The sequence below is a fragment of the Temnothorax nylanderi genome, unplaced genomic scaffold (assembly GCF_030848795.1).
Source record: "Temnothorax nylanderi isolate EJ_2023f unplaced genomic scaffold, tnyl_v1.0 TNYL_tig0337_pilon, whole genome shotgun sequence".
Classification (NCBI taxonomy): Eukaryota; Metazoa; Arthropoda; class Insecta; order Hymenoptera; family Formicidae; genus Temnothorax; species Temnothorax nylanderi.
In genome coordinates, this window is record NW_027249399.1 from 137,748 (window position 1) to 202,282 (window position 64,535).

At 41.0% G+C, this 64,535-nt stretch overlaps 3 protein-coding genes across 3 annotated transcripts; 2 read left to right on the forward strand and 1 right to left on the reverse strand.

The window, feature by feature from the left end:
* Positions 1-9,267: 9,267 nt before the first annotated feature.
* On the reverse strand, positions 9,268-11,601 carry LOC139781431 (uncharacterized). The gene is made up of 2 exons (XM_071720285.1): positions 10,008-11,601; positions 9,268-9,521 (listed from the first exon to the last, which is right to left on the reverse strand). Exons 1-2 carry the CDS (start codon positions 11,599-11,601, stop codon positions 9,268-9,270), a joined length of 1,848 nt encoding a protein of 615 aa, XP_071576386.1.
* Positions 11,602-23,939: 12,338 nt separating this feature from the next.
* LOC139781433 (uncharacterized) lies at positions 23,940-24,782 on the forward strand. The gene has a single exon (XM_071720288.1). The coding sequence runs from the start codon at positions 23,985-23,987 to the stop codon at positions 24,702-24,704; it is 720 nt and encodes a 239-aa protein (XP_071576389.1). The 5' UTR covers positions 23,940-23,984; the 3' UTR covers positions 24,705-24,782.
* A 10,282-nt stretch (positions 24,783-35,064) lies between these two features.
* LOC139781432 (uncharacterized) lies at positions 35,065-38,538 on the forward strand. Its single transcript, XM_071720287.1, has 3 exons — positions 35,065-35,086; positions 35,128-35,252; positions 37,888-38,538. Exons 1-3 carry the CDS (start codon positions 35,065-35,067, stop codon positions 38,536-38,538), a joined length of 798 nt encoding a protein of 265 aa, XP_071576388.1.
* The last annotated feature ends 25,997 nt before the right edge of the window (positions 38,539-64,535 follow it).

The window sequence follows — 64,535 nt, forward strand, 5'->3', positions numbered from 1 at the left end:
AACGTGAAACTCTATCTAAACTCGGAAGTCTATCCGTACGACAATTTGAATTTGGACTTTAGTAAACACAGATGGGCGATTCTGTACGATATGTACGCGCGTTTCTGTAAGGGTTATTACGGATACGAATATCTCGAGCCGAGTCTCACCGTTTCGACTTTTCTACGTAACGGCCCGGTGGGGATCATCGATTGCTCTCGACAAAACAAATCCGTCAAAAACGCCACCGTGGATGTCAGAATAGAATTCGATTGCATGGAGAACGTACCGCCGAATACCTCCGCGTACTGTCTCATCATTCACGATCGCGTGATTAAGTACAATCCATTGACCAACGTAGTGCGCAAAATAGTCAGTGTTCGCAGCAACGTCGACGAAAATTTTCTCTCTCTTTCACTCTCGATACAAATTTATGAGAAGGAAAAGGGGAGCAGGATATAAATCAGAGTGTTATTCCTCGCGATTCACGCATCGAAGAGAGAGAGAAATCTTTTCATGTCCGCACCAACGTTTGTGGACCTGCAAGGTTTCGTCGTCGGGATGAAATTTGTCGTGAAGGAGGCGGTGGTGCTGAGAAACGGAGCCGTTCTGGCGCATTACATCTTTACATGCCCTATGCCGTGGAATCTCCTCCCACCCGAAATCCGACAAATCGTGCGCTTCCTGGTTGATTCGCAATCACCATGGATTACGATGGGAAGATGGAAACGTGCCGTACAGCAAGGTGAAGCGTTTAATTACGTCGGCCGTGCTCGGTGAGGAAGAGGACGACGACGACGACGACGACGAGATGCCGACTCTCGTGTACGTCAAGGGATGCCAGAAACGAGAATGGCTGGTGGATCTGCTTGAAAATAAAGCGAGAAAAAATCTAAACATTGAGACTTTGGATGCAGATTACGAAGATATCGAATCTTTAAATAATCTAGATGTTACTATGCGATGTGGAAAACACGTTAAGAATTGCGCATTGCAAAATGTATTAAAAATATTTAACTGGTGGTCGAAACGCCAGAGAGAGTTATCATCTTTTTAAAAATAAATTATATAATATATATATATATATATATATATATATATATATATAAATTTTACAATGTTTTATTCCCTTTCCCCATTAGTCGATAGTGTACAAAATTAAAGAATAAGTAGGTATACGTGACGAATTCTAACTCGAGAGCTTCGAGGGGGGGTATTAGGTTTCAGCGAACATGCCTGAACATGTTTCGCGGTTGATGTCATGTGGAGGGGGAGGGGTGGGGGGAATACACGTCTTAATCAAAAAAGCATCCTATCTTAGTCCCCTCTCTTAAATTCCAGAGCCCTGATTGCGCGTTACAGAAACATTAATTCGGCCCCTTTTCATCATAATTTAGGGAGTTATCACGTATATTCGATTAATTTTACAACGACGATCAGTGTTGCATCGGCCGCTTGTATCAACGGTCCGCTTCTCATAACCGAGAGAAAAAATGTGCTCCGCTGAAGGAAGCAGCAGCAGTGGCAGACGTGTGAATTATTACGTATCCATTCACGATGATGAAACTCCATCGTACGAGAACAAGTGTAACAAGTAAGTTTTCGTTTTTTTTTCTTAACTTATAAAGCTTTATATTTTTTATATTTGCAAATTATAAATTGTATAATTTTTTATTACTAATTTCATTATTTTTTCTACAGCATTTTGTTGGAGCGTCGCGCGGTTCGTATACTCAGCAGACGATACGCGTTGACAACTACGGGATACAAATTCCTTGAAGTTGGCATTAACGTGGGTCCACCGAGTTAATTACATCTAAAAATCGTATTGTGTGCCATTGGCTTTATATCATTATAATGATATATAAGAGTTAGATCCTTTTAACCTATTAAAATAATTTTTATATATGCAGTTTCCACAATCAAGATCGAATAACCTCAATCATGGCATGAAACAATTAATTACTATGTTTACATGAGCTTTACTTCTGTAGTAACTTACGATAATTTCTCTGCGTAAATGGGGTTTTGTAGTAAACTTATAATTCACTCCGGGTAAATGAGTAAATTACTACAGAAGTAACGCTATTACGTTACCTAACCTTGCAGCCGCACGCTTCGGAGTTGCTGCGGAGAGCGGGTAACAGCCCGCGGGGAACGCGCCAGCGGGTATTGGCCGAGCGAGTGGAGGTAACGACCGAGCGGGCGGAGGTACCGACCGAGCCGACACCCGGCGGTTATAAGAGCCCAGGCAGCGGCATGGGCTCAGAAACGCGCGAATCATATTGCATTCGGTCTAAGAGAGAGAGGCGATTCACGACGGACGAAGAACGCATCCGTTGCAAAATAAAGATTATTCTCGCTTATGTTTTCTCCACTCGTGATATCTCCCGTTTACGTTTGTTGTATCTAATAAAGCATCGACAACTATTTTATTCTTTCTGCTCACAACTCGGTTATTTTGCATGCTTATTAACGTGTATATTGTTTATGCCCTTCAGGCGAATTTAATTTTCAGTACATCGATAATGCGTAGAATTAAGACTTAGACTTAAGAATACCTGAGCCCATAAGGCAATCGTTTCCTATTAGGTTAAGCATTCATATTAAGGTTTTCATGCCCACAAGGTCACAAAAATAAATGGATTTCGTTATCTTTCGCGCCGATTCGGTTATCTTATCTAGTTTCTTTAATTTCTTGCGATATTATCGTTAGTTTAAGTTGGTACAAGCGCATGCGAGTCGGCAAACTAATCGTGCGAAGTAAGTAGGAAGCACACGAAAATCTCCAGGAAAAAGGGTACACAGGGTAGCAGCGAAGCAAAAGACGCATGTGCCCGTCATGGGCGTCAACGCCACGTAATGGTGCCAGGAGTTAGCGGCACCGACGTTTTCGTCTGGGACAGTTGTCCCAATCCAAACGGGTATCACGTGGAATATACGAACATACGATCGGCGTCAGCCTCGGACAACGGTGCCAGGAGTTAGCGGCACCAACGTCTTCTACTGGAATAATCAGTGGAGATGTAACCAAGGCTACCCAGAATACACGGCCGGCAGGTCGGCGTCAAACTCAATCGACGGGAATAAGCGACCCGGACATCTTCTCCGAGAACAAGTGCCGGAATCGGAGTAAGCGGGACCTAGGAGACATTACGGGGAGGTCAGCGTCATCGGCGAGCGAACCAACAAAACCCCTAACATTTTCTCCTGGGAATTCGATCGGGGACGAACAAGGGAGCATCCCCGAGGAAGTGCGCAGGGGTCGGCGTCGACGCCCGCGCAAATTGGAAAACAACCACAGACCTGGGGAATCTGCGTCAGGAGAGAAAGGAGAATACGTCGCGGAACACCGAGAAGCTTCCTCGGGTCGAATGTTCCGGAATAAATCCACGAGGCGAGCACGTGATTGGAAAGCAATAAACACTCAGGAATGCGAGCAAAAACGAGCAAACACAATGGCCTGATCACAACAAGTCGCAGAGTGGGGAGGAGCGCGGCAAAGTGGGGAGCCGGAGCGAACAACGATTCTCGAGGCAGTCTCTTGAGTACGATAATAGCGTGCAGACGTATCTATCGTGCATTACAATCGGGAACTTTCGCGTACGGCGTAATACTCGATATACGAGAGCGAGCGGTATCGCGTTACTAACCGAATTAGATTGTTTGACGTTAGGCGTAGGGCACTCATGTGCGGAATATTGAATCTGTGTAAACTCATTTATACATGTTTGACGATTTGAAATAGAAGAATCGTATATTAAAGTGAACTTGTCTCAAGATTAATTAAACATACTTACCTTCTACGTACCTTGTCCATCGGTATCGATCCATCGTTGTCTAGCGTAGATCCGGTATTCGCCAAGGAGGTGATCCAGGGGAGTTGATTCAGCAGCATCGATGATCCATCCGGGGCAGGAACCTGAAACAAAGAAGAGTTATTAGAGTATCGTTTGAATCGAAGACGAAAAGTTTGCGAGACCTTCTCGGTAGATAGAGGTCAAACCGAGTGGCGACCGATTGATAGGGTGAAATTCAGCGTAAATCGCGTTCTCAAGTAGCAGCGTTCGGTTACAACCTAACCTAAACGTAGTAAATTTCACAGTTCAGTCAGAAATATTTTGTACCACCACTGCACATCTGCGTTGCTCTTTTGCTGAATAACATCAAATATGTAATTAAAACGCATAAGTAGTCTAAATTTGTTTGAAAATCGATTTATATTTGTAAATATTTATGTGTATTGTCGGTGCTTTATACAGGGTATCTTTAAAGTCTGACCCAGCGCCCTGGATCTCGGAAACGACTTTAGATATGGAAAAATGTTTCAGATAACAATTGTAGGATATAAAGGGGAGCAGATGGTGAAAATATGGACTTGACCTCGAATGACCTTTTCAAGGCCAAGTCATTGTGATCAAAGTTTTTTTAAATGGAAACCCCATTTTTTATTACATATTCTTGTAGCCCTTGTTAAGACGTTTTCAATACACTATAATAAAGCTCTCTTTCATTAAGGACGTCCTGAGATATTTTAAATTTTGTTATGCTACTTTTAATATAAAATATGAAATATCTCGTAAAATATTCATTTTTCGATGACTTCACCTTAATACTTTTTTACATAGAATAATGAAACAAATCGAATAATAATATTAATTTTTAATATTGCAAAATTGCAAAATATTGCAAAATTAAATATTTCTACAAAATACAATCAAATAATTTTTTTACAAAAATCGATTCCTTTTATTATTCTGCGTATAAAAATATAAAGTCATCGAAAAGTGAATACTTTACGAGATATTTCATATTTTATATTAAAAATATCATAACAAAATTTAAAATATCTCAGGAAATTCTTAATAAAAGAGAGCTTCATTATAGTGTTTTAAAAACGTCTTGAAAAGGGCAAGAATATGCAATAAAAAATGGGATATTCTATTTAAGAAAACATGGATCACATTGACCTGGCCTTGAAAAAATCGCTCAAAATCAATTCAATATTTTTATCTGTCCCCCTTAATATCCTACAACTTTTATCTAAAACATTTTTCCATATCTAAAGCTGTTTCTGAGATGCAGGAGGCTGGGTCAGACTTGAGAGATACCCTGTATAATAACTATAACTATAGTTATATTTCAAATATATAATTATGTCTATATTATGTTTTTTTTTCTATTTAGAAAATGCTCTACTGTGTAAAACAGCGGAAAATTGAAAAAAAGTTGAGCAAGCCATTAAAACTTGGCTGAGACGTGCAAAAGAAAGGGCAGGAAAAAAAGCAAAATAAAATAAAACATAAACAGCTTTCGTAGTTCGCCAGTGATAAATAAATATATTTCAGTTTCTCGACATAACTGGCAAAGTTTCGTACATCAAATTTCGCACGACGTTTCGGCCCTTGGTTTGGGCCCTTATCAAGTGACTGTAATAACGAAACGCAATTTCAGGGAGTAACAAATTACCAAATTACAAGACTTAAATAAATTAGTCATACCTAAATCATCTAAAAGACTCGTCGTAAAACATCACAAGACATCCGTAATATGAAGTTGTTCCAGGAAAATCATAAAGCTAAAAATAGTGCATGTTAGTAGTAATAAAAAGTAAAATGCAAAAATCAAGAGACACGGTAGTGTCTCGTGCCAAGTACACGCGGAGCGAGACCGACCGTGACTCTTTTACGCGACGCGACGGGTTGCGAGTACCCAAGATGTTGAGATCTCGATAGCGAGTGAACGGATCAAGTTCTAAGTAGGCTTGATCGATAGCTTGGGGTCGACTTTGGGGGGGGGGGGTATCTCCTATAATATTTTCCGCTACGTGCCCTACGAGCGGAGATATTGTGACGCAAAGTCCAAATGTGAAAATTTTTTATTAAGATACGTCTACGTCAAGCTCTCAATTCAATATAACATATATATATAATAAGGGGGAAATGTCACTTTCACTTTTTCGACGCTGGCGGCGCAGGTATCGCCAGTTTCGATATCGCGCGCGTATTTCGATCGATCTAGTAGGTAAATTAAATAAGGTCGATAGACTTATCGGTCAGGAGGAAGATTTCTATTTAGGTAAATTAGGTATACATATATATAATACATATTGAGTCAATTGCTTCATGTTTATCTGGAGAGATTTCGTATCCTTACATCGTATTACCACCGGTGCCGGAAAAGAAGGTTCTCTACGCTTGGCAGAAAGTGCCGCTAGGGAATTTTTAAGTCGATTCTTATGAATCAAGCTTGAATTCGACGTCTAGGTATCCCAGGTTGCCGATGACGAGGTCCAGATAGTGCGCTTCATAGTTTTCGGTGTCCAGGTGTAATAATACGTTGAATTCGATGTCTACGTGTCCCAGGTTGCCGATGACGAGGTCCACATAGTGCGCTCCGTAGTTTTCGGTGTCTACGTGTATTAATACTTTGAATTTGATGTCCACGTGTCCCAGGTTGCCGATGACAGGATCCAGATAGTGCGCTTCATTGTTTTCGGTGTCCAGGTGTAATCGTACGTTGAATTCGATGTCTAGGTGTCCCAGGTTGCCGATGACGAGGTCCACATAGTGCGCTCCGTAGTTTTCGGTGTCTACGTGTATTAATACCTTGAATTCGATATCCACGTGTCCCAGGTTGGCGATGACGGGATCCAGATAGTGCGCTTCATAGTTTTCGGTGTCCAGGTGTAATCGTACGTTGAATTCGATGTCTAGGTGTCCCAGGTTGCCGATGACGAGGTCCACATAGTGCGCTTCGTAGTTTTCGGTGTCCAGGTGTAATAATACGTTGCATGCGATGTCTAGGTGTCCCAGGTTGCCGATGACGATGTCTAGATAGTGAGCTCCGTAGTTTTCGGTGTCTACGTGTATTAATACGTTGAATTCGATGTCTAGGTGTCCCAGGTTGCCGATGACGAGGTCCACATAGTGCGCTCCGTAGTTTTCGGGGTCTACGTGTATTAATACCTTGAAATTGATGTCTAGGTGTCCCAGGTTGCTGATGACGAGGTCCAGATAGCGCGCTCCGTAGTTTTCGGTGTCTAGGTGTAATAATACCTCGAATTCGATGTCTACGTGTCCCAGGTTGCCGATAACGAGGTTCACATAGTGTGCTTTGTAGTTTTTGGTGTCTAGATGTATTAATAACTTTAAATCTGAATGTAGGACACGTAGATATCGAATTCGAGGTATTAATACACGTAGACACCAAAAACTACAAAGCGCACTATGTGGACCTCGTCATCGGCAACGTGAGACACCTAGACATCGAATTCAACGTATTATTACACCTGGACACCGAAAACTATGGAGCGCACTATCTGGAATCCGTCATCGGCAACCTGGAACACGTGGACATCGAATTCAAGGTATTAATACACCTGGACACCGAAAACTATGGAGCGCACTATGTGGACCTCGTTATCGGCAACCTGGGACACCTAGACATCAAATTCAAGCTTGATTTATAAGAATCGACTTAAAAATTCCCTAGCGGCAGAATTAAAATTATGTCATGACATAATAAAAATTCGCTGAATTAAAATTATGTCTAGACATAATAAAAATTGGACGAATAATAGTAACCTTTCGGAAGTAGAGGTTTTAAGCTTGAAATTTAAATTTTATTCATTTTTAAAGATAAATTTAGTGTTCCTTCAATTTTTGTGAGAAATGTATAATTTACTTTTACTTAAATATTATTAATTTTTATGTATTTGTTGGTATTGCTAATTTTGTGAATAATTAAAAAATAAAAAATAAAAATGTTTTGCAGATCCTTGCTTAACACTACAAAATAGGTGATATCAGTACAAAATTACCTTTTTCAAAAAAGGTAAAAAAAAGTGCCAAGTACACGCAATGTATTTTGTAAATTCAAAATTTAACCTAAGTGGTAGCTTTATATCTTTTTCACAAAATTATATTACCTAACTTAACTCAAGTGACATGTATTAAAAAAAAAAGATGTAAAATCTTTATTTTCTTCTTTACAAAATTATATTACTTAACTTAACTCAAGTGACATGTATTTCAAAAAAAGATGTGAAATCTTTAAATTAAATTGCGCCAATTGTAAAGAGAATATGTATATTGCTTTGAAAGATAATTGTTATGCAACTACTTTAAAGAAATAAAACCCAAGTGGTATCTTCGTATTCCTATTCAAGGGTCTTCCTATTCTTAATGGAACCCAAGTGATAATAGCTTCTTAATTCTCTTTAACAAATTTTTAATATTACAAAGAATCATTTTAATTACAAAGAATTAAAGAAGTAACAGTACAAAATAAAAATATTTAATTAAAACAAAATAAATAAATTTTTCTTGTAAAAAAACTTGGCGCTGCTAGACTTTGAAATTTAAACATTAAAATTTAAACATTAGTACTAAGATTTTTGATTGAATAAAAAACAATAAACATAATTTAGGAAAGAATGCGACAGGAGTAAAAAAGCAGCGCCAAGTTTTTTTACAAGAAAAATTTATTTATTTTGTTTTAATTAAATATTTTTATTTTGTACTGTTACTTCTTTAATTCTTTGTAATTAAAATGATTCTTTGTAATATTAAAAATTTGTTAAAGAGAATTAAGAAGCTATTATCACTTGGGTTTAGAATAGGAAGACCCTTGAATAGGAATACGAAGATACCACTTGGGTTTTATTTCTTTAAAGTAGTTGCATAACAATTATCTTTCAAAGCAATATACATATTCTCTTTACAATTGGCGCAATTTAATTTAAAGATTTCACATCTTTTTTTGAAATACATGTCACTTGAGTTAAGTTAAGTAATATAATTTTGTAAAGAAGAAAATAAAGATTTTACATCTTTTTTTTTTAATACATGTCACTTGAGTTAAGTTAGGTAATATAATTTTGTGAAAAAGATATAAAGCTACCACTTAGGTTAGATACATGTCACTTGAGTTAAGTTAGGTAATATAATTTTGTGAAGTAAAATAAACGTTAAAACTCGTTACATAACTTGTGTGTCCAAAAATAAAATGTAACGTAGTCAGTTGTATAATGATAGAAGTACAATGATAAAAGAATTAAAAATAATAAATAAAAAATAATAAATAATAAATAATAAATAATAAATTAATAAACTTCTTACATGTCTTGTGTGTCGAGTGATAAGATATATACAAGTTAACTGTAGCCGAACGTGACATGTTCGCACGGAAGCGATCGACCGACTGGCGCGTTTGACCCAAAAACAAAGAAATCGTGACAGATTGTTAAAATATTATTGGTTGTTGGAATAACCAATAGGATCGATTCTAAGTAGACGAGATGAGCCTATCATAAATCGGATTGAGATTCTCCGTATCTCTTTGTAAGTTTATGTTATCGTTGAATTTCTTAATATAAAACATCTCCGCGATTTCTCTCTTTTTCACGTTCTTTTCCTTATGCAGGATCTCAGGCTCCGTCCACTTAAAATCATGTCCTAGCGATATGCGGTGTTTGCTAACTACCGAGTGATTACTATTGTGTTTAATAATATCACTCCTGTGTTCTTTGATCCTGGTTCCTAAATGGCGTTTCGTCTGTCCAATATAATGTGCGTTGCAGTCATTACAATTTATTTTATATACGACTTCAGTGCTTCTGGCGGCAGATAATTTATCTTTGCCCCTCCTGAAAATGCTGTCCAATTTTTTTGGAATTGTATGTAAAACACGAAGACCGGTTTTGTTAACAAGCCGACCTATATCCTCGCTTACGCCTTTAATGTACGGTAAGACAATGCATCTCGCTGCATCAAACGTACTATCACCCGTATCATCGCTTTGTACGGTGGAGTCTTTGCGATTTTTCAGTATAAATAACCTATTCTTTATTTGTTTTTCAATTATATCAATCGGAAAACAATTGTTTAGTAAAATTTCTTTAACCGTTTTTAAATTTTCACAATAAAATCGCTCGTCCGACAGTAGAATGGCACGATCAACCAAGCTAATTATCGTGTTTAATTTATATTTAAAAGGGTGGCTAGAAAAGAAGTTGGTGTATCTACCCGAGAATGTGGGTTTCCTGTACCAATTAGTGATGAGTTTATTCTTGTCTCTGATCACTGTTGTATCTAAGAAGGAGATGGAGCCGTTGACTTCTTTTTCGTGTGTAAACTGTAATCTTGGGTGATAGCCGTTAAACGCATCGAGGATCACATTAATTTTTGAACGTGGTATTATTGCAAAAATATCATCCACATATCTGCGGAAGAACGGAACAACAAAGTCAAGCGAAGCAAGACAGTGCGTCTCTAGATCGTCCATTACAATGTCAGCCAAACACGGAGACAACGGAGATCCCATCGGGCTACCAAAAATCTGTTCGTACGCTTGTCCATTAAAATAAAAACTAGTAGATTCCAAAACGAGTTCAACGGCGTGTAAAAATTGTGTTAGATTCATTTTAGTATTCTGAGATATGTCATCCCACCGTTTTTTAATCCCCATAATTACAAGTTCTTTAGGAATGTTAGTGAAAAGAGCTGTAACATCTAAAGATATAAGAATCTCGTCTGGGCCGATACTAACATTTTTAATCTCATCAACAAAGGACCAACCGTCCTTGACGTGAGAGTTCGGTTTCTTAACAGATGTGTGTATGGTTTCATGTAAGAAACTTGCAACGTTATATAATGGACTTCCTATTGAGGAGACAATAATACGCATAGGAAATCCTACTTTGTGGACCTTTGGTAGCCCGTAACACCTTGGGAGATTGCCGTTAGTACAATTTAGTAGTTTATATAGATTCTGGTCGATGATGTCGTTGTCACGCCAGGACTTAACTAATTGATTCAGTTTAGAAGTTATTTTCGTAATCGGATCTTTATTCAGTTTTTTATAAGTGGATTGGTCGTTGAGTAATTCTGTCATCCGGTTGATGTAATCACTTTTGTCCATGACAACTGTGATCTGACCTTTGTCCGCTTTCGTGACAAGGACATCATCATTGTCAATTAGGAACCTTTTGCACATCTGAAAGCCATTGAGAACGTACCTGTCTATGTGATTTAAATGTTTGCTATTGTTAAGAAAGGTCGATAAAGTGTTGGATACACTATTGCGAATTCCATTAAGACATTTTACCGGAAACTTAAAATTATAGTATTCCACGTTTTTGATGACCTCCAACACTGAATTTAACCGATCTTTTTTATTCAAGTTACTAATAGGTAATCCAAACTTGTCACCGAGACATAGAATATTTTTCACTGAATCCGGAATGACTTTAGTGCTAATATTGACAAACCATTTGTTGTTATCTATTTTAGAAAACGGGTTCTGTGCTTGTAGTTTCTTTTTCAGTTCTTCAAATTTTTTGACGAGTCTATCCTTGACCAAATTCTTGTGTCGGAGAATTTTAACATTATTGAGCCTAATAAAATTGATCACTAACTGTTCAGGTAACAAAAGGAACAGTTTTTTCTCCGTGTCCTCTATTTTCAAGCGCAAAAAATTCCCATATTGAATAAGATCCTTAATTTCTAAATTTAACATTGCTCTCTGGTATCGCTTCTTGTAGTTATCTAACAAGTTATTCGTAGAACCCCTGTAAAAACGTACATTAGTCCGTAGGTTCTTTATGTGCGGTGGTAACATGTCCTGTCTTCGGCACCGAAGTAGAAAGATTAGTTGTTGTTTAATAGTGTGAGATTTGGTCACGATGTTAATCCAGTCTTTCAACAATTTAATGCTGTCCCTTCCATAGCGTTGACCCGTAGTATAAAAGAAGCTTCTACTCGGAGACACCCATATTATATTAAGAAATTCAACGATAACATAAACTTACAAAGAGATACGGAGAATCTCAATCCGATTTATGATAGGCTCATCTCGTCTACTTAGAATCGATCCTATTGGTTATTCCAACAACCAATAATATTTTAACAATCTGTCACGACTTCTTTGTTTTTGGGTCAAACGCGCCAGTCGGTCGATCGCTTCCGTGCGAACATGTCACGTTCGGCTACAGTTAACTTGTATATATCTTATCACTCGACACACAAGACATGTAAGAAGTTTATTAATTTATTATTTATTATTTATTATTTATTATTTTTTATTTATTATTTTTAATTCTTTTATCATTGTACTTCTATCATTATACAACTGACTACGTTACATTTTATTTTTGGACACACAAGTTATGTAACGAGTTTTAACGTTTATTTTATTTTTGCATTTTACTTTTTATTACTACTAACATGCACTATTTTTAGCTTTATGATTTTCCTGGAACAACTTCATATTACGGATGTCTTGTGATGTTTTACGACGAGTCTTTTAGATGATTTAGGTATGACTAATTTATTTAAGTCTTGTAATTTGGTAATTTGTTACTCCCTGAAATTGCGTTTCGTTATTACAGTCACTTGATAAGGGCCCAAACCAAGGGCCAAAACGTCGTGCGAAATTTGATGTACGAAACTTTGCCAGTTATGTCGAGAAACTGAAATATATAAAATAAAACATATTCTTCATTGTAAACATTTGCATTTGCACATGCAATTTGTGAATTTATTTCATTTTTGCTCATTTTAAATCATTTTTGTTCTTAAACAATGCAAAAGTTTGCATTTGGAGTAAAATTTCTAGAAAATCTGAGAATTTTTTTACAAAATTTGAGTAAACACTCTTATTGAAATTTCAACATTAGTTTTTATAACTATTTTGTACAAATTGCTGTTTTCTTTAATTAATTTGCAATATGCGTGTGCAATACGTTTAACAATGTGTGTATGTGTGTGTGGATACATACATATATGGGGAGAACACAATAACTAGGACCCCTTGATTTGATTGTGGTTTCTGGTAGTATTTTTTACGCTGAACAAAAAATTATATAGGTCTTATAGGGCTAACTGTTTTAGTTTTCGAGATATGCAGTATTCAAGCTCAAAATAAATATAATATAAATCTTTACTTTTTTAAATTGGTAATTATGCATAAAAGGGACACTCACTCAGGAGGGTGACGTTGACAATATATGTCAAAGTCAAGATCATCGGAGAGGATGTTCCTTTTTATTCATAATTACTTTTAAATTATTAGATATAATATATTATCGTATAAATATATGTATATCGTACGAATAGTATGCAAATAGAAAAAAAATTTCAGTTTATAAATTAAATATACTCTTTATAACATACATTATGGATCGAAACTTGAATCATCATCAGAATTGTTGTCACTGTCAAAATCAAATTCTTCCTCGAGTGACATCTCACGATGACGTTTCAGTGGTGGCAATATACTAGGTGCGCAACTAAGTTTCCGGGTTTCACACATAGATGGCACCAATAACACATGTACTCGACTTACATGTCTGAAGTTGTCTGAAGTTATAGCTTGGACATCTGTTAACAATAACCAGTCGTTATATAAACACATATCGCAACGCAAAAATATTTTTTCTAACAACGGAGATGTCGAGTTTTGTGCCAAATAAACAGCATTTGCGGGAAGCTTTGCTTTTCTGCTTTAACTTGAAAAAAATGCAGCTGAAGCACGTCGTTTGCTTGAGGAGGCCTACGGCGAACATGCACCATCGAAAACTACCTGTGAAGATTGGTTTAAACGCTTCAGAAGTGGCGATTTCGACACTGAGGACAAGGAGCGCTCCGGAAGACGTTTGGTGGGACCAGAAAGGAATCGTGTACTATGAGCTGCTGAAACCGGGCGAAACTGTCAATGGGCATCGCTACCGACAACAACTGATCAATTTAAACCATACATTGCTCGAAAAACGGCCAGAATGGGACACGAGACACGAACGAGTGATATTGCAGCACGACAACGCTCCGTGCCATCGCAGTTCCATCGTCCAGGACACCATCAAAACGCTGAAATGGGATCTGCTACCGCACCCGCCGCACAGTGGGGCCAAATCCCAAAAAGCTGGTCAAAAGTTGAAAACGTTTTTCAATTTGGATAAAACTCAGTACCCGGAAGTTTTTGGGCTCGCTGATTACGAATCCGAAGTCAAAATTTGAAAAATCAAAATGGATGGTTTTATATATAGACGATTTGTATAGAAAAAACGTTTTATTTAGGCTAAGATTTAAATTCTGTCCTTTTCAATGATCATTAATTAAAACTCGATTTCTAAATAACAATAGAAAAATGAAAGATTAAGAATGCTGTCAAAATTCTAATATCTAAATATAAAATTATTATAAAAAAAATTTTTAATGTTATTTATTACATCAACATTAAATTTCTTATTAAATATGTAATTGTTCATGAAGGAAGAAAGTGAAATAAAAAGTGAGAACTGCAAAATAAATATATATTTAATAAAACAAGATTAGTCGGTCTGACTGGCAGTAATTTATTAGTATAACGACATTTCAACCCTTACTTTGGGTCCTTATCAAATTAATTTAACAATGCTGAAACAACATAAATTACCGATAATCAACACATGCTACAAGAATGCAAATTAATAGATCGTGATACAAAGTACAATAAATATTAAATTTACATAGATCATTGTACGTCAAAATTTTAAAAATATTTGAGTCATACTTAAAAATTGTGTAAACGGGCGGTGAATAAATATATATTTATTAAAATACAGTCAATCAACAACTTTATGCATCGTCATCAGAAGAATAATTTGATTCACAGTCAGTTGATTCAATTGTAAGATTGCTGGAGCTTTCCTCACTCTCTGTAATCCTTGGCGCAATTAATAATAAGGCTTGAGCATCAGCGTCGGCAGATTCTAAAATTTGAAAGTATAATATTTATAGATAAATTGACAATTACACATTCAATCTTAGTTACTATTATGTATTCCAAAAAATATATATTTTTAAATTATTTATGAAAGTAAATTGCGTATCTTAAAACTCAATACAATAAAGACCACAAGAAAATAAAAAAAAACATTAATTTACATTTCTATCCGCACGACTAAACCGGGCTAACTAAGAACCAGCGCGGTAAATGATGCGCGAAAGTTTTATTTATATTTATATTTTACATATTTTCCAACCTTTGACTGCGTGCTGACAAATCTAGTCGGCACGCAGTTAAAGGTCGGAAAATATGTAAAATATAAATATAAATAAAACTTTCGCGCATTATTTACCGCGCTGGTTCTTAGTTAGCCCGGTTTTTTCGTGCGGATTTTTCATTAAAACCTATACTTCGAATTTTAAATTTTTATTTTTAAAATATTCTCCACAGTGACAATGAAAAATTATTAATCCTCATTTTTTATGGATTTTAATTCTACGCTCTAAATTAGAAATATTTTAGCTGGCACCTAATTTTTCGCTAAACTCCTTTTTAAAGGCCCAAAATTTTGGGCCTTTTGGAAGGGGCTTAGCAAAAATTGACTTGATACAAAATATTTCTATCTTGAGCCGTAGAATCAAAATGCGCAATAAAAAATGGGGATTAATATAATTAAAAATTGACTTGGGCCTGACTGAGCCCATATAGGGCCCCGGGCCCACAATGTGAGTACACTCCTAAATAGATATTTCAAAACCCTACAACTTTCATCAGAAACATTTTTTCAATATTTTGCGTTTTTAATGTTTAAAATTCAATTCAATTCAAAAGAAAATTGTTTTTCATTACAAAAACTTGCACCAATAGCAGGGTAGCAGCTAGTAGCAGCAGTTTTTTGTTGTTTTCATTAAATAATACTTGAATCTACAACATGCAATAGGTCTGGTCGCAGAACTCTACAGAACTCATAAACTTTTCTCTACGTTTCTTAAATTTTCCGTTGCAATTTTACGTTCATTTTCGTAAAACTCATTTGTTTATTAATATCACATAAATTATTACCATAAATTTTGTAATACGTGATAATATTCTACTTACTTCCAGCTGTCGAATCCATTTTGTAGATTTAAAATTGCTTTATTTTTATAGCTTTGGCGTCCTCCTGAATATAACGTTTAAAACTCGGCTCCGAACACGACACGTCTTGTTCGAGCGAGCGTCACTTTTGAACTGACGTGTACGAGCAAGTATAAGGGATAGGACGTTTTCTAGTCTAGAATCCGACCTTCGGACTATTACTCAAACAAACCCACCACTTTAAATCCTCGGAATCGAAACTTTATTTTTCGACTTTTTGCCAGCTTTTTGGGATTTGGCCCCACTGTGCGCCGTATTCGCCAGACCTGGCGCCTTCCGATTATCACTTGTTCCGGTCGATGGCGCATGGCTTGGCTGGGCTACACTTGACCAATTTCGAAGAAGTGCAAAATTGGTTGGATGAATGGTTTCGGTCCAAAGACGCGTCGTTTTATTGTCGCGGTATTCGTGTATTGCCAGAGAGATGGCGAAAATGTATAGCTAGCGAGGGACGATACTTTGAATAAACCATTTTTTGTATTTCTCTTGAAATTTTCCATTTTTTATTGATAAAAAAAACCCGGAAACTTAGTTGCGCACCTAGTATTAGTAATATTTTCTTCATCTTGCGAAAGAACTTCAAGATTTTTCAAAAAAAGTCCGTCCCTTTTTTGTCCATCAATGTAACCAGGATACACTTTGGCCATGTCCTCGAAGAATTGCATTATTTGAGAGCCAAGATCACAGCGATATTGTTTTTCCAAAATGTTTTTACGGTAGTAATACAATGCCATGTACTGATAAAGTAATTGAGTTGATTTGCGAGATATTATTGATTTTTTAAATAGTTTATTCTGGTTTTCTAAATCATTAATAATGTTCAAAGAATTATCTGCAGCCATAAATTCTCCAACACTGTGATTAGTGGTGAGATGAGTGCATGTGGGTCCAAAAAGCTGTTCTACCACATGATATTGCTTTTTTTTTAACATGGTGGAAATCTTCAACCACTGGGACGCAATTTAGGAGCGCCACGGCGAACCGTGGCAACCAGTCATGCACCCAGTGGCCCCCCTAGTCGGGGGAAAGACCCTCCACCCTCTGGAAAGGGCGGGGGAGTGCCGGATTCTATGCGCGAGCACAAGTGCCCACGCATAGCCTACCGGCTAAAACCACCATGAATCCCTCTCGGCGGTTTGGTGAGGGGGCCCCGGGTATCGCGTTCGCATTTCGTCCATGAGCCCCCTCCCGCCTGGTAACCTACCTGGGGGAGAGAGACGGGATCGGGGAGCGCCAGTTACCCGGCAACCAGTCACCCGCCTCCTCCCCCCCTCGCCTTTAAGCGAGATGCTAACTTGTGGCGGACTGGAGGGGATTAGCCCCAGTCCGCCACCCCTCCCTTCCGGGGTTGCAGTCTCCCCCCGTAGGAGAAGGACCGCAGCGGACGTGTGGTTTCCAGCCCACACGCCCGCCCCCCGGGCGAGAGAGAGGAGGAGCTTCCATTCCCGAAGGAATGGACTCCTCCCCTCCTCGCACCCTCGTATGAGGGCAGGTGGGGCCAAGACCCGGAGGCGTTTCTCGCCACCCCCGGACCCCAACCCCAACCCTCTACGACCCGGGGGAGCGCCTGTGACGGAGACCCCTTAGAGAGTCCGTCCGAGCCCCCCCCCGGGCCGCGCCATGACATCGACGGACAGTGCACCGGGAACCCACCCCCCAATCCCCGACCCCCAGCTACTCGCCGGAGGACAGGGCACGGGAGAGGCAGCCCCCCACCATCCCCCCCGCAGCGCCCGCTGCGGACCCCATGATATTGCTTCGCTTGGTCCGTACACATTATAGATGTATTTGGATCGACAAATTTCTTAATGTGTGGCCACAAATGACGTTTGCTTTTTCCATCTACTTTTATAAAAACGCCGGTTTTGTCTTCTTTGCAATACAACCCCAGGACAACAATACTCATTTGCTCTGTAACACGGCCTCGATGATACTTTCTTTTAGTCAAAAAAGTTTCGTCAATTTGTACCGTTTTTTCCACACCACCAAGCATTTTAATGTGATGAGAACTAATGATTTCTGCAATTTCTCGACAACATAAAAAATAATCACTGTTGAATTACTTAATTCATCTTTATGTTGTTGATACCGCCATGAACGGAGATGATAAGTGACATCAGTTATAGACATTTTCATTACAAAACAAATCACAATTACAACAATTTCACAAAGTTCGATTCGACACTTAGTTCCTTCAAAGAATGTTCCTTCACTCGGATTAATTATTTTGCGACAACATTTCAATCCTTTCTTCTTTTTTCCTTGTTGAGCTGAACAGCGTCATCTCCATTTCAATTTCGACACAGAACTTTTCTCGACTCTCATTGGTAATCCACAACAAATAGGCGGTGTTGATGTTGATGATGGAATTATCTTCATCTCTTCGAGAAAAACTTGTGCAACTTCATTCTCAGAAATAATGTCGTGAAACGAAGAAAAAAAAGAAAAATTTACCAATTTTGGATAAAGACGAGGATGAATATCGGTACACATAATGTGAGAGTACGAATGTAACTGACTACCTTCAAGGACTGAATACAAGCGTCTACTACAAGAAATGAGATTTCTGTGTTTACGTTTTACAAATGTAAACAACGCCCAACGCCTAACAACGGAACCTACTGCCTTCACGCATACACTTTTCACGCGAACCGAGGTTCACCCCCACCTCCCCCCTGCTTTCGGGGGAGGTGCGATAATTCCTCCCTCGCTTACGTGTGTACTGTTTATACACACACAATTGAAGTATTATTTAAAAATTTATATTAACTTTCCACGCATGAAAAATTCATGCATACACTTTTCACGCGAACCGAGGTTCACCCCCACCTCCCCCCTGCTTTCGGAGGAGGTGCGGTAGCCTCTCCCGTCATGTCCACCAATTTCATAAACAGATATACTATAGACGTCCATAAAATGTCCAAAGGACGTTAAACGGATGGCCTATGGACATCCTCAATATCCTTAAAGGACGTATTGGATGTCCATCGGATATCCGTGTGCTGTCTGAGGTGACATGGACAATCTGTGTCAAACGCCGAGTAATCCGAGTTTTAATTCCTAATTTAAAAAATTCTAAGGGTGCGAACCAATGCAGCGAAACGGCGTACGCAGAAAATCGCGAAACGAGAGACTTGACCAATCACAAGCTTTCCGTTGTTTTCGTTACGCGGATTCACGATCCCTATGTATGTACCCATGAAGCGTATTGAGAGCAGCGCGGATTGCGCACGACTAATCACGAGTTTCCATTTAAAATTTGTTCAAATTTTATTTTAATATTTTAAGCATTAAGTTAAATATTTCTAAGAGGAAACTTATTAAATGCAACATTTATGAACATGATAATAATAATTACTTGTAAATAAAATGGTTAAAAAGTAATTAATAATTTCGCGTAACAGATGTTGCAAATGTGGCACCGTTAACCTAACCGATACCACCGATACTGTTAATAGGTTACCGTATAGTGAAGTTATGACAGTGAAATTGTCACGAAGATAGTCACCTATCAATTTCTTGATCAGTTTGATTATACTTTTATTTTATCATTTTTATGTGTGTGTATACACATATGGCGCAGTTCCGAGAAGAAAATTAAAACTGTCCGTTAAAATTAAAAACCGTAGAAAGTCGCTGAAAATCACGAAACATTTGTGATTGGTAAAAGCTCTCGTTCCGCGATTTTCTGCGTACGCTGTTCCGCTGCATGGGTTTGCACCCTAATTCTTTCCTCATAATTTACACACTCTATTATTTCATTCCTATACTCTTTAGTTGCATGCTTTCCCGCGCATTTTTTGCATGTTTCTTTTTTTTACAATTTTTTGCATATAATGATAGTAACCGCAACACTTAAAGCACCTTAAAATCCCTATGTATTCCTGTACTTTACATATTTTCCATCCTATTTTTACTTTTTTTTCTAGCATTTGTTCGTGCTTCTCCTCGGTCACTTCTGCTATGATCCTACTTTTTGTGATTTGTGTAGTATTTTTCCACGTATGCTTTTTTCCTTGAATCCTATTTTGTTCCTCAATTTTTTCCTAAAAGTTCCCAATTTATTCTCGCTGTCCTCCATGAGATGATGATGATGATGAATCGCTATTTATTAGGCGCTCCGGGATTACTCCCCTCAAGCGCATATACAAAAGAAAGAAGATACAATGTGACAAAATAACAAAAATAATATGTATATCTTGTGACGTTGCAGTTTCGCTGCAACGTTGCAGCGCCCCGCCGCCGTCACAAGGCGCGGTTTCGCGACCTTTTCACGCCCGAGGACGGTTCAATGAATCGAGGCGAGATCTCCAGGGGGGCATATTATAATTGCGTTGCGTTTACTGATCCCTTTTATTTTATTTTTGTATCATTTGCGTGGCGCCTCACCGAGCCGAAGACCGGAGTCTCCTGGGAGGATGCAGAGAATCGCGGAAAACGGAGTCGACGGAAAGAACAGAGGCGAGAGATCGGACAAGGAAAGGCGGATTTCGGCGATGCTTGCGGGCCGCCGAGCACAGGGGAGCGCGGGAAAACCCGCGCGCGGCGCGTGACACAGCGGCGGGCGGATCCTTAATGGCAGGGACCAGGACGCTGGGGCAGAATAAGCTCACCTGCCCTCCTCAAAACCACTGACCGGATTCTGGGATGGACGGCCGCCATTCCCGGACCGAGAAGGAGGATCGCGGAGGCAATCACGTCCCGTCCGCTACCGGGAAAGATCCCGGAAAATCGCCGCGCGAGCAAAGGGCCGTTTGGCGCCCTGCGGAAAGCCGTAGTTCACGGCCCTGCGCAAGAATCCACCGCGAGCCTGCGAGCTCACCCCTAATTGGTCCTCGCTCTAACGCCGCAAGGCCGCGTACTCCCGGGGTGGGGCGCGCTATCGATTCCGCCATCGAGCGAAAATTCGGGAGCATTCTTGGATCGTCCTCAATAGCTGACGCAAGTAGGAAGATAGTGAGACTCCTATATCGGGTGCTCCGAGGGGGGAGCGGGGCGGGGGGAACTCTAGCGCCGCGGTCCGGCCGAGGGGTCTGCAAGGGGGGGGACCTGCGTTCCCAGCATAGGGTTCGCGGGGGGGGGAGGGCCTCGAGATCGCGGAGGTCCTAGGGAAGGGGGGAGGGGGATCAGGCGAGCGCGTCGGGGCATGTTCGATAAACAAATGCCGCCTCGCGTCGATGTCGGCCGATAGTATTTATAAACAGATGTCATTTCACACCTCAGATGCGAGCGAGCGCCTATGGCAGGCGGCTATAATTTATGACCTGCGACTAGCGTGACGCCGCGGTCCTTTTCACCTTTCTTCGTAGGAAGAGTCGCTTATCGGGGTTTCGCGGCGCCATTCGGTTATGGCGTCGCGAGTTACAAAGGCGAGCGCTGATGACAGGCAGCTAGATTTTATAAACATTAGACGGCATAAGCGCAGCAACGCGACTCAATTTCTATGGGTATCGACGAACGTCGATGACAGAATTTATAAACGAATATCATCTGGCACTGCAGATGCGAGCATCGATGGTCGACATAGGTACTTGACCAAAAATTTTAGGCGACTTAACCGTCGCGGTCTCTCCTCTTTATTTTTCTTTCTAGGAATAGTCGCTTATCGGGGTTTCGCGGCGCCATTCGGTTATGGCGTCGCGCGTTACAAAGGCGAGCGCCGATGACAGGCAGCTAGATTTTATAAACACTAGACGGCATAAGCGCAGCAACGCGACTCAATTTCTATGGATATTGACAAACATCGATGACAGAATTTATAAACGAATATCATCTCACACTGCAGATGCGAGCATCGATGGTCGACGTAGATACTCGACCATAAATTTTAGGCGACTTAACCGTCTCGTGCAGCAACGCGACTTAATTTCTATGGGTGATATTGTTTCTCTGCAGTGTATGCACACCATGCACTAAAACAGAAGAAACGATACGCGATGCTCTAGTTGAAACGAGAGGAAAAGGCAATAGAAAAAGTATATAAGGAAGAATGAAGCGAGTCAAAATCACAGTCTGTGATTTGAAAGTCTACGCGTCGGTATATCGATTGGAAAAAAAGTATAGCGGTTATTTTGCATTTTTTGTGCCGAGTATTCAATACAGGGGAATATTTTTCACGATAAAGGAGATGACAATAATTTCGATATGGATGTAGACGAGGATCGCGCGTTAACGGACGACAGTGATTATTTCAGTGATGAAGACGACGATCATGAAGAAATCATCGATAGAATGGTGCTGCCTTGGGAAATCGTTGCACTAAATTTACATAGGAAACGTTGCGTAATATATTTTTATTATTCTACGGGTGGTGCACTTGCACTATGTGCTCCGTGCATGGTTGTTCTATCAGACCTTGGCGATTACATGTACGCTCGCCGAAAACACTTCGTTGAGTTACGCGGAATGATGCATACCCGGTGTTGTTCAAGATGTCATGAAGCATTGTATATGATATTTCCGCGTAATATGTGCCCGATTTGCACACGAGATGGACAATAATTTCGATATGGATGTAGACGAGGATCGCGCGTTAACGGACGACAGTGATTATTTCAGTGATAAAGACGACGATCATAAAGAAGTCGTCAATAAATTAGTGCCGCGTCCCGAATTTTTAGCGGTGGATGGACATACCAAGTGTTGCGCGATTTATTTTTATTTTAGATACGGTTCGGATAAACTGTGTTATTCGTGTATGATCGCTGTACCAGATACTGGTGAGCACATACGTGAATATCGAGAGCATGTTAGCAAGCCGTACAACGTAATGAACGGCCGATTTTGCGGAGATTGTCGCACTCCATTGTTCCAAATATATCCATGCAACATGTGCCCAATTTGCAAGAATTGATCAAAAAACATTATCGCGAGTGGGACATAATATAATGTGCGCAACATGGAATGGACAAGTGGCGAGAGCTCTACGGAGTCTCCACAATTTGTGGATGTTGTAACAACGGAAGATATTATAATAGATGTCGCCGATGCTTTGAAGAATGATGAAGATGTGCGAGACGAAAGATTGAGGGATGTGCGACGAATATCACCGGTGCAGTTTCTTCGCAATCGCGAACTCGGTATACGCGGAACCGGTCACCGCATCGTTAGACAAGGAATCGTTATCGATACCAATTCTCCTTATTGGTGGAGATCTAATGTGAATCAAAAAGTGTATCAACGGCTGCGGGACGAGTGCGTTAGCGAGAAAGAATCACGTGCAGCTCGTCGTGCTGACGTTGTGCCGTATTCTATTAAACCTATTGTTGACCATCGCTATTGGGCGTCTAAAATTTTTGAAAAGCTCGACAATTGTGAAGCAACATACATTAAGATTCGCACAAGTATTGGGAAATACGTTGAATTGGTGGTGATGAACAATTCGGTACGTATGTATATGTACCCTGGCCGTATCAATGATCCCAATCATCTATTGATGCTTGAAAGAACTTATGAACGTGACAGTGATGATATTGATAATTGGAAACTTAATCACTTTAATGCCCCCTACTTCAGGCCTAATAATTTTATGTTTGCGCACTTTGAAATTCAACGTTGCAAACGATATTGTTCAGCGTGTGATCGAGTCACGTGCAAGTGCTCCATCGAAGAATGTGACGTGATCTAAAAAAATAGTGTGAAAAAGACAATATTAAAAAAACATGGAACATATCGATGAAACGGAACGCGACCTGTTGGAACAATCCGACCAAATCGCTACCTTGGACGAATATCATGCATGGGCACAGCGATGCGAGGAGTTTACCGAGCAGCTCGAAGAAGACTGTCGTGCCAAGCGTCCGCGGCTCTCAATCCGCGAAACAGACAATCCGGAACACAGACAATCTTTAGTGGCAAGAATCGCGCGACTCGAAGGTGCGAAGACTCTATTACAGAGACGGTTCGTACATATCGGTGGTGAGTACGCGGCGGGCAGTAGTAGCGGTAACGAAAACGCGGAAAGACTCGTCTGGCGAGAGATCGATGCCGCGTTCGAAAGCCGTGTATTGACCGGTGCAGTGATAAATACCAATTACATCGAACCGCACAAATTTCTCGAAGATGCTGAAGTAATCGTGCTCGATCATGTGCAAAACGTCATGCAAAGACACGCAAGTATAAAGATAAACACTGTGTTCAACGGCGAGTTTGTGACGGGTGAGAAACGTGCGAACAAAAGTATCAACACGAGAAACAGTGAACTCTTTCGTTCGCCCGATCGGTCCGATCTGCGCGAGTGGTACAAGCTACACGTTATCGAGCCCACATTAGCGAAACTCGAGGAGTTTCAGGAACGCGACAGCGGGTGGGCGTTATCGCGTATACTCAATTTGACAGTGAACGTGAACAAGTACAATCCTTTGCGCGCGGGATGTTACATCAATTTACCGCAAGAAATTAAATCGAAAAAAGCTGTGATCAACGTGCAATCTATGGACAATGCGTGCTTCGCGTGGTCAGTGGTCGCCGCGCTGTATCCTGCCAAGGACAATAATAATCGGGAATCTTCGTACCCTCATTACGCAAAAATATTAAAATTACATGACATTGAGTTTCCAATGACTTTGAAACAGATTAAACAGTTTGAACAACGCAACGATATATCCGTCAATGTGTATACCATCGAGGGAGAGAAGACGCCAACCGTTCTCCCGATACGGCTCACCGACCTGAAGAGAGAAAAGCACGTAAATCTGCTGTACGCGCAGGACCCGCGAGACGACAACGTGGGACATTTCGCGTGGATAAAAAATCTATCCCGCCTCGTGAGCACGCAATTGAGCAGGCACCATGGTCAGAAATACTTTTGCGATCGGTGAGTACCTATACTTCTTTTAATAAAAATTATAAAATATTTTATTTTTTATTTAATAATTTACAAAAATTGTGTTTTTCTTTTTGCAGCTGTTTACATTATTTTTACACGAGCGAGAAATTGGAAGCCCACACCGTCGACTGTCGGCAGATGAACAAGTGTGCCATCCGACTACCGAGCGAGGACGACAAGTGGTTGGCCTTTAAGAATCACAGCAGGAAGGAACGACTTCCATATGTCGTATACGCCGACCTGGAATGTACCCTCGAGAAGACGGATGCGGATCCGACAACGTCCACGTTCAAGTCTCAACATCATCAGGTATTTAGCATAGGATACTACGTGCGGTGCTCGTACGACGACTCGTTATCCGCGTATCGATTTCGTCGCGATAAGGATTGCGTCGCGTGGTTCGCCGAGGAACTAAGACGTTTAGCACACGACGTAAAGAACATCTTGTCCGCTAATATACCCAAGGCGGATTTCACGCGAGACGAGTGAGAAAAGTTTAACAGCGCAACGCACTGTCACGTGTGCGAAAAACCGTTCGAGCCAGACGACGTGCGAGTACGCGATCACTGTCACTTGACCGGCAATTATCGAGGTCCCGCGCATTCTAATTGTAACTTGAATTATAAAAATTCTCACTTTATCCCAGTAATATTTCATAATTTATCGGGTTATGATTCTCATTTTATAATAAAGACAATAGCTACCGCGTACGAAGGACGTGTAGACTTACTCCCAATTACCAAAGAAAAATACATTTCGTTTACGAAGAACGTTAAAAGCACTGAGGATAAAGGCAAAAAAAATGGCATCAAATTAAGATTCATCGACTCATACAAATTTCTCACCGCAAGTCTCGAAAAATTAGCATCATATCTCAGCAAAGATAAACTGCAAATATTACAACGCGAATTTTGTGAATTATCCACAGAAAATTTTGATTTGCTGACGCGAAAAGGTGTATTTCCGTACGAGTACATTGACTGCGTCGAAAAGTTGGAGGACTCGTGTTTACCATCGCGCGACTCGTTTTACAGTTCATTGACAGGTGACACCGTATCCGAGAGCGATTACGAGCACGCCGTCAACGTCTGGCAGCGGTTCTCCGTTCAAACCTTGGGCGAATACAGCGATCTGTATCTAAAGACCGATGTCTTGTTATTGGCCGATATCTTTGAAAATTTTCGCGATAGCTGCGTCGCGAGTTATGGACTCGATCCGGCGTATTATTACACTCTACCGGGATTTACGTGGGACGCTATGTTGAAACATACGCGTATCAATTTCGAACTGCTCACGGACATTGATATGGTCATGTTCATCGAACGTGGTATACGTGGCGGTTTGAGTCAATGTTCAAACAGATACGCACAAGCCAATAACAGGTACATGCAATCTTACGATTCGTCGAAACCAACGTCATACCTGATGTATTTCGATGTAAACAACTTGTACGGCTGGGCGATGTGTCGACCATTGCCCTATGCAGATTTTCAATGGGTCGAAGACGTAACCGATTTTAATGTTATGGATGTCGCGTTGGATTCGCCCACCGGTTACATTCTCGAAGTCGACCTAGAGTATCCGCAGAATAAACACGACGCGCACGCCGACCTACCGTTTTGTCCAACGCGCGATAAACCGCCCGGTAAACGACAGGAAAAACTTCTCGCAACATTATACGATAAGAAGCGTTATGTAATACACTACCGCAACCTACAGCAGTGCACGCGCCACGGCCTTCGCGTCACAAAAATTCATCGCGTATTACAATTCTCTCAATCTCCATTTCTCCGCGAATACATCGAACTTAATACAAAATTTAGAACACTGGCCAAAAACGATTTCGAGAAAAATTTATATAAATTAATGAACAACGCGGTTTTCGGTAAAACTATGGAGAATGTTCGAAATCACGTTAATGTAAAATTATTAACAAAGTGGAGCGGTAGATACGGCGCGGAGGCACTGATCTCGAAACCAAATTTTCACAGTAGGACCGTTTTTTCGGAAAATCTGATAGCCGTCGAACTGCGAAAACTCGAGGTTAAATTTGACAAACCTATTTACGTCGGCATGTGCATTCTCGATATATCCAAGACGTGTTTGTACGAATTTCATCACGAGTACATGTCTCCCCTGTATGAGGACATGTGTAGAATTATGTACACCGATACGGACAGTCTGATATATCACGTAAAGTGCGAGGATGTGTACAAGAACATGAAACGTGATATCGCTAAATTCGACACGAGCGATTACGCAATCGACAACGCGTACGGTATACCGCTCGAGAACAAGAAGTTGCCGGGCTTGATGAAAGACGAAAACAACGGTGCGATCATGACCGAATTCGTCGGGCTTAGAGCAAAGATGTACGCTTTGCGAGTGGACGGTAAGAAAGATACGAAAAAGGCTAAAGGTGTTAAGAGTAACGTCGTAGCCAGGTCGATAACGTTCGACGATTACACGAGGTGTCTGCGCGACGAAATTGAAATGACGCGACAGCAGGCTTGCATAAGGTCCGAACTACACGAGGTGTACACCGTGAACGAAACGAAAATCGCTCTGAGTCCGTATGATAAGCGATACATTATACCCGATTCGACCGATACGTTACCGTGGGGACATTATCAAATACCCCCTCCGAAAACGTAGTGTATTGTATGTATAAAATGTAATAGTATAACGTATGTAGTAGTATATGTATGTAATAGTATAACGTATGTAATAGTATAACGTATGTAATAGTATAACGTATGTAGTAGTATAACGTATGTAATAGTATAACGTATGTAATAGTATAACGTATGTAATAGTATAACGTATGTAATAGTATAACGTATGTAGTAGTATATGTATGTAACGTATGTATGTCGTATAACGTATGTCGTATAACGTATGAATGTATGAATGTATAACGTATGTATGTCGTATAACGTATGTAATAGTATAACGTATGTAGTAGTTATGTATGTAACGTATGTATGTAACGTATGTATGTCGTATAACGTATGTAATAGTATAACGTATGAATGTATGAATGTATGTAGTATAACGTAACGTATTGTGAGTATTATATTACAGTGTTGGAAAGAATATTAATAAATATATTGCACATGTGTGTATTTCACATACTTTATTTGTATTTCATATATCAAACACTTTACATATGTATTACATATTGCATATTTTTTATGTTAAAAAATAAAAAAAGTTTGCACGTATTAAATAACATTTTCCTTATGTATCCATGAGTTGTGCGATCCATCGAATCCTAGCCATTTAACGTAAACCTCGTCGCCCCTCCTGAGCAGTACTTTCTCCACGAGATACACGTCCGGATAAGTCGCGCGATGCAACTCGTGTTCGTAGAACCCTCCAGCGACGGATTTTCCACGATAGTCCTCGAGTAGATAGGTTACGGGATTGGTACGCTGCACTTTAACGATCTTAAACACCTCGGTGGTCCAATTCGGCGTGTAACCCTTTTCGAAAATCGTCTTGTATTTGCTAACGCGTACCGAGTCGCCCGCTTTGAACTTTGCCAGACCTGCGATTTTTATCGCGCTGTATACGGTAGCCAAGAGTTTTTCAGCGATCGCGGGGGTAACGTCGACGGGTCGCATGCCGATGGTTCGATGCTTGCGCGCGTTGTAATCCGATACGAGTCGCGGCAAGGCGCCGACCCATTTGTAACTTCCATTGAGCGTAAACATCTTCCACATGTCGTTCTTGAGCGTGCGATTGAATCGCTCGACGACCGACGCCTTCAATACCGAATATGTGGAATAATGATTGATACCGTGTTTCCTCACAAGACGTTGCACGTCGGTGTTGTAAAATTCCTTCCCCATATCGGTTTGTAGGTTACTAGGGCACCTCCCGCTGCGTCGAATGATCTCAGCGACAGCGTTAGCTGTTTCGCTTCCGCCTTTACCTTGAGTGGCACGGCCCACGCGTGCTTGCTCAATACATCGATGACGGTAAGTATGTAGTGGTAGCCTCCGTTGAAACGTGAGTACGGACGCATCTCGACGATGTCAGCCTGCCACAGGTCATCGTACCCTCGCACTATGACGTGTCTTCGGGGAAAATTTCTTCTCGCCGGAGCGTGCAGTTCCTCAACGAGTCGTTGCTTCTCGATATTTTTACGTCCGTCGGATTTTAGCGATGTTATGTTTTTGTTGCCGTTTATAACTGCTCGTTAGCCGTTTTTTAGCCGTTCCTGAGTCGTTTATTTTCGTTTGTTAACCGTTTATTTCCATTCGTCGTCGTCGTCGTCTACGTTCTTTAACCGTTTGTAGCCTTTCCTGTCTCCGCGTAGTTCGCAGCTGTTTCTAAACCGCTCGTAATCGTTTTTAAGCTGTTTTTGAACCGTTCGACAACCGTCCGACAACCGTTCTTGAACCGCTAGACAGCCGTCCGACAACCGTTCTCGAATCGTTCGTTTTCGTTCGTCGCCGTCGTTAATTAACCGTTGCCTCTCTTCACTCGCCGCCTTTCGATAGTCGTTTCTGCTGAACCGTTTATCCATTGTTGTTCGTTGTCGCGTCTGATTCAACGATAGTCGAATGGCGAAGCTCGTTTATCGTAGTCCGTAACGCTTGCAGATCCTTCTCGAACGTAGTCAGCTTCTCGTCTGATTCTTTTCGTTGATTGCTCAACATTTTAAAGAATTGATCAACGTATAGTTTATTAACCACGTCATCGTCAGCCTCCGGTTGCGCCACGCGGCGAATCTTCCGCAACGTTGCGTCAAAGTCCGTAACGGTGCGACACAGAGCGTTATCGCGCACGAAATTTCTCATTAATCCGCTCCATCGATGGTATGGTTCCGCCCCGTCTCTTCCGAGCGATATGCCAAACTTGTTGATCGGCATTTCAATGCTGATTGAATGGTTCACCGACGCATGGTTTAATTTATAATAAGTCCGGCTTCGCCAAGTTCCTCGATGATCGACATGATCTCGTTGTCGTGAGCATTGTTGCCAGCGTGGCGCGAAGCGTCGAGAAATCGGAGACGATCCACCAGCTCGTTGGGGTCGTCCCAGTGCACGTAGTCGATCTTATTGTCGGTTAGCGTCATCGCGCGAGGCATGGATAATTCCTTTCCAGATTTTTTCTTTCTGGATTCGATAGATATCAACGGTGCGATTACATATCTATACTTGTATCCCCTGTTGCCCAGTAATGGAGCATGCGCATTGTGTTTGCGTTTATGAGCACTCGTCTCCAACAGGATGCTCTTGTACGTTTGCTTATCGTCCTCCGTGTAGATGTCGTCATTGGGATGATTCTTGAAGATCAACTCGTAAAGACCAGGTGTGCCGATATATCGTACGCCGCCGATAATTATGTTATCCGCCTTGTCCACGTCAAAACGTTTATTGCCGAGCATCATTCCATCGTTGTCGAAACGAACGCCGTACACGTAGTCTATAACCTTTTGATTGTCGCTCAAAGCAGTTCCGATGTACTTTTGGCCCAACGGACCCAAGTGATCTCGCTTTGATTCTTCAAATATTTCTCGACCCTCCGCTGTCTGCAACTGCTTTCGAATGGACGTCTCAAGATTACTTGTGTTCATGCTTTCGAAATCATCATCATCATCATCATCATCATCATCATCATCATCATCATCATCATCATCATCATCATCATCATCATCATCATCATCATCGCTCGCGAGTGATTCGGAACTTGTACGTTGTACGGTTCGCGTCGCCGCGGATGGTGTAGAGGTTATCAGTGCAGGTACATTTAGTGGAGCAACTTTCGATCGTTTCGATTTAAGAAAATTAAGCGGCGTCGATCCGAAGCGATTCGACCAGGAGCTATCTCGTCTCCTCTTTCTCGACATCGCATCCTCCTCTTCGCGCTGTTGATCGGGTAACGTTTCCATCCCCGCGTCAGCGACGCTTTCCGGCTCCTCCTTCACCGCGATCGAGTTGTCGACGATCTTTTGCAGCGGTCCGATGAGGGGCTTAAAGTGCGTGTCCAACTCAATGACCTTCTTGATCTTACCGGTGTTCAAAGCGCGAAGTTTCTTGCGAATTGAATCACTCGTTTTCGCAATCTCTTTCACGATCTTCTCGCGTTCGCGAATATTCTCGCCCCCGTTGATCGCGGCCATCGCGGGGAAAACAAAACAGAGTGTCGATGTCTCTATAACGCTAACGTTTCACCTCCGACGAGGTATCGGCAACGACTGATCGCTTTTGCGGTATCGCGAACACGTTAAATCCTTTTCTGTATCGGCCGTTCGAAAGCGCGCTGTCCTTGTCTATCACTACGAATCCGTACTTTTGTTGCCAACAATCGTGGCACAACGAGCAAAATTCGTCGTACGGCATGTCGGTATTTACGTGATCGTTGTACACGTGTTTCAAATTGGTACCATCCTGTTTGAACAGGATCAGCAGGTTCGCGTTGTCGCGTATCAGATGTTTAGGTATTCTCGCGTACGTCTGACAGAGATAGAAGGAGTCAACGCTCGAGTGCCTGCCCATTGAGAAATACTCTCTCACCGTGTCTTGCTTATTGCACGCCACGTCATCGAAGACGAAGATCGAGTTTGGACGCGCGTCGCTCGGTGGAATGACGTCACTGTTATTGGAGAACGTAAAGTAGCCAATTTCATCGATCGATGTCAACAAATTCTCCAAATATCGATATTTCGGCTGTTGCAACGATTTCGAGTATACGTACACGTTTTCGAAACGTACGCCGCACAGTGGGACATTTTGACGATCTAGGCGCTCAAAAATCTGAAACAAAATATCTACTCCAGTTTGTATTTTTTTTTTCGTTCAAGCTGACGTGGAATGATACTAGAAAACGTTTTTAAATGAGAAAGTAGTGTGTTTATTAGTTATTTATGGATAAAAAAGCGATTTTATAAACAAAGGTGATTTTCTGAAGAAAAAAAAATTTGAAATAAACCTAAACCTAAACATAAACTAAATGTAAACATAAACATACTGTAGACATAAGATTTGCATATTACTCTGAATCTGAATCACAGCTTTCATTAGAATTCGCCTCACTCTCGACGTTTTCCCGAGAGAGAGAGGGTGATCGTAATAACGGCAATATTTCGGATGAGAGCACGTTTCGTTTTGTTAAACTTAAATACTTCTACATACTTTCGATATATGAAAAATCAATCCGTTATTTTATGGTATAACAAAGTAAAAGTCTACACGGTGCGCCTCGGCGCGCGCCTGCCAGATCTTAAGCACATACATTTACAAAAACACGCACTATTTAAAAGATCGCAAAAAATCGCAAAATGTCTTTAATGTTTTGAAGACCTAAATACTTCTACTTTCGATCTATGAAAAGATCAATCCGCTATTTTGTGCTATAACAATATAAAAGTTTACATTTAGGCAAGATATATATAAATTTTTCATTTTCTGAACTGTATCTTGATCTATAAAAAACGAACCATCAGGATTACTAAAACAAAACTGTATATATATGTTTAGTTACCTTTAATCATGGAGTATACATGGCGTCAGGTGTAATAATTATGGTCACAGCTGTTTGCTTAAAATCGGCGAATAAAAGCAACTGATACTTATGACGCGCCGAGCATCCGGTTCACTCGCTCGATAGTGAACAGTTTGAACCTCTCTCATATCCGCTGTAGGCGTCATAAAGCGTAAAGAAATTTGTTTTTGCAAATGTTGAACCTTAATAGTAACATTTGTTATAGCGCTAAATGTTTTAAAAAAAGTTTATTTTTGGACTTTTGAGCGCCTAGATCGTCAAAATGTCCCACTGTGCGCCGTGCAGACTTTCCAACATGCTTATCAAAACGTTGGTTTTACCGCAATTCGAGGGGCCGCAAATGATCGCGCGTATAGTAGTCGGTAACATCGTACCGTGCTTGCGTTTCTCCGCGTTGCCCTCCATCGACCGTAATCTGTCGTCGCAATTGGTCACGCGAATCGCCAACGGTTGTCGCACGAATCTCATTTTTTCCACACTGCCGACTCTCTGGCTGACTCGAACGCCTATTTATAGGCGAGCGGAACCGCGAATCGCTCAGTAGCAAAGATGTTCGTCCTACTGTCGAGACCTTCCGATATTCGCGGCTTGAGCGCCGAACAGCTGCAATTTGTGCCGAAAGCCGTTCTGTTGCAAACGTGCGGTGATCACGTCCACTGCGTGTGGGACAAGCTTCCGGAACATATAAAGGCGGATTTAGAGGTTCAGACCTATCGTCGCTGTTACGAACATTACAATCAACCGTGGCAGCGAACGCACATCGACGGTCCCGCGCCAATGATAAAGGATTGCGGCGAATGTCAACGAAAAAAATTGGTAGAGGCCTGTTAAATCGCGCTATAAACGCACTTCCGATCGAATTGCATATACCCGGCTATCAATTTTGTGGCCCGGGAACTCATTTAGAAGAACGATTGGCGAGAGGCGATCAAGGTATTAATCCATTAGACGCGGCGTGTCGCGAGCACGACATATCTTATTCGCGTAGCAACGATATCGCCGAGAGACACGAGGCGGACGAGATACTCGCTGCGGAAGCGCGAAAACGCATTACCGCGAAAGATTCGACTCTCGGAGAGAGAGCTGCCGCTACAGCCGTCTGGATGGCCATGAAGGCTAAGACGAAGCTCGGAATGGGCTTGAAAACAAAGAAGACGAAGAAGAAGAAGAAGAGAGTATCGAACAGGCGAATACTTTCGACAGCGAAACGAGGTGGCGTATTGCCGATTCTACCGTTGTTGGGAGTTCTCGGCTCGTTGGTCGGCGGAGCGGCGGGAGTCGTAAAGGCCGTGAACGATAACAAAGCCGCGCAGCGTCAGCGGGAAGAATTGAAACGTCACAATCGCGCCATGAAAGGTCATGGACTTTATCTCGCTCCGTACAAACGCGGGCAAGGAGTGGCATCGAAGAAGAAAAAAAAGTCGCGGAGATACTAAAAATTCCCAAGGGCGTAACAACCAACGTACAAGGAAGATTGGTGGTAAAGAAAAGGAGTAACGAGTCTATGACAGCGTTTGTAACTAATTGCGTGGCGTTCATGTTCGATGAAATTCGATACGAGCTCAACGGCGTGGAAATTGATCGCAGCCGAAACGCTGGAATAACCAGTACTCTCAAGAACTATGTATCGATAACGTACGACAAGGCGGAGATGTTGCGGAATGCTGGATGGGACATTTCACCTACCCGCTCGGAAGGATATTTCAATTTTTGCGTTCCGCTCTACACATTGTTAGGCTTTTGCGAGGATTACAAACGCGTGATTGTTAACGCTCGTCACGAATTAATTTTGATACGAGCGCGTAACGATAACAATTGCATTATAGGAAATCCGGCGACTGAGCCGGAAATCGAATTGTTCAAAGTACAATGGCGAATGCCTCACGTTACGTTAAACGAGGTCAATAAACTGTCCATGTTACGGGCCTTGGGAAGCGGACGATATCTTAGTGTCAGTTTTCGTTCGTGGGATCTGTACGAGTACCCCCTGCTGCAGAGCACGACCAAGCATTCGTGGGCCGTCAAGACTGCGACTCAGTTAGAGAAACCGCGATACGTTATCTTTGCGCTGCAGACCGGTCGCAAAAATATCATGGCTCAAAATATTGGCTATTTCAATCACTGTAACTTGACCAATATCAAGCTTTATCTAAATTCTGAATCTTATCCATACGATGACTTAAATCTAGATTTTGAAAAAAATCGATACGCCCTTTTTTTATGATATGTATGCGCGTTTTCGTAAAGCTTATTACGGATACGATCGCTACGATACGTTTCTCAATTTGACTACATTCCTGACGCTTGGACCTTTCGTCATCATCGATTGCTCCCGACAAAACGAGTCCGTCAAGAGCGCCACTGTTGTGTGATGTTAACTGATTCGTGTTGCGCCGAGTGAGAATAGAGATTAGGTATGGCAATAGTTGACAAAGTAGATCGCAAGGACGACAGGAACGTAGAACGCAAGGATGAAAGGCGCGCAGATCACAGGAACGTAGAACGCAAGGATAAATGGCGCGCAGAACAAGGATGTCTAACGCGCAGATCACAGGAACGTAGAACGCAAGGATGAATGGCGCGCAGTACAAGGATGTCTAACGCGCAGATCACAGGAACGTAGAACGCAAGGATGAATGGCGCGCAGAACAAGGATGTCTAACGCGCAGGTCACAGGAACGTAGAACGCAAGGATGAATGGCGCGCAGAACAAGGATGTCTAACGCGCAGATCACAGGAACGTAGAACGCAAGGATGAATGGCGCGCAGAACAAGGATGTCTAACGCGCAGATCACAGGAACGTAGAACGCAAGGATGAATGGCGCGCAGAACAAGGATGTCTAACGCGCAGATCGCAGGTATATCAGGAACGTAGAACGCAAGGATGAATGGTGCACAGATGATCTCGTTGAGCTGAGCGGTTATCAAGGAAATAGCGGTAATCTCAAAAGCGGTGTATCAAATAGTCGCGGGTATCAACAGAATAGCGTAAGTCAATGGTCGCAGTTCTCAGATCAGAGTAGCGTATGTCAACAGTCCTTTGAAATCTCGCATACAGCCTCGTGCTGTTCATCACCACGTAAAAGGCCTGAATTCTCAGCTAACCCCGCGGTAATCCTGGCTGATCGCAAAGCCCTCGCGGTAATCTCGCAACATCGTGTTGCCACGCATTGCATCAACTTCGTGTTGATCGCAAAGCCCTCGCGGTAATCTCGCAACATCGTGTTGCCACGCATTGCATCAACTTTGTGTTGATCGCAAAGCCCTCGCGGTAATCTCGCAACATCGTGTTGCCACGCATTGCATCAACTTCGTGTTGATCGCAAAGCCCTCGTGGTGAATCTGCGGATATCTCGTTCGAAGCGAATCTCCGTTCTTCTCACAACCTTCTCGTCAGTATACGCAAGGAATCTCGAATTACCGTGAACAGCGCCGGGATAAACATGTAACATTCGCAAGAGATAATTAACTCACGTTCGTTCGCATATGAAAATACTCGTATATGGTGAACTTCACGCAATGAAAAATAACGCAATCGCCTGCATAGAAACAATATCAAAAAGAAATAATGCACGTACGCATAGGGAACATACCGGGTCACTCATACATGAAATTGAACATTACAACGCGGATATCGTATTGAGAGATAAAGCAATGTAGAACACTTCACGCAGATGTGTAACGAATAAAATGGCGAAAATGACCGCACAAAACTGCACATAATACCGCGATTAATAATTCGAATGAACAATATCACAACCGGCTACGGATACGCGCAATGAGAAGAAACTGAGATCGTGCGCGCGAATATTTAGCACCACGTCGACCACGTAGCCGACGTAGCCGCGCGGTAAATAATTGCAGGACCGCCGCATAACCGTCACTCGAATCACCGCAGCAATCGGATCGAGCAAATCAAACCTGAGGCTCCTCTCGAGGTCGGAAGCAACGATGCTAGAACTCTTGGGCGTCTCGATGTCACATCAGTTAGGAGTAATTAGGCAGGATGTAAAAGTCGGGGGTTCAGAGCGTCCCGTCCGGCTCCGTCGATCCCCGCCGCCACGGTTCCGTTGAAACTCCGTCCTCCGCTCGATGATTCCAAAAGCGTCTCCTCGCTCCGGGATGCGAACAGCACAATAAACGTCACGCGCACTCAATCTGTATCGCCTCACTCCCTTTTCTTTTTCGATGTCGATTCCAAAAACTCGCGAGAACGAACACGATCAGGCAACTCAAGAAGAAGATGACGAATAATAAACAAAAACGGTTGCTAGGGCCGATGCTTCACCGTTGTCGCGCTCGCTTACCGTCGCGCTCTCCCCGATCGCGCTCGCGATGTCTAAGCCGATATTACGGCGCTTGTTTTCAAATCGTCGCTGGCGATGATTTCGAAACAGCCACCGTGGATGTGCGAATAGAATTTGACGTAAAGAGAACGTGCCTGCAAATACTACCGCCTATTGTCTCATCTTGCATGACCGCGTAATCCAATACTGTCCGTTGTCAAACGTAGTGCGCAAACTCACGTAAATTGTAATGTCGGTAAAAATTTCGATATAAGAGAGACAGATGTATCGCGATGTGATACAGTACGGATCGTTCCTTCGTTGCATCATGATTGCGCCAACGTTCGTCGATCTGCAAGGATTCATCGTCGGGATGAAATTTGTCGTAAAGGAGGTAGCGGTGCTGAGAAACGGGGCTGTTCTGGCGCATCACATCTTTACATACCCCATGCCATGGAGTCTCCTTACAAAATTCGACAAGTCATGTGCTTCCTGGTTGATTCACAATCCCCATGGATTACGATGGGAAGACGGAAACGTGCCGTACAGCATGGTGAAACGTTTAATTACATCGGCCGTGCTCGGTGAGCACGAGGACGACGACGATAACGACGAGATGCCGACTCTCGTGTACGTCAAGGGATGCCAGAAACGAGAATGGCTGGTGGATCTGCTTGAGAATAAAGCGAGAAAAAACTTAACCATCGAGACTTTGGATGCGGATTACGAAGATATCGAATGTTTAAATAATCTAGATGTTACCAATACTGTGCGATGTGGAAAACATGTTAAGAATTGCGCATTGCAAAATGTATTAAAAATATTTAACTGGTGGTCGCGACGCCAGAGAGAGATGTAATTTTTTTTAAATAAAAAAATATAAATTTTACAATGTTTAATTTCCTTTTCCCTTTCCAATTAGTCGATAGTGTAAAAAATTAAAGAATAAGTAGGTATACGTGACAAATTCTAACTCGAGAGCTTCGAGGGGGGGTATCAGGTTTAGACGAACATGTCTGAACATGTTTCACGGTTGATGTCATATGGAGAGGGGGTATACGTCTTAATACAGAAAAAATCCTACCTTAGTCCCCTCTCCTAAATTTCAGAGCTCTGATTGCGCGTTACAGAAACATTAATTTCTCCCTCCTTCATCATAGTTTTTTGGAAGTTGCCGCGTATACTCGATTAATTTTATACGATTAGTCTCGTATCGGCTGCTTGTGTGAACGGTCCGCTTCTCATAACCGAGAGAAAGAATGTATTCCGTTGTAGGAAGCAACGGCGGCAGTAGACCTATGAATTATTACGTACCGATTCCCGATGTTGAAACTCCAACGTGTGAAAACAAGTAAGTTTTGTTTAATTTATAGAGCTATATATTTTTATATCTTTTTGCGAATTGTATTATTTTGAAAGTAATCTCATTATTTTTTTTCTACAGCATCTCGTTGGAGCGTCGCGCGGTTCGTATACTAGGCAGACGATACGCATTGACATCAACGGCTTATAAATATTTGGATATTGGAATCAGCGTGGGACCTGTGTCCTCTGTGGAACTACTTCTCGGTGATAACCGAGGAAATCAGATGGTGTTGGCTCATACGACGTGGACAGCGCTAATTGAAAGACGTGCGGATATCGAACGACTCTTGCAGTCAACCGCACCTTCATCAATGTTGATTCAAGATCTGCGTATAGAACTCGTAAAAATACGCGATGCGAATGTTGTAAAACTTACGTTGCATAATAATTCCATGTATATGAAATCATCGACCGTATTCTTCTTGTTCGAACTAGAACATTGCGTCGAGAATGTGTATTTTCAACTATGCCAAAATGTTCATGGCGTAAGTGAAAAATTTAAACAATTTGTAATCATTTTACGGAGAAATTGTATAACCGATAAATGTGATGCAGCAAGAACCTTGCGCGACGTTTTTGATAAAAATTCGATTATTGATTGCGAATTATTAGCTTATGCTTTAGACAATATTGTATACGATGCGACACATGAGAAATAAATTAACGTTTATATGATAAAAAGTTTATTATCTTTCAATTCTCCCAATTATTTATTATAAAGAAAAGAAACGTGAATGAGACGCGAGAGAGAACGCGAACGAAGAGATGCGAACGAGAGAGAACGCGAGCGAAGGGACGCGAGCGACAGAGAACGCGCCTATGTATTCTTGCCCGCCATTGTAGTGCGAGACATATTTCATCTTTATTTCTTTTCGTCGTAAGGGGCTGTCCGATTTTAAACTATTACCATATTGTTTTCTTTGGTGACATTTTACCCCCGCTTCGTTTTGCAACCTTCGTTAAATTCAGTCTCGTCAAGTCCCCGAGCAGTTCGGACGTGTTTCATGAAAATTTCGCAAAAGTTAGTGATTTCTTTTTGAACAAGTTTTGTTGTTATTTTTAAATTATTTGCATATTGAAAATTACAATTATGGCCGAACGTGTGGAAAGAATAGAAGACCATATCGAAATTACTTATCCAGCTGCAGGAGTAAGTTTACATAATTGTATATTTAAAATATTTTTAATAATTTTTAAATATTTAAAATAATCATTCTTTTTTTTGTTACAGTGGATATGGGTAGGCAACTTGCCCGTAATTGAAATAGAAGTAAATAATATGGTGAGGATTCGGATCCCTCGCAATCCGGTACGTATAAAAATATTCATAAATTTTACATTTTTTTAAATTTTTGTTTATTCTGTTTTCAGCGCGTTATATACATGCATGAGATAAATATACGAGGATTCGTAAATTTGGCGCGCCAGCGTTGGGTGCGTTGGTTTAGGACGGATGACCAGGAAAACAACGCTGTAATCTGGGAAACTTCCGGGGACGTCGATATTTTTGGATTACGTCGTTTATTCGATATGGAGGCCTTTGAAGAGGAAGAAGAAGAACACTGGTAAATTACTCGTTTTTCCAATACAAAATATTGAATAAACATTGCTTTATATTAATCATTATTGCATTTGTGTGTTTCAGGTGAAGATCCTCCACTTGCTCAATATTTAAAGTTTCGCTTTTATGAAAACATGATAAATAAATGTATATAATATGGTAAAAAATTTAAATTATTTTTCCTTTTCGTTTACCGTTCCTCCTATTCCATGTCATTAGAATTACGTTGCAATATTGTCCTCAGGTTTAATTAAATAAATTAATAAAAATTATCCGAAAAAATAAGATACTGTTGAGAGAGGACATGAATACGAGCTATGAAGAGGAATGGAGAAAGACCGCGAGCGAGGGAGAGATAACGCGAACGGGGGCCGGGAGCGAGAGAGAACATCAACGAGGGGGGAACGGAGCAAGGGAGAGAGAGAACGCGAACAAGAAGACGGTCCTTTTCGAGAGGAAGAAAGAAGAAAAGAAGGAAAGAAGGAAATAACGCGCGACGTCATAACCGATCGGTGCTGCAAAAAAACATGACCTAGTGAACCTGTGACCCACATATGTTCACCAAAAAACCGATAAATTGTCCTAAACAACGTGCGTAAAAGGGACATCGGGACCCTAGACATGCACAGCGGGGGTCTCCGAGAGACTCCCAGGCCAACTTTCTTTTTCGACGTTTCATTGTTTCTTTTTTTATTACCCCATATATCTCGGAGTTTTTTTTTAACGTACCGCGATGGTTAAGTCGCCTAAAATTTTTGGTCATGTACCTATGTCGACCATCGATGCTCGCATCTGCAGTGCGAGATGATATTCGTTTATAAATTCTGTCATCGACGTTCGTCGATACCCATAGAAATTGAGTCGCGTTGCTGCGCTTATGCCGTCTAGTGTTTATAAAATCTAGCTGCCTGTCATCAGCGCTCGCCTTTGTAACGCGCGACGCCATAACCGAATGGCGCCGCGAAACCCCGATAAGCGACTCTTCCTACGAAGAAAGGTGAAAAGGACCGCGGCGTCACGCTAGTCGCAGATCATAAATTATAGCCGCTCGCTCGCATCTGAGGTGTGAAATGACATCTGTTTATAAATACTATCGGCCGAACATCGACGCGAGGCGGCATTTGTTTATCGAACATGCCCCGACGCGCTCGCCTGATCCCCCCTTTCTCCCCCCCCTTCCCAAGGACCTCCGCGATCTCGAGGCCCTTACCCCCCCCTCGCGAACCCTATGCTGGGAACGCAGGTTCCCCCCCGCAGACCCCTCGGCCGGACCGCGGCGCTAGAGTTCCCCCCGCCCCGCTCCCCCCTCGGAGCACCCGATATAGGAGTCTCACTATCTTCCTACTGACGCACGTACAATATTCTATTCGGTACTCGTACTCTGGAGCTCCGTAAAACTCCTGGCTGCTGCCTTGTTCGACCCTTGGGACGACGGCGAGGATCCTCGGGGAAGAGTCGACCTACGGTGAGGTTGCCTTGCGTAATAATTTCGATGTAAAGCCACGACACCGCTCTCCGGGGCGCGCTCGCCCGCCCGGAAATAATCTCGCTAATTAGCGTACTAGCCAATAAGGCGTACTTCGCGATCGATAACTGAAGCGAGGGGCACCGGAAGGGTTTCGTGGCCGTGGGATCGCGACCGAAATTTGCCGACTCCTGGAGATCGTGGCAGGCGCGTTAATGACGACGTTCGATACCGTGAGTGCGCCATTTCTCGGGACCTCCATGTTCGCTACCGCGGATTACCCGGTGCGTAGTAATTCGTACGGTCGGGACTTAGATTCCACACGCGGCAGTAATGATGTTCGCATATTTCGTGCTCGGCAATTTCATGCATTAGGATATTCGCGTCAGAGTATCCTTCGCGTTCGGTTATCTTTCGCGTTGAAGTAATTGCGTTCCGCTGGTACTTGCGTCGAGATATTATTCGCGTTAGATTAATAATTGCATTTGGTCGTTTCTCGCGCTGGAGTGAGTGCGTTTAGAGATTATTCGCGTTGGAATGTTACTCGCGTTCGGTGGATTTTGGCGTTAGGATGTCAAGGGCGTTAGAAAATAATCGTTGGGCTGTTTCCTGCGTTACGTATGATCCGCGGTGACTTATTATTGCGTCCCGTTTGATTGTCGCGTGCGAGTGATTGCGTTCAGCCCGTGTTTGCGTTAGGGTACGATTCGCGTTAGAATGGCATTCGCGTTCGCTATTGCGTTCCTCCGTTACTCGCGGTAATTTCGTGTTTTCGCGTTAGTTGTAGTATTTTGCGTTGTTACTCGCGGTAAATTCGTGTTTTCGCGTTAGTTATAGTATCTTGCGTTGTTACTCGCGAGAATCTCGCATTTTCGCGTTAGCTACAGTATTTTGCGTTATGTCGAGGGCCTCTGCCCCTCATTCTTCGCGTTAAAGGATTGCTGGCAATAGCGTGTTGCGCTTGGACGTTGCTTGCGCTACAAATATCGCTCGCGTTAGATTAAGACATTCGCGTTAGGCTAAGAATTAAGGTACTCGCGTTAGATTAAGAATTAAGATCCTGGCGTTAGATTAAGATAATCTGGCGACAGAATTCTTGTGCGGCTTTGGACGTGGCGTTCACGCGATCGGAGCGTGACCCACCACTACTTCGCGATATTTCGTGTTATTGATGCTATTATTTCGCGTTTATTCCGGTCATTTCATATTCGGCTGTGTTGTTTTGCCGATATTCTATGTTAGTTGTAAGTTTAATTTTCTTGATAACGGCGCATTCCGCGCATCTGCTGCGAATTAACGTAGTATTTTACTGTATTTCATCCAAGCTCGAGACTAAAATCTTTCATACTACGTTATCTAATTGCGTACCTTTACAATCGGAAAAATTTATCTAATGTCTGAGTTTGATATTCTCATCTTTCTTTTGCTTATTAATTACACTATTAATGTCCGACCTTCATAATTGCATTCTTCTTCTGTTCATTAATTACACGACTCTTTACAATAAACTTTGTTCTCTAATTTCATTAACTCTGTGAATATGATTTACGCGTCACCCCGCCGAATGTTGCGCTGCCCTTTTATCAACCCCGCCCACACTCATTAGTCGAGCTGGCCGCTCTCTCGCACGCCGGATCTCTTGCGTTTTGTGTTTCCGGATTTTCGCGGTTTTGGAGTATTTCGTGGACGCGTGTCTACGCGTCTGGCGCCCAATATTAAAGTTTCGCGTCGGATTACCGAGCCGTGCGAGGAGTCGTCGGAGAGGCCCATCACCCTTCTCTCCCCGGACCCCTTTTGATCCGTCGCACGCCCCGGGTACGACCGGGAGTGAAAAAGACGTGACAATCTATAATATGTGAAAGAGAAATGAAAATAAAGAAAAAACAAAATAAAAGAATCGCTATTATTGACTTTGTGGATGTGTGTTAAGTAAATATTTAAATAAGCCGCATTTGAAGATCCCCTTCGTGGAGGCATTACGCAAGTCTAGTGGTAAGCTATTCCACAGTTCGGCCGCGAAGCTAATGAACGACTTTTTGTATAGTTCCGTTCTACATTGAGGGAGGGACAACGACTTCGGGTGAGCTCTTGTATCGCGCACTGCCTTGTCGCCCTTGTAAGTAAAAGCTTGGTACAATGATGAGGGTTTCTTAGAGAATGAAGGGTGGAGAATGTTAAATCACCGACAAAATATAATCGTCTCTGGTGTATCTTTAGCCACTTGAGCTCCTCGAAATAAGGCGTGATATGTTCGTCCCGTTTAGCCTGACGAATCTAACACAGGTGTTCAAGGCTCGTTGCAAGCGCGTATTATGTTCTCTTGTGATGTCAGTGAATGTTACGCAACAGTAATAAAAAAGAGGCATGATCAGGGTGCAAATTAACCTGCACGTAACAGAGGCGGTATAAGATGCTTGCACAACTTGAGCTGGTGTACCGAGGTGTTCACTCTGGAAACAGTTTTTGATACCTGTTCTTTCCAAGAGAGTGTATTTGAGATGGTCACCCCCAGGTATACCACCGACTCTTTATACGGTATTATGGTGTCATCCACAACGATATGAGGCAGGTCATCGAATGAGAGACCATTAATGTAACGAACTGTGCCCATGATCATTGAGAGAGAGAGAGAGAGAGAGAGAGAGAGAGAGAGAGAGAGAGAGAAAGAGGGAGAGGGAGAGGGAGAGGGAGAGGGAGAGGGAGAGGGAGAGGGAGAGGGAGAGGGAGAGGGAGAGGGAGAGGGAGAGGGAGAGGGAGAGGGAGAGGGAGAGGGAGAGGGAGAGGGAGAGGGAGAGGGAGAGGGAGAGGGAGAGGGAGAGGGAGAGGGAGAGGGAGAGGGAGAGGGAGAGGGAGAGGGAGAGGGAGAGGGAGAGGGAGAGGGAGAGGGAGAGGGAGAGGGAGAGGGAGAGGAGAGAGAGAGAGAGAGAGAGAGAGAGAGAGAGAGAGAGAGAGAGAGAGAGAGAGAGAGAGAGAGAGAGAGAGAGAGAGAGAGGGGGGGGGGGGGGGGAGGAAGGGAGTTATAGGTAAGATAAGAATAAATGTGAAAGGAGCGCGAGTCCTTCCTGTACCCCGCACGGGCAGGAATAAATTATTTACATAGTTATTTGTTAACAAATACAATTTTTGAATGTAAATATTAGTGTGGCAGCCGTTGTCAGCCACCAGGAAGTCGCGGAAAGTACGGAACGTTGTACGACGCGGCGACAGGTTAAAAAGATCGAGACATCCTGTCAAATTGCAATTACTTCGATTTGTTTGACAGGACTTCGTGTATCCTAGCAACCGGGTTTTGCAAAAAGTCGCCCATAGATGGATGTCGTAACTCGTACTTCAAATTCAGCTGTGATGAAATATAAAGGCGACCGATTTCGAGGAAAATCGGCGATTCGGCGAATTGTCCTGGCGTTACATATACAGGGTCAAAACGCCTCGTCTTTTTGATAAAAAAGGTCCTCCTCGTTCCTACGAGGAAGGGATCTGCAAGAGGCGCAAGACTCGCCCACTTCCTCTTGACCAAATCTTCGCGGTCAAGAGGAAGGTGGTTGCGCCAGCCGCAGCCCGAGGCGCAAGACGCCCTGTGGAAGGCGCTAAGTCGCTTTCTCTTGGTGCCAGTCGCCAGGATACCGGCGCAGGACGCCTGGCTCACGGCTTCAAGCCGTCTTCAGCCGGCGCAAGTCGCTCAGTCGCTCCGTCGACTCCTAGCGCTAGTCGCTCGATAGGAAAGTCCTTGCCGTCTCTTAGCGCTAGTCGCTCTCCGTCTCCCTGCGCTAGTCGCTCGTCCCTCGGCTTAACGCCGATTTCCGGCGCCGGCCGCCCTTCCGGCTCTTCGCCAATTCTCGGCGCAAGTCGCCCAACTCCTGTGGCATCAACAACGCCAAAGAGGAAACGGCCTTTTGAGATTGGGACGTCGACGCCGGACTCAGAAGGATCTTCACCAAAGAATCCATGGGTTCTTCCATCCTTGATCTCTCCGCCTTTGTTGTCGCCTATCAGAAGGACCACTGAAGGGACGCAGACGATTCGACTGGAGTTTCCGGATTCCTCGACTCAGACGGTTCATCAGGAGAAACAGGATTCCTCAACGCAGACGGAATCTTCTGAATTCTTACGAGCAGATAAGAGGGAAGCAGCGACGCAGACTAAACGACGAGGAGGACAAGAACAACGACGAGGACGAGGACGACGAGGAAGAATATTGTAAAGCAAGAAATTTTATCAAGAAAATGTTGTAATGTTCTGAAATTGTTTGACTAAAAATGTTTAATGAATAAAATGTTTTAAAAAAACAACAACAACAAAAAAATATCTTAGCGATTATTCAATCAGACGACGTTTCGTCTAAAATTAGTAATTATTTAGCATGGCTTTTTTACGTAATATTTAATTTTATTCACGAATAGTGTTAGATTGTGACCGGAACAACGAATGGAAATTTCAAAATAATAAAATATAGCCACTTACTACTTGGGCTGAATATACGGTCGCCACTGTATTTTAAGGATCTAATACAGAAACCTTTCTTTACTGCGTTGCCCCGTCCTTCCTTCTCGGCAAGATGGCTGTCGATTCACATCGCAGGCGCGTTCAAGGCCGTCGGCCACGCCCTTGTTAAGCAAACGTATTTACGAGGATAGGATTTTCACTGGGGTCGCGAAATAATGCTTTTTGTTTATTATAAACAAATAATAGTTTATTCTAATGCTAGGTTGTACAGCAATCTCCTCTAACGTACGTATTCGCTCGATCGCGTGTTGCTACGTCGAGTTTTTATCGAAACGCCGTTATTTCGGTTAAAGCGGATCTTAACGATCAATATAAGCGCAAATGGGTATCCCGCATCGCGCACTCACTGTCTCAAATTAATATTCAATCACGCTACTAACGCTAGCGGATAACGGGATAAGAACGTCTTTTTCCGAATTGTATGGCGCAACACGTGTTGACGCCTCGAAAACTCGCGACGGACTGTCCGGGAGGAACGGGTCGAGTTCTCCCACCTTAGACTCACGCATGCGCTGAGTCCTCATTTTAGGCGCGCAGCCTTCGCACTCGCGGAACGCACCTTTGGGTGTAGATGGTACGATTCCATCTGCACTTCGCTGGCCGAGTCGTTGTTGGGACTCGGCACCTTTTCGTGAGATGCTACACTAAAGTGCAACGGCGCGACTTGGCTTTCGCACCCGCGTGAACCAAACGCGTCGCTGCACGCAAACTTCGCGCAAGCGAACTCAAAGTCACTCGATTATTATCGAGTGACTCACAACGTCACAAAAGACGAACCCAATGCAAACCAGGTAAGTATTAATTTCTCTTTTCTTTCATGTACCCAGGATCGCTATGGAATCGTCTCATCTAGTCACCGGAGTCGGTGTAATAAAGGTAAGTATCAAAAGGTAAGTATGACGCGGCTTAAAATTACCGCACGCGTAATCGCATAATAATGAAATTTTAAATTGACAGGGAATAATGTTTAAATATCAAATTAATGAATATAATATCAAAGTGGCTCAATGCCGTCTAAAAGTGTAGAAAGTACATAAAAGTGTAAAAAAGTGTAACTGAATATAATGAAAATCACTGTTATTCGCAATGTTAAATAAATCTTTGCCTGGAACAACTCCATTTGGCTTGTTTCTCTACCTTGAGACGTAACTGTAAATAATACGCTGAAAATTCTATAAATTCAATGAATCTGCACTCAGAGTGCTAAAAGTGTAATAAAAGTGTGACTGCCGTCGGTGGCTCATCTCGCACGCTTATCCTAAGTCGGCGAGTGTAGAAAGTGTAAAAGTGTAGCACCTTTCGGTGACTCGGTCTCGCACGCTGAATCTAACATGCAAGTGTAGAAAGTGTAATAAGTGTAATTGAAAAGTGTAGAGCCTTCGCTGGCTCGGCTCGCACGCTGAATCTGGAAACAGGTGTAGAAAGTGTTGAAAGTGTATTTTAAAGTGTAGAGCCTTCGCTGGCTCGTCTCGCACGCTGAATCTCAGAAACAGGTGTAGAAAGTGTAAAAGTGTAGTAAAAAGGTGTAATTCTTCTAAATGCTTTAAAATGTTGCAAATGAATTTAATTAATTGAATATTGCCCCAAAGGGTCGTTTCTGTGGTAAAATGTTTGAAATTAATGAACAAAGTGTAAATCGATTTATATATGCGCACCTCGTGCATCTCATCGGCTGTTAAACGTTTGACATGTTATTATAGCTTTAAAGTGTAATTGGTGTAGCGGGGTGTAACTGTAAATGTTGCTTGAAAATTAAAATAAAATATATGTTAATTCAGGAATATGTCCTGCTCGCTGTTGGTGTATAAGGTGTAACTTAATTATGGTGTTTAATAAGACCGTCACTCGCGGATCGGTCGTGGATCTATCTCCGCTCCTAATATTAGTATGTAAAGTGTGAATATGAAAAACAATGTAATTATTATGTCGGGATCAGGGAAATTAACAAACAATGGGTAAAATATTATGAAAGAGACTACTATGTACTCTTTGAACTGCATCTTTGTTGTACTTAGGGTACTTAATGTGATTTTAATTCTATTTTGTATAAACATACCAGTAACAGTATGCTGGCTACTGCTATGGCGAAAAGAATGAAAATAAATGTTAATGCTATTACCTTGAGCTTATCTGAATCCATCTTAACGGATATTTGTTTTTAGTTTTTTGGATAGGATATGTTTGCTGGGTGATTGATATCATGCGATACGTAATATATCTTTTATTCTTGTGATAGAACGTGTATTTGTGTGTATGTATTATTTATCGTGTATCGCTAATGCGCTGGCTCGCTGCCATATATATGTTACTTAAACTTAATGATATTTTCTTTAATAAAACGTATAAAACTCACATAAAATAAATTGACTCGAATAAATTCGTTGTTGATTCGCGCAGGTACATTAATAAAAGGGATCTTTCATTCTATAGCTGGGTGTAGCTGCCCTCGGTCATCTGCTCTGTCCCCTCTGGCTGCGGCTCCTGCCGTACCTCCTCCTCTGCTGCGAACAACTGGCTCCCAGGCGATGCTGTTTCCGGAATTCGGTTATTGCCCCTCGCCATGAGCCTTTCCACCTCCTCGTCGGCAAGTTCCACGAACTGTGGAGACTCGCTTGCGTTCTCGTCTCCCGTCGGGTTCCTCTGAGTCAGGCTTATGTTACCTTCGTCGTCCCGGTGCACCTCTGTCGTCTGCACCTCCTGCTCCTTCCGCACCTCGTCCTTGCTCTGCCGCACCCTGGGTTCCCCTTTGCCGTGGGACATGTCGGGTGTGTCGGCGATGACGTCCCGGCTCTTTACCGAAACGAAGGGTTTATCCTTCGATTTCAAGATACACTAAACAGCACTTTTTTAATCAATTTTTTATAGATTAACTACGATTTTGAACAAAAATTTAATCACATGAAGGAATCTGTTGTGAGGCGGAAGTTAATGTGGCCTAATTGCAACACCGAGCTGTCGTCAAGTCAACTTCTCGTATGGCTTGACGAATTCTTAACGAATTTCAAATCTTTGAGCGTAATAGAGTAAAATTCCGGCGAGTTCTACATCCTGAGCATGTGTTGTCAATAGTTCTGGTAATTAACAATGTCAAAAAAAGGTACATGTGAAGCTATCTTCTTATTTTCTAGAAACTTATAAATTATATTATTGAGAATTATGGCTTCAGTAAAGCATTTCCCAAAGTGTTCTGGGTACTAGCAGCGTTGTATGACTTTTAAATAAATTAATACCACCCGAACGCCACGTACTTAGAGAGAATAGGGTGATATGTGGGATGAAATCTCGGAATTCCGGCTCATATAAAATTTTTTAAAAATAGTTTTAAGGAGGTTCAATGGCTACAAAAAAATGCAGCCAGTTTCATGAAATTTTAATACGTTGTTCTGGAATGCAAAATAGAATTATGTGAATTTTTGGGGAATTTTTCACTGTCCCGTTTTGAAAAAAATCTACTCCAAAAATTGTACTTTTTAACATAGGTTCTTATGGGAAATGACATTGCACACCTTCAGAATGAAATAAATGCAAGAAAAAATGCAAATGATAAAGAAAAAAAATATGCACATGTAACTTAATAATTTACAAATAAATTAGTGAAAGAAAGGGGAAGGTTACCGCACATTTCGTAGAAAAATTAATTATTAAAGCATAAATTGCTTGATTTTTCGTCTGCTAGACTGCCACGGTCGTGAGCAGCAGCACGCACTATACACGCGGCGACCAATCAGAGCAATCCCCTTCACTCCCACTACTTCAAACGCTAGTGCGCTCTTTCCAGAATCCCCGCGTCCCACTACTCCGCCCGATGAGGCCATCGAACCTCCTTAAGTGTAATTAAGTATTTTCCGAAGAGTTCCGAGTACTAGCAGCGTTGTATGACTTTTAAATAAATTAATACTATCCGTGCGCCGCACAGTGTGGAAAAAGCACCTTCTGTAGACAAAATTCGACCGACGATCGAATTCTTAACGGATTTTAAAGATTTTTTTTAATTTGTTGGAAATTGAACAGGCTATAAGTATGTTGTGCGTAAATTTTGATTACGGTCCAAATTAAAAATTGTGGAACCAATAAAGTGGGCATAAAATATCAAAACTGCGCGATTGCGAATGAATTCGTAACGAAACGTGCAAGTATCTACGCAAAAATGTCATTATGTGTTTGTATAGTCGATAATTATAAACCTGTAGGTTGAATAAAAAAAATGGCGAAACCAAAATGTCGGAAAACTCTACAAATAGCCAGATTTTCATAAAAATTGGTTTTAATGGGTTTTCGGAATCGCTGATTATGAATTTGAGATCAAAATGACAAAATTGAAGAAAATGAATCCAATATGGCGGCTAAAAAAAGAAAAAGTTATTCGATTTCCATAAAAATTGGTTGCAACAGGTTTTTGTGGGTTTTTTACAAAATCTAAAAATAAAATTTTCAAAATTCAACTTTTATATCGAAAAAGTTGAAAGTATCTGGATTTGCATCAAAATTAGCTTTGTAAAGAGTCTTTTAAAGTTGCTGATTTCATATATCTGGAAAGAATGGATCAGAAAGTATGGATCTTTTTTCTACAAGGACTGTCTTTTGTTATATTACTTCATAATGTAAATGCTATATGGGTGTTTCTACGTAAATAGCGTTTTTTCAGATTGCAAATCTCTCAATTTCAAACATACCTAAAAAAAATTTTTTTTTCCTGTTTTTGAGTGAATATAGAAGCAGAAACATACCCTGAAAGCCAGCGTACTACAACATCAAAAACCTGAAAGTAATGGCTTATTCATCAGTGATCTGGTAAAGTGCGGTAATGAGTCGACTTTGCATGTCTAGTAAAATATTGAATTACCTCAACAATGAGTGATTTTGAGAGGAAATGTCAAAAAAATTCCTAAAATTATTTATTCCCGAGATAAATTCACAATTAGCAAAAAAATTCAATTTGATAAATGCCGGTTTACCATTTTCGTATGGAATTAGCAGATTTTGATATTCTTACATAAATATTGACGTCAAGGAATTGGGAATCTGTCAGTTGACTTCGTGATTTAATAAAAATACCCCATTTTCACCATATTTGATTTTATTTCGCCGTATTTTACCGTATTTGATTTTATTTCGCCGTATTTTACCGTATTTGATTTTATTTCGCCGTATTTTACCGTGTTTGATTTTATTTCAACGTTTTTTACCGTGTTTGATTTTATTTCAACGTCAAACCCATGAATGGCCAGGTGAATGACATGCCAGTAGACTGACATTTCATGGTTGAATTAATCTCACTTTCTCCTGAATTGACGTAAACCAATTTCCATTAAAAATCAAGTTTAGCCTACCGAATATCATCAGAATTTTACCACTAGAAGGAAAAATTTACTGCGATATAATAAAAAAAGATGTGCCAGGCAAATGACGCGTAATTTTATGACATACCTTTTCTCAAGTGAAATACACGATTACGATTGTATCACGCTCAAAACAACCAACCACCAACAATGTAAACAACACACCTGATGTCCAATTCTTGAAATCTCCACACCAGACTCCCATTGAATCGATGCAACATGGCGGAACCGCGGTAAAATTCAAAATGTGCAATTTTACTCCATATGTCCGGACCAAGTTTGAAGCTGGTTTTTTCGGTTCCAAAGGGAGATTTATGTTTAATAATGATGTTAAAATCTTAGTTCTATATTATGATTGAATGAACAAGGGGAATTTTCAATTGAGTTTGCAATTGGAGGGAGTAAGTGTAACTGGAATAGAGAATTTTCGACAATGGACAGGCCAGGTAACTGACATTTTTAGGAGTTTCTGCATGTTTCCATTGGATAAGCCACTCCCCAATTAACAGATTATTGTGCGATACTTCAAATACGATGCAGTAGTGAACTTTCACAACGCTTGCTTACCCTCCTCTCAATGATGAACATATAACAAGCTTGGACAGTAAAAAACGCTATTTACGTAGAAACACCCATATAAGTGCATTATATCATGAAGCAATAAGTAAGTTTTTACTAACCTTTACCAACGTCAAGGTATCAGTCATAAAAAGGGTTTGAGGTTATATATATTTAATGTTTTTGTTTTTAATATTTTTTAGAATTTTTTTCTTACATTTTATATTTTTTATTTTAAAATAAGAAACAAAAATTAATTTACATTGTACATAATTTTTTACATTTTGATGAGTTATTGTATGTTTGAATAAGGAATGAAAAAAAAAACACTTTTTATCGTTCTTTATAATTGATCAATAGTGATTTTGCTCCTTCAGATAATTCTGTACTTTTTTATCTCGTTTTATTCTTATGCTACTAATTAATGGGTCAGAGGAAATTAGAAGATGATGCATTATGTCTTCGTTGCTGGTTTTACGTGAACACATTCTACTATTATTTGCTCGAGCATTTCTGAAGACCTTATTTGTTGTTTCTTGCGCTTCTTCTGATAGGCTACCAATCGGTACACCTAATGCTCTAATTATCTTGTCACCATGGATTAAAACTTTATGCACAGAAGGAGACATATTGTACCAGAAATAAAATTGTAAATACAATTTAACTGTCTGTGTATTGTATTCTTTAAATTTAATGCAATCAATTTCACATCCACTAGCAAGTACTTGCAAAATATCTCTGAATCTTTTTATTAAAGTCTCTTTTAATCCAGTCACTTCAGCTACAATTTGAGGATGTGAGAAGAAACATCTAGCTACGTTACCAGTATTTGTTATTCCATAACCTTGCTTTACTACGTCTACTGTTATAGAACGTTTAGATTTAAGAGATTTTTGAATAATTTGTTTTTTTTTGTTTTAAAATTTTATTATCTTTCAATGCATATGATTTTTTGAAATCTAAATTATATACGATGTGTAATAAACACTCCATAAAACGGATCCAGCAATGTTCGGGAAACTTGTACGTGTTGCTGCGATTTCCCCAACGGCGGCTGATTCAGCCTTCTTTGAAGGCTCGGTCGTCAAGATATGATGGTCGAACAGTTAATTAGACTCAGGCTGCAGTTAATAAAGTCACAGAATTTACTATGGCTGACTGTACAATTCAAGACTTCCGTCGTAAACGCTAGTCTGGCGACAAGTGAAGTGATCGGCTGGTTCTTCTCTCGACCAACGACGTTTTCGAGAAATCGTATTATTTGATTCGTAGAAACGGGATGACGTTTCGCGGAACGTCACAAGTAGAGGGAGACGAAACACACGCTCTAATTGCGCGGTCGCTTACACGCGACATAGACTAAGATCGCCAAATAAAAGGGAGGGAGTCCGCATTCGCAGTGCCGACTTGTCGTTGGGAAACGAACACATTTTCAATCAAGCAATGTAGAGTAGAAAGTCCAATTTTATAACTATTTTCGTCACATGGCAAACTTCTAATAAATGATAAATTATCAAGAGACACGGTAGTGTCTCGCGCCAAGTATACGCGAAGCGAGACCGCACCGTGGATCATTTACGCGACGCGACGAGTTGCGAGTACCCGAGATTTTGAGATCTCGATAACTAGTGAACGGATCAAGTTCTAACTAGGCTTAATGTATAGCTTGGACCAAATTTATATAATAAAAGTGTCTTTAACAATAAGAAACTTATTTTTCGCTCGTTTGAAGCAAAGGAGTAATCAGGAGTAAGACCAATATACGAGCATTAATAGATGTTACGGCAAATTCATATTATATATAATTTTATATGTATTATTGTAACACATATATATTCCAACTTTTCACTGTGCGCCGATCACAGCCGGACTTAAAACACAGTTATCATTAGAACGTTAAAAAAACCCCTTCCCTCCCCCCAATTAAATCGACACGATTTAATTATTTAAAAAACTGTAAAAAATTTATTGCGAAAAATATTACCTCAGCCAGGGTTTAATTGGGGGGAAAAAAGGGGTTTTTTTAACGTTCTAATGATAACTGTGTTTTAAGTCCGACTGTGATCGGCGCACAGTGAAAAGTTGGAATATATATGTGTTACAATAATACATATAAAATTATATATAATATAAATTTGCCGTAACATCTATTAATGCTTGTATATTGGTCTTACTCCTCATTAAAGTGTCTTTATTTTTCCGTTACGTGCCCTACGAGCGGAGATATTGCGATGCAAAGTACAAATGTGGAAATTTTTATTTTAAGAAACGTCCACGTCGGACAAAAATGGCGGCTGGTGTGTCACTCTCCCATTTTTGACACGAGAGGGCAGTGATGCCCGTGCAGACCGTGCACTGCAGTGCACTGTCGCAGTGCGTAACATAGGTATGTACGCCCCAGGTAGCAAAATGATACGCCAAAGATATCGAAAAGCTAACCAAAAAAGGATTGGGATGACTTTTTAGTTGGCTAAAAAGATTCCTCTTTTGACAACAAAATTGTGTCTCATGTCCATTTAAACGGCACGTATGGATGTCCGTACGCTAACTGTCGATGTCCGTACGCTAACTGTAAGGCAACTTATAGCGTTTACCAAATTGGCAACATATGGTCAACCTGTATCAACTGCCAATAAGTCAACGTAAAGTTACCGAATTGCTATACCAAAATGCTACAGAAATGACCGTCATTCAACAGATGTCTTATAGATGTCTAAAAGATTAACAAAATGGGATCTAAACGGTATAATTGATGTCCAAAAGATATCTTATTTATGGAATATATAGGCAGGGACAGGTGAACAATAAATGATAAAAGTTTATTGTTATCTGAAATATGGATGTACACAATATAAAGTTAATTGTATTATCTAAAATTATGAGTACACAGTTAACAATCAACTAGTATATTTTATAATATAAAGTTGATATAATTATAATTAATATAATATATATTATATCAACTTTATATTGTAAAATATACTAGTTGATTGTTACCTGTGTACTAAATAATTTTAGATAATACCTACAATTAACTTTATATTGTGTACATCCATATTTCAGATAAATAACAATAAACTTTTATCATATAGTATATAATACAATTAATATAAATCCATATTTCACATTATTTACAATATAATGAAAGTATTATTCATAAGACTTTTGTACATAAAGAAACAGATCTTACATAAGCAAAACAGTCTTAAGATATATAAAAAAACATATCAAATCTACTTATTTATATATATAAAATTAGGAACTTTGATGTCTATATATTTATCTTATAAAAAAAGGCACGCGTGATGCATATTATAGACACAGGTACAGTAATATATATAACTTGTACATAAAGAAACAAATGTCACATGAGCAAAACACAGTTGCATATAAACAACATTATCAAATCCACTTATTTATATATAGTGTTGCGCCCGTGCTGAGACAACCGTTGAACTTCGCTCACGAGAAGCCTGAACTTCGCTCATGAGAAGCTTCAAGCCGAAGCGCGTCACTTGACAACGGAACACATATGAATGTATTGATTTATTATCGCCTGTCAGATTTTTCTGGAGATTCGAACCGTTCGGACCTGTTCTCTAAACCTTCTTTGTATTTCCTGAATAAACCTAAGTTCCTCCTTTTCAAAAGAGTGCTTCCTTTCTTACGCGAATCCGGGAGTGCGTGGCGCGAACGCGGGTGCTTGAGATTAGCTGAGCGCAGCGCAACATTTTGGGGGCTCGTCCGGGATAATTTCCCAACGGCATGACGTCGGCGGCTTTGACGCGCTCAGTGGACATCAATCCTAGAAAGAGGATTAGAGCTGCGACACCTGAGCAGGTTTCCGAAGCGGAGATGTTGTGCGCTGCTCGGGAGGAATTGCGCTCCCTCCACGAGGAGAGAAAGCGGCAGCAGGACCGAGAAACGGAATTCCTGGCTCTGATACGGCAGAGGGACGAGGCGATGCAGCGGATAGAGGATCGTCTTTCTCAGCTAAGTCGCCCTGATAATATTTCTCCCTTCGATAGAAACTCTTCGACGGAAAGACCGCGTTACGATTTAGGATATAAATTAAAGCCGGATACTTTTGACGAGAGTGTTTCTCTGCGAGAATTTTTAGTGAAATTTGATTTGATTGCGCGTTTAAACGGTTGGGACGATTCGGCCAAGATTGTGGCTCTGGCTTCAAACTCCCTTCGGGGAAAGGCTCGTTCCATTCTCGACGTGATCGCGGAGATTGAATCAATTACGTTTTTGGAACTTAAGGCGAAATTAGAATTACGTTTCGGAGAAGGGCATTTGGCTCAGTCGTTTTATTTGCAATTTACTAATCAAAAACAAAAATTCGGCGAAGAGTTAGCTTCTTTGGGGACTGATTTGGAACGATTGGCGCGCTTGGCTTATCCCGAATGTACCGTCTAAGTGCGAGATAAAATTGCTTGCGCCCAATTTATTTCCGCAACGCACTCTGCAACTGGAAGGAGTAAATTCTTTGAGATCGGCTGTTGAAAGGAGTACCGCGATTAAAACTATTCAGGGAGATAGTTTTTCAAATGGGGAAAAGAAAGAGAGGGAAGAATAGAAGGGAATAAAATTGTGTTTAACTTTTTTTTGTGTGTTCGAGTTTCTGCGTATAATGTTTGTTCTTTCGCAGAAAGAAGTTTGTCTGTGATTTTTGAGAGAGAGAGAAACACTGAGCAGAGCTTCCACGGCGTCGTCACCAACAACGATAGCCGAAGACTTCATAAAGAAGACCGCCTGCCCACGGTTTTTGACCCGTGGTTTTCCCGTGGGCCGTAGGGCGAGGACCTGGGGAGCCCTGCGGGGCGCAGGGTCCACGGGAAGTTTTCTCCCCCTTGTCCGAAGATTTTCGGGAGAAGCGGCGAACTGAGGAGAAGGAAGACGGTTTCAGCGGGCGGAGGAAGAAGAATGTGCTTTCTTCGACGACGGACCCCTGCGAGGGAGAAGGTTTGGGAGTTGCCCTGGAAGTCGGCTGGGGGGAGCTTGGGGCCCGGTGGGACGGTGCCCGAGAAAACCCCCTCCCGGAAAAACTGATTGGGAACCTGCCCTGGAGCCCACTAGGAAAAGGACTGACAAGGGAACGGTTGGAAGTGTCCCCTACCCGATTTGGATGCGCTTTGGATATGTTGTTGAGCATCAAAAAATATTAGACACGTATTTTTTTTAGCGGCTTATCTCGACGTTTAAAGGTTGGAACAACCCCTCGAAAATAACGGATTTTATAGTTTTTAGCGAATACCTTCGGAAATATAAGGCGTAACGACAAAAAATTTATACGAAATGTTTATGGCTTTTTGTGCTCTTTACAATGGCGTAATCAGATTTTTCAAATTTGTCAAATTTTTAATTTAACCCCACCCTCACCTATTATTTTTGCCAAATATAACAATTTTTCCAACGCAAATTTAAGAGCGTCGAATTCCAAATACATCCATGTATATTTTTATTATGATACCATTATTCGATTTTTGGCAAGCCGAGATGATATGTGGTATAGGCGTCGCGCGCTGTAGGTAGGTGTTGCGTTATTTCTGTTCAGTTGCGCCGTACAAAAATTTCCATTTCAACTCCGGGATGACCGAAAGCGCTGATGCGAAGGCCAGCGCAAGGCGCTGACAGCGAAAGGTTTACGCTATTTCGAGAGTCCTGGACTAGCAACTGAATGTCGACTCCGACATTATAAATACCGCCGAATTGTAAGATCGGGCGGGCAGTCGCAAATCATAATTTGAACGAACACGTGCGTCACATTAACCGCGACAATAATATACTATCCCGGTTACAGTACAACAAAATCAACAACCAAATTCACGCATTTGAATATCATTTGCTCGTGTCATAATTCCGGAGAGCAAGCATTTCAGATCGTAAGTTTGAAGTGTAAAGAACTGTGTGTTGTACGCTGTCGTTTTGTGAACATGTAAGTGCATTTTTATTGTTAACTTTTATTGGTTTCTTACGCTTGTTACTTTTTCCTTTGATATTGAATATTTAATATAATTTTTGGTAAATGTTCCGTATACGTTCTCCCCTCCGATTTTCTTGAAACTTTGTAAAATAATTTATTTTTGTGTGTAAAACACATTCTGAGAAAGAAAATCGTCGCTCATGTCTCGTTTTTTTAAATTAATTTCAAAGTTTTATGATGTCGGTAAGTAGGAAAATGATAATTTACGTTTTTAAAATAGATTTGCGTATAAATTTTGGCCACAAATTAGCATCACCAATTACGTCTTGAACAGCAAGCCAGGGATTATTATTAAGTTGCTCAACTGAATATCCCATCATTAACGGTGCAGCGAAATAGAAGTGCTGAAGAAGGTCAACGTGACAACTGTCTGCTAATTAAATACAAAATATCTGCTTAAAGCACATGTTTGTGCCCTGCTTTAACGAAAATCACAACTTCTATAAAGCAGGGCATACACACGTGTGTGTGTGTTCTGCTTAACAAAAATCACAACTTCTATAAAGCAGGGCATACACACGTGTATTTTTTACGATGTCCAGATGATTCGTGTCCAAATAAACCGTGTCCAAATGCACGGTGTCTAAATAAACCGTGTCCAAACACACTTTGTTCAAACAAACCGTGTCCAATTGAACCGTGTCCAATTGAACCGTGTCCAATGAACCGTGTCCAATTGATCGTGTCCGAATGATCGTGTCCAAATGAACGGTGTCCAAATGAACCGGTCCAATGAACCGTGTCCAAATAAACGGTGTCCAATTGATCGTGTCCAAATGACCGTGTCCAAATAAATGGTGTCCAAATGAACCGTGTCCAAATGAACCGTGTCCAAATAAACGGTGTCCAATTGATCGTGTCCAAATGACCGTGTCCAAATGAACGGTGTCCAAATGAACCGTGTCCAATAAACGGTGTCCAGTTGATCATGTCCAAATGAACGGTGTCCAAATGTACCGTGTCCAAGTGCACCTCTCCCAGAAGATTATATAGTCACTGGCAAAACTGGCAAAGAATTAGTAAGAGCTGAATAAAAAATTATATTCAATATTCAATATCAAAGAAAAAGTAACAAGCGTAAGAAACCAATAAAAGTTAACAATAAAAATGCACTTACATGTTCACAAAACGACAGCGTACAACAGTTCTTTACACTTCAAACTTACGATCTGAAATGCTTGCTTTCCGGAATTATGACACGAGCAAATGATATTCAAATGCGTGAATTTGGTTGTGATTTTGTTGTACCGTAACCGGGATTAGTATATTATTGTAGCGGTTAATGTGACGCACGTGTTCGTTCAGATTATGATTTGCGACTGCCCACCCGATCTTACAATTTGGCGGTATTTATAATGTCGGAGTCGACATTCCGTTGCTAGTCCAGGACTCTCGATATAGCGTTAACCTCTCGCTGTCAGCGCCTTGCGCTGGCCTTCGCATCAGCGCTTTCGGTCATCCCGGAGTTGAAATGGAAATTTTATCGTACGGCGTGCAGCCGACGGCTGAGATCGTGCCAACCCTAGCGATGCGGAAGCAGGGGCCAACCGTCCTGGAGGACAGAGTGCTCGAGCAGCCGCTTATCACGCGGAAGAGGAAGGACGGGAAGGAACCCAGTCCCAAACCGCCGGAGGTAACGACCGGCAAATCCGGGCCCATAGACCGGTGTCAACAACGGTTAATATATGCGGCCATAAAAGACGCCACAAGAGTGTCGGACAAATTAATTAATAAAAAACGTTCAATTATATTAGATAATAAGTCAGTGCGTGCGAATAATAGAATTAAGTCCTAGCGTTCTTGTCACAATATCCCACTAGGTTATGATAAAAAATATATATATGTATAAGGGTTCAGTTAATTTTCGTTTGCGGTAAGAGTGTTGACCGCATTATACATCGTAAAGAATTTTGGTTTAATTTGTTTTTTTTTGTCGAATAAGGCTTAAAAGAGTTGGTTTATTTTGATTCAACGGAGAAAAAATAATAAAGGTTCAGTTTCGTTCATATGCCAAAAAAGATTCATATTTAAGTTAGAGTTAACGGCAAAAGAAGCCGCAAGATTCTAATCAGCTTAACGGTGATACGAACACCGGCGTAAGAGAATATGAACCAAGGGGTCGTGTCGCTACCGTGGCAAACCGGCATTAGGACCGGGAAGGGTGGACTCGCACAGAGGATTAAAGGCGGCGACCACAACGACGGCTGATCGACGAGGTATAGGCTTTTTCCGCGAACGGGCAGAGTTACCGACGTGGGAAGCGCAAAATGAATTCGAGGTTAGCGGACCGATTCGTGCTACAAGCTCGATCTCTAGGGGCGTGAGATAATGCGAAATCCATAATAGGAGCGCGCGCGAAAACAATCACTAGCCGAGATAGGGTTACCATGCAGCATGGTTAGTGGTTTAAGCGAACCACCGATTCGAGCGGTGGAGTACCCACGTGAGGGTGTTGTAGGCGGCCAATTAAGGCAATGACACCGTTAATCGGCGTGTCCCGACACACCAAACCCGAAAAAGGGTTACCAAAGGGGTGGTCAGCGAAATAAGACAACACCACCGGATGGATCGAGTAGTAAGCCGAGAGAAACAGGAAGGGCACCGCGGACAACGTAATTCCAGCGACGGGCAGCAGGCCGGACGCGTGGGACCCATAAAGGTGGTGACCATGCGACATGGTACGCGGTTTGGGCGAATGAAATACTCGACCGGCAAACTGTTAACGCGAACGCGTTGCGGGGGTCAAGGACAAGGCGACAATACCGATAACTCGCGAGCCGCACGCACAGATGTCGAAATGAAGGTACCCCGGACGTGGTCGGGGAAATCGGCCAAGTAGAGGTCCGATCGGCGGGCCAAGGGCGCGAACGGGTCAAGGCAGCGGGATCACCGAGAATGACCGATGGTCAACGAACCGGACGCGCCGAAACCGAAAGTGAGGTACCACGGAGGCGCGGTCAGCGATCTCGTCAGAGCCAGCGGTCCGAGCGGCGGGACAACGACACAGGCGAGTTCCGGGCATCGAGATCAGGGTGGAATGACCGGTGGTCAATGAGCCAGGAGCGCGGATTGCAAGATCGCGATCCACGGGCGAGGCGCGAACCGGAGAACTCAGCGTAGTTAATGACGAGCGCCTACCGGATAGGACCATCGCGTAATGAGACGCGGCGGTGCGACAATGCGGACCGGAAATCATGGGTCACCCAAAGATGCGGAAAAAGTCGCGAAAAATGGGTGCGTGCGTTATGATTAGGAATAATTCATGTAAACGCAGGGTCCCCTTTCCAACAAGAGCAAACGATAAGATAATGTATAAATTAATGCAAGGTAGATTATATAGTGGTGTAGAAAGTTGTTTACTTATATGTGAATGACAAGTCGAAGGGTACGACGGGCTTTTTGTTCACCGCAACATCTGGCACGGCAAACAATAGCGATGGAACGCGGAAGCGATGAACGCCACACACGGGCGCGTGGCTATCACGCGGCAGGCGGTGATAGATGGGCGTGCCCGCGCCGTAGTGGGGTAGCGGCTCCGAAGTCGGGAGCCGGAGCGAGGACGATCGATCATGGATTCTTCGTCGGACTCCGAACAGTACGGTCGATTCACCTTGCGATAGGGACTTGTACTCGGCGTAGAACATCCCGCGGTAGACGCGTAAAATCATAAGATCCGCGAGTCAACACTTGTATCATCTACAACATAGAAAAATAAATATAGTTTTATTTTTTGTTAAACAAAAGAGATACCTTTATTGAACGCCCGTGTGCGGTAAATTTACCCTACCGATACAATTATCCGATCCCGATACCTACCTGTTGGCGATCCTATGCCCGTTCGGGGAGATCCTGAGGTGGTCCAACGACGATCCGGAGACGTCCAGTCAGCGGTGCACAGCTGCAGTCCAGAGGTCCGTAGAGCTTGGTCCAGCGGCGATCCTAGATCCAACGGCGAAAAGGCGACCTGAAACAGAAGGGGAAAAGAGGAATCAGCGGGGCGTCGAAAGGTTGGGAAAATCTCCATATATTTAATAACCTTTCTCGGTTTCTTGGGATAAAATCGAGTGGCGACCGTGTCGGTGACACTTTGTTGATATCGCGGGGGACATCACTCCTCCCGTACGGTTCCACGGCGCAACTGAACAGAAATAACGCAACACCTACCTACAGCGCGCGACGCCTATACCACATATCATCTCGTCTTGCCAAAAATCGAATAATGATATCATAATAAAAATATACATGGATGTATTGGAATTCGACGCTCTTAAATTTGCGTGGAAAATTGTTATATTTGGCAAAAATAATAATAGGGGTGGTTAAATTAAAAACTTTGACAAATTTGAAAATCTAATTACGCCATTGTAAAGAGCACAAAAAGCCATAAACATTTCGTATAAATTTTTTGTCGTTACGCCTTATATTTCCGAAGATATTCGCTAAAAACTATGAAATCCGTTATTTTCGAGGGTTGTTCCAACCCTAACGTCGAGATAAACCGCTAAAAAATACGTGTCTAATATTTTTTCTCCCCGACTGCTGCCAACCTTCGGTTGGCGAAGTCGAGGGAGTATGCGTTTCACTGGGGCCGAACCTTTGTTACCTTAGTTTCGATAATACAACATACTATGATATGTGCTTCCGTATATAAGTTTCTTATTGATCAAGCAAGGTTTATAGCTTATAATTTCATTAATCGTTGTGTTAATAAAAAGCGAAAAAACGATATATTACATTTATACGTTCTCTTATTGGCTATCGACTGAGTTACAGAGGAAATTGATTAACCAATGACATGCATCCGCATGGGGAATTTTAGTGATTTCCAGTTACCTCTATTGAGCTCCGGCAGAACGTACAGCTGTTCTGTTCATTGCTGCACGCTCATTGGATATCGCTCGTCGTGCACGATGTTATCGCGCGCGCTGGTCTGCTCTATTGCTCACATGTCATATTTGGCCGGTAGTTAGAGGTTAAGTTTGTTTATACAGGTTTAATCTTTACAAAATTAAATAAAAATATAATAATAGTGTGATAAACAGTAATACACTGCCTAATACAATTTTGTTTATCGAATCATTTCCTTGGAAATACCATGTGGTATCAAGTATCTTATATGTGTGTATACATACAGGGTCAAGTAATAAGCGTATCACTGCTCGTGATGCCCGTGATGGGCAGTTAAAGCGGGTAAAACTGAATCGAAAAGTCTTTTAAACTGTTTTGTAAGTATTTCAAAATTAATAAGAAAATAATTAATAAAGATACGCGAATCAAGATGCGTTCGTGCGATTCGACGAGAAGGAGCAGCCCAATGTTTACGTTGCTAGGCCGCGGCGAGATATTGGGAGGAACGCTATGTTTATAACAAAAATTATTAACTATACATGAGTGACACTCTTGTCGTTATTGTTTATAAAGCACTCCTCTCATAATATTTCGCTATGCACATAGTAACGTAAACGTTGGCTGCTCCTTCTCGTCAATCGTGTGGATGCACACTGATTAATTCTCATCTTTATTATTAATTCTCATTAATTATTGAGAAACTTACAGTACGATAAAGGACGTTTAATTTGATTCAGTTTAATTCGCTATTTCTGTCCCACGAGAAGTGGCCCGCTTATTACCTAACACCCTGTATATACATGTTTATATAATTGTAAATTTAAATTTTTATATATAAATAAAAATCATTAAAAATGCCAAAAAGATAGAGAAATTACTTGTCATAATTAATCTCATATACTATTGTGTATAAGATTTAGATTATGCCTATAGTGCCTACATTTTCAACTATTTATATATTATAAAATATACTTCTGTATAGCATAGAATATATATATTGCTTTTAAAAGTATGAAAATAAATAATTAAAAATCTTGCAACTGCAGCAAAAAGATTGTAAACAAAAATTATAATAAATAAAAAAATGAAAACTTAAAATTAATCATAAAAAAAAACAGATTAAAAAAACCTAAAATTAAAAAATTAAAAAATTTAATAAAAACAAAAATTATAATAATAGAAAACAAAATACAAAAAAAAACAAAAACTTAGAAATTAATTGGTAAAAGTTAGTTTAAAAAAAATAGACTCCCGACTTCTGCCTAAAGTAAGTTAAATAATAATAAAAAACCAAAATTTTAAAAAATTAAAAACAAAACTTATATAAAAAATTAAATAAAAACATTGTTTTTAAAAAAAAAAACTCCCGACTGCTGCCTAAACTAGTTAATTAAATGCAGAAAATAAAAATTATAAATAAAACAAACTTATAAAAAAATAAATTTATAACTAAAATTTAAAATAAAATGTAAAAACAAAAACATAAAACAAAAATTTAAAAACAAATTTATACAAAAATAAATTTAACTAAAAACAAGTTAAAAAGTTTAAAATAATAATTTAAAAATTTAAAAACAAAAACTTTACCAACAAAAACAGGTTTAAAAGTTTTAAATAATAAAAAAAAATTTTTAAACAAACTTATACAAAAATAAATTTAACCAAAAACAGTTTAAAAAGTTTAAATAATAAAAACAAGTCTTAAAAATTAATTGGTATATAAGACAGGTTTATTTGCAATAAAAATGTAATACACATATAATAATAAGTATAAAGTACAAAATAAAACTTCTAAAAATTTAAAATAATATTAATTATAAAATATTAAGACAATTGACACACTATTAGGAAATATTATCTAATAACAAATATGATTGAAAATATATACAAATACTTGTTACTTACTACAATTATTTTTCTTATTATTATATTAGGCATTACAGATTAATTATTAATTGCATATTTTTAAAAGCAGTCGGGAGACGCCATGCCAAGTGTTTTCTCATCACGTTTTAGATGTTAAAGAAAATTCTGTATTAAGTTGTTTAACTCGTACAGAAAAAGAGAACAAAAATATATGTTGACATATTAGTATAAAAAATTTGGCGTGGCGTCTCCCGACTGCTTTTTAAAATATGAATTATATCTGTAATGCCTAATATAATAATAAAAAGAAGAATAAATTGTAGTAAGTAATCAAGTATTTGTATATATTTTCATCCTATTTGTTATTATATCATATTTCCTAAATATTGGTGTCAATTGTCTTAATATTTATAATTAATATTATTTTAAATTTTTAGAGTTTTTTTAATTTTGTACTTTATCCTTTTATTAGATGTGTTTACATTTGTTACCAAATAAACCTGTCTTATATACCAATTAATTTTTAA

Coding starts and splice junctions, on each gene's coding strand:
- LOC139781432 (XM_071720287.1), top strand. CDS start 35,065: ATGTCTAACGCGCAGATCGCAG. Junction 35,087..35,127: donor GTCTAACGCGCAGATCGCAG/GTATATCAGGAA, acceptor AATGGTGCACAG/ATGATCTCGTTGAGCTGAGC. Junction 35,253..37,887: donor AGTTCTCAGATCAGAGTAGC/GTATGTCAACAG, acceptor TTTAATTTATAG/AGCTATATATTTTTATATCT.
- LOC139781433 (XM_071720288.1), top strand. CDS start 23,985: ATGCAAAGACACGCAAGTATAAAGATAAACACTGTGTTCAACGGCGAG.
- LOC139781431 (XM_071720285.1), bottom strand. CDS start 11,601: ATGTTACCACCGCACATAAAGAACCTACGGACTAATGTACGTTTTTAC. Junction 9,522..10,007: donor CAGGAAACCCACATTCTCGG/GTAGATACACCA, acceptor AACGCCATTTAG/GAACCAGGATCAAAGAACAC.